Source organism: Dipteris shenzhenensis, chromosome 9, assembly GCF_047967505.1.
Source record: "Dipteris shenzhenensis isolate YYH24624 ecotype China chromosome 9, Dip_SZ_1.0, whole genome shotgun sequence".
NCBI classification, from domain to species: domain Eukaryota; kingdom Viridiplantae; phylum Streptophyta; class Polypodiopsida; order Gleicheniales; family Dipteridaceae; genus Dipteris; species Dipteris shenzhenensis.
Genome location: NC_141604.1, coordinates 23,974,697 through 24,046,785, shown reverse-complemented (window position 1 = coordinate 24,046,785; position 72,089 = coordinate 23,974,697). Strand labels below are relative to the sequence as shown.

Sequence of the window (72,089 nt, the reverse complement as noted above, 5' to 3'; positions counted from 1 at the left end):
TCCATCCGAGGTATCACACTCCATAAGGTCTTCTAGTACGGAGCCTACCAAGAAGGAGAACAATGAACCTAAGGGTTTGGATATGAGTGATTTGGCCTCCAACCTACTGAATCAGCTGGGTCAACAGTGGAAGTTAGCAAGAACCTCCAAGGAAACACCGAGTAACCCCCACTTATTTCCCAAGAGGGACAATGTTTGGTGAGGGGTATGCAATTGCAGTCACCCCTCCAATGAGTGCCCCCACCTCAGGGCAAGGCAAGCCCTCTACTGTGCACACTGCTATAGATGGGGAAACCATGCCACCTCCCAATACCAATTTTCGAAGGTCCTTACCCAACAGATCTATCAAACGAGACCCCATTAGCCCTCACGGCCCCACCCAGTTGACGAATGCACAAGGTGCCCCTCTAGCCAATCCAGGGCAATATAGGACACAATAGGCTCCCTTACCGCCACCTATGCTAGGCCCGTAACTGCCCCTACCTCATATAACTCCAATCAACCAAGTATATGACCTAATGATTAAGAGGAGATGGAACATGATCATGAACACCTGACTTATAGTATGCAGTATCCCAGCTCAGCAGGTTCATGCACATGCCTAGTTCACAGCATTGGCAGGAAGTGAAGAGAGTCTTCAAATATCTCAGAGGCACTCAGGATTTAGCCCTCTTCTATGGTGATCAGGGTTCACTTACCATGCATGCTTACATGAATAGTGATTGGGCAGGTTGTTCCAACACCAAAGTGTCACATACCATTACCCTTATGAGGAGGGAAGTGGCATCATAAGTCACTACCTCTTACATGAGGATCAACATGTCCCAGTGTTCCAAGCAGCGCCCGTGGCTGCGAGGGCAAGAGACATGAACTCTGCAGTGTGAAGGCCCTTGATCCAATGCTATACTTGCCTTCCCTATCCTATGAATCCCAAATATGCATGAGGGAGGAGATCCAAAAACTCATAGATGCGGTATTCATCTATGAGATAGAGCACACAGACTAGGTGTCACCCATTGTGATAGTCCTAAAGAAGAATGGAAAGATTTGAGTTTGTATAGCCTTGAAAAAGGTAAATGCCGCTATAAGGAGTGACCATTATCCTTTACCTTTCATAGAACATCTTCTAGGAAGAGTAGCCAGTTAGGAAGCTTATAGCCGCCTAGATGGATTCTCAGGATACAATCAAGTATCCATCACCTCGGAGGATCAACATAAAAGTGCCTTTGCAACCAAGTGGGGTGTGTATGCAGCCAAAGTAATGATATTTAGACTTACCAATGCGCCCACCACATTTCAATGGTTGATGATCACCGTCTTCAAGGAGTACATAAGGGACTTCATAGAAGTCTTCTTGGATGACATGTGCATGAAATCAACATGGGATTATCACCTGAGATACTTGAAACTAGTCCTTGAGAGGTGCAAGTTGTACCAAATATTCCTGAATCCTCTCAAGTGTCAATTCTGGGTCAAACATGGCATGATTCTTGGTCACATAGTGTCCAAGAATGGCATCTCCATGGATTACAACAAGATCAAGCTCATTCTAGAGTTACCTCTCCCCACAAATGCCAAGGGAGTGCAGTGGTTTATGGGCCATATGGACTACTATCGAAGATTCATCCTGTTTTACACAGACATAGCTCGGCCATTGTACAAGATGTTAGTAGTCTTTGAGTGTGGACCAAGGAATGTCAGAAATCCTTTAAAACCCTCAAGCTAGCTCTGGCCACAGCACCGATATTGCGGGCCCTATATTGGAATCTAATATTCCACATCCGCTTCGATGCCTCAACTTTGCCATCAAATGCATGTTAGCCCAAGCAAGGGAGTACAACTTGGACTACTCGGTGTACTTTTCTAGTAAAAAATTAAACGATGCCGAGGTTAATTACACAACAACAGAGAGGGAAGGCTAGGCCATTGTCTACACAGTTAAGAAGTTCATGCATTACTTGTTAGCCAACAAGTTCTTCTTTTTTGTTGATCATCAAGCATTGCTGTATTTAGTTAACAAGCCCTACATGATAGGATGCATCACAAGGTGGATGCTAATCCTTTTGGAGTTCCACTTCACACTCACAGTGCGCAAAGGAAAGACTCACATCCTAGCCTACCACCTCTCAAGTATTTCCAATGGGGAAGCTCCAACAGGAGCCGAGGATGACCTCCCAAATGCTCACCTATTTCGCATTGACATAATTCCTGAATGGGCAGCTGAAATAGGCAGCTACCTAGCAAACATGTTGCCTCTGGACAAAGCTCTCAAGAGGGAAAAAGTCTGCAAACTCATTAAGGATGCAGCACCATATCAGCTAATTGCAGGCCAACTATACCGCATGGGCAAGGATGGCATCATGTGCAAGTGCATGTACGAACACTGATATATCGATGTGCTCGAAGAAGCCCATTCTCGGATAGCAGGAGATCATGTCGCAACATTACCGCATGTAAAGTGTTGCAGGAAGGCCTCTAGTCACCAACTCTCTTTGGAGATGCAGCCGAGTTTATCAGGTGATGCGATCCCTACCAAAGAGTGTAAATCCCACATAAAGCAAACATGATGCCCATAACGGGAATATTAACCGATCAGCCCTTGAGAAATGGGGCATAGATTTTATCGGCCCGATAAGCCCAGCAGCTAAAGGAACAAGGGCTAGATACGTTATCCTGGCCACATATTATTTCACCAAATGGGTGGAGGGGCGAGCTACAAGGAAAGTCGATGCACATTCCATAGCTAAGTCTTTGTATGAATAGGTCATTACATGGTTCGGGTGTCCCTTGGAATTAGTCAGCGGATCAAAGAACTCATTTCCTCAACGAAACCATAGCGCTCTTGACTAGCAAATTCATGATCATACATAGGAAATTGCAGGGAAAATGGCTTGGCTGAGAGCTCGAATAAAACATGCTGCAAGATTATAACTTGCACAATTGAAACCAGCCATACTGCTTGGGAGCATAAGCTCATCGCAGCATTATGGGCCTCCTGAACATCTTACAAAGTGGCAATGAATTGCACCCCCTTCAGCTTAGCCTTTGGAGTGGAGGCATTTATGCCAATGGCATATGTAGTATCCAGCCTTCACATCATGGTCAAGGAAAGGCTTGCTAAAAATGCCTTGGAAGAGCAGTTAATGACCTTGAATGATTAGATGTTGAGAAAACACATTGCATGTGATCCTTTAGATTTCTCCCTCAGTTTGACACCCTCGAGGTTCCTATTGCCTTCGAGTGGAGAAAGCAAGGCAAAAAAAAATGGTTTGACCGTGATGTTAAGAAGAAAGACTTGAGGAGGGAGACCTAGCACTCCTCTATAGCATCCGTAACACCAAGCGCAAATTGAAATATAGGGGCATGGTACCCTATCACGCAGTGGAGATTACTCTGCAAGTTGAATAGCTACTTTAGATGGAGTGGAGATGGATAGCTACCTAATGGAAGAAAATTGAAAAGATACTATGGCCCCCTCATTCTACAAACCCTCCAAGCCATACATAGGGAAAAGGAGCTAAGGTCGAGGTAGCCCGGATGAAACTCCAGGCCATCAAAGAAGCCAAGGCACATAATTCCAAAATCAAACAATGTAAGAAAAAGGCCTTGTTCAAGGCAATAGTAGAACATCTAGGACCCACCATGGAACTAACAGTAGATCTGGCTAGGTTGAGTGTCCAATTGCAGGGTCCAAGTACATGCATTGAGGCACTCGTGAATCTTGGAGCGAGTCATAATTTCATCTCTAGCAAATTATGGGAAGCGCTATAGGTACCCCTTACCCTTACTGTTGCTTCAGTTTGGGCAATCAACAATCAACTCTATGTAGACTTGAAACTAATTGTTGTCTGCCAAGATGTAGAGATTCATTTTTATGTTCTCCCCACAGAGGTACTCGATGAATAGATGATATTGGGAAGGACCTAGTGCTATGTCGTGAATTGCCGAATCGACTGGAGAGCTAGAACCGCAACTCTCACGAACGAGGGGAGAACTGCAATAATTTCGCTATGTAAATTTCATTCCACTTCTCCCATAGTACAACCGCCCACAAGAGACAAGGACATTGTAAATGAAGGCAGGCCCAAAGCTCCAAAAGCCTCCAATGCCCCCTAGTCCGATCCTCAGAAGGAAGTCCATATGAATGCAGCTAAAATTCCTACTCTCGATAACGGCAAACACTTCCTCTCCCACCCCTACTTTCCACACCCAAGACTAGGCCCCCGGCCTAGAAATCCCATGAACAACAAGTGCATGAAGCCATCCTTTGTGCACAATGCCACTACAAAAGGGAACAACAACCCTGGAAGGCCGAAGCCGTGGAAGGGTTTCCGACCCCTTCATGTCATGCACCAACACGGGCAATTCCATCAAGGTGCAAAGGTTGACATCGTCGATCACCTCGCCTAGCAAGGTCGAATTTCAACACCCCTTGAATAGAAGTTTCACAAGCGTTGGATTGTGACAAAGCTCTTAGAAGCCCAAGGCTACTATCAGGGCAAGTGATACGTTTGGGTCCCAAAGCTTCCAATGACATCGGATACACAACCTCAACTCACTGGGAGTCATAAGGAAGTAACACAAGAACATGTGTCAACTCCCAATGCAAACCCATAAGAACCTACCCTTGAGCCCAGCACGATGAATAATTCTGCGAGCCCAAGAAGTGTCATGATTCCACGTATAGTACAACTTAAGGAGAAGGCCGCCAAGGTCCCCGAGGAAGCAACACTAGAATCGACCCCTAAAAGTGGGGTAGTTACACAAGCACCTTCCTCCAGGCCTGTGCACATGCCATCAAAGGACACTTTATCCAATGGAGCACCCACGGTGTTACTCAAGCATAACCCATCTACCACATCAAGGATCACGGTACCACAAGAACCTATTTCTGCTCTGGTTACAGTTCCACAAGAACCCACGTGCCTTACTCCAAGAGAGTTCCATCAGAGTGTGATGCCGTAGTGCCGATACACACCAGACAACTAGGATGATGCACAAATTCAACATGTGCTCTACTTGGCTGATGATGTGGTATGTTGCTGTTCAGCATTCATCTCCATCGCATTCCACATAATCATCAAGTCCAGGTCTAGGTGAGTATTTACGGTAGGCATATTACCCACATGCATCACCAGCAACTCACACGTCCTTGGTATTCCAATGCACCCACTCACATTCATGGTCAGCATTAGGTGAATATGGCAATATATTTTTCATGTGCATTTCCTTCACGATTTGCATCCTAGCATGCTAACAGCATGAGTCTATGCATCACCTAGTCCGCCATCCACCTCGTTTTCCCTCTGCACAACATTCTCAACGTCAATAGCCCCCATTCCTTTCTTTTTTCCCCTTCCGTCTCTTAGTAATTCTGACATTTATCAACCCGATGACCCGTCGCCTTATAGTTATCCCACGAATCATCGCCTTATAGTTATCCCCATGGATCATCGCCTTACAGCTATCCCATAACCTGCTAACCCATCGCCATCCTCCCATCCCATCGACCCTTCGCCTTCCTCCCATCCTATTGACTCGTCGCCTTCCCTCCATCTTGCCGACCCATTGCCTTATGCTAACCCCTTGGCCATTGGGATACCGAAAACTACCCTATCCCCCCGAATCATCGCCTTAGCAAAAACAACAAAACTCTACCAAAATTCTGCCAGATTTTCCATAGCCCCTGCCTCTTTCATACTACCTTCCAGCCACCCTTTGGATGTCCTCAATCTCATCAACGACTTGTTTATCACCCACCTGCCTAATTTCTTCCCCATGGATCCCAACAACGAGTTCTTCAAATTTGAACAGGACCTCGGGCTCGCCCCCCCAAATCCACTTACCATTGGCCCTTCTGAATCCCAAAGCACACCGTCCAGGACTATTAGGATGCCATGAGACATCCCCGCAAAGGAGCTCCAAACCAAAGAGGAGACCTTGACCCAATGGGCCTCCCAAGTACAGCTAGCCCCACAGCTGCAACCACCCCCTCGAAATCATCCAAGAAATGCATGCCAGCTCCAACACAGGGGGAGTATAGGGTCATGAGGTCCATGACACACTCAGCACTAAGAGAAACATGGCTCCAACAACTCAACGGCTATGCCCCCCACTCAAAGTATATGTATGAGGGCATGATTACACCCTCTACTACCACAACATGGCCGCGTACCAATCTCTCAAGAGCCAGAGGTACAAGCCTCCCTAGCTGTAGACCTCAAACCATCTGCAATGTCATCTTGACATGAAGCTGCTCGGGGAATTCATCAAAGCCTACAACTCAAACTCCAACTTTGGCATTCCTCGTGATGCAATAGGCACCTCCCACTTCTACCACCTCAATGTGGATGTGGTGCGCTTTGCCTTCGAACTCCCCATCATTGCAAATAAGTACTCCCACAAGAAATCCTTGCACGAGGCCCTCGACAAGATCTGTAATTATGATAGGAAGAAGGTAAGGGCTGCATAATAACAAAGCCCAAGATGGAAAAATCGGCACTAGTGCTCCAGTGTTGAACCAAGTCAAACACATGGACCACCATCAATCGGTCGTGCCAAACATCCTTGCAAGGTTGGCAATTCCACACATCACCAACTGGGCTGATTACTTTTGCACACAAATGAGGGGAGACCTCAAGATGCATACTGAGGTCTTGGGCAATTCAATGCTATATATGCCCATGCTTTGCCACATATTGGGGCAACAGCCACCTATTGGATATGGGCTCACCAACAAAGTAGCCACAAGACCCATTCTAGAAAAAGAAAAGAAGACGGTGGTTGACCCCAAACGACTAAGAATATATCCAAGCCCCACCCCCTTCAGCCGTACCGCTCAGCAACCACTTGACAACCAACTACGAAGACTATCAAGTTCAAGAATTCTTGAGGAGACAATGGTTCCTTGAGGTGTTCGCCCAACACCCTAAAGGCAAGGCCACTATTCCGGAACCCATTGATGTGGAGGAGTTTTACGGAGATGATAGTGTAAATATTGGTCTCCACCCCACGGCAACAAGCATTCCTCCCACCCCTCTACACCTAGACGACAACCCCTACCCCCATACAACCCCAAGAGCCCACTTCATTCATCACAATCTCTTCCTCTTCTCCTTGACTTGGGCTCACAGAAGCCCTACATTTTGCAGCACACCACAGTACCAAACCCTTGGAGGTTATAGTACCATGTCGGTCCAACAGCTCTCACAAGTGGACCACATGGAGCTCCAGCTCTGCTGTGCTGCTACTGGATACAATGTCCCAATGTCCCAACTACCGCTGGTGGATACAATGTCCCAACTCCCTTAGGTTACGCAGATAATTTTGCAGTGGAGGAAAGAGCAAGCTTTCCAACTTTCCTCCTCCCTCCTCCAAGAACAACTCAGTGTGCACGACAGCCACACCCGCATGGTCACCACACAAGCTACCGAGCAAATAGCCCTCAATAGAGCAAAGGAGTATTGAGCAAGGGTCAAAGAGTTGGAAGTTACAATCACAAAGCAGGCTCCATTGGCATTCCTTAGGGCTCCAAAGGTTAGCAATGCGGTGCACAATCTCCACTCACCTTATGCTCACCTCAATTCAAAGGGAACATTATGGAACTCAAAAGCCTTTTAGAGGCTTTGTAGATGCTTCCAGACATAAAAGCATGGTGACAATCTAGAAACCTCATGTGTCTCGACGGTGACTCACGTGTCATGGGGATAACCTTCATGAGTATTTTTTTTAATCATGCAAGGGTAGATTAGTGGATTTGGTTTGAAAAGGCTATTCCTACTCCTTATATCAAAGCACCCAACCACCCCCCCACTTAGACATAGAACAACCGATGTACTACCAAACAAACAAGCGACCACATGGCAACCCCCGCAAAAGGGGAGGGACTCGTCCAAAAGGTCTCTTGTAAAAGAGGTCCCATCACGGAGGTACCTACGGATTGTGTAGAGACCAACATGTATAAATATCTCTCAATGGAATGAATCTCCCACTCTTTGGGGCTCAGTGTTCAAGCTCACTATTGTGTTCATGCAATTGATCTCCATTGCGTCCATGCTCTCTTACACTATCGTGTTCTAGCATGCCCTTACCCTTGCATTTAGCAACACTCCTATTTGCTCTAGGCATAGTACCTCTCATCCACACTCTTAAGAGGAAAGCAACATTAAAGGTGTCTCCCTTCCCTCGAGTAATCAAGTGCATTGATCTAGTGGCCTTCTCTAATGAAGACCAATCGAGATTAGAACACCTCCTTGAAGTGCTAGAAACCTTTTGAAGAGATTTTGGGTCATTTTGCAGCTAGAACAAGACCTTCATCCTTAGAACAAATCATTCACCTCCACTATTTGCTAGGTAGGGGTGGGTTGAGGGGGGTTGAGCGGGGATGCAACCCTTGTAGAGAGCATTTGGTGGTCCATAGCATTAAGAAGAAACTAGGTGAACCCTTCGTATTCCATGTGTTGGCTCTATGCCAACATGGACTTAGATGGAATAGAATGTGTGTGTAGAGTAGCGGCAAAGCTCCGCTTGTACTTGCATAAGGCTAGAAACAATCCCTCTTAGAAATCCAACTTGCATGTTCTACATGCAAGTTCTACATACAATTCCTACATGCGAGTTCTACATTCAACTCCTACATGTGAGTTCTACATGCAAGTTCTACATACGATTCCTACATGCGGGTTCTACATGCAACTCCTACATGCGAGTTCTACATGCAACTCCCACATGCGAGTTCTACTTACAACTTCTACTTGCAACTCCTACATGCAAGTTCTATATGCAAGTCCTACATGCAACTCCTACATGCAACTCCTACATGCAATTCCTACATGCATGTTCTACATGCGAGTTCTACATGCAACTTGCAACTCCTACATGCAACTTCTATATGCAAGTTCTACATGTAGAGAGAGAATGTCTTACAATTCCAACATGTAGAGAGAGAAGCTCTCCAACTTGTATAAATACCCCATAATGGAATGAAGCCCACACTCTGTGGGGCATTGTGTTGAGTTCTACTTTGGTATTCCAAGCAATTGTCTCAAGTGTCCATGCTTCCTTGCACTCCACATCCAAAAGCATGTCCTAACCTTGGAACTCCTCCTCCCCTCTCCTCCAACCTTGCAACCCATCCTCTCCCTCTCCTCCTCCTCCCTCCTCCTCCCTTCTCCTCCTCTATCCTTCTCCTCCTCCCTCTTCCTCCTCCTCCCTTCTCCTCCTCCCTCCTTCTCCTCCTCCCTGTTCCTCCTCCTCCTCCTCCTCCTCCTCTCTTCTCCTCCTCCTACCTCCTCCTCCCTCCTTCTCCTCCTCCTTCTCCTCCTCCTCCTCCTCCCTCCTCTCTCTTCTTTCCCCCATGCTCTTACACCTTCTTCCTCTCCCACTCCTATGCTCCCCCTAAACCCTTAGTTCCTCAACCCTTAACCTCCATGATCTACAAGGGAGACAAGTTCCCACCATGTACTCTACCCTCAACCTTGGAACCTTTTCTAAACTCTGGAACCTCCTTCCAAACTCTGCAACCTCTCTCTAAACCCTAGAACCTCTTCTAAACTCTAGAACCTCTCTCTAAACTCTGGAACCTCTCTCTAAACCTTGGAACCTCCTTCTAAACTCTGGAACCTCGTTTTAACCCTTAAACTCCTCCTAAACCCCTCAACCCCCAATGAAGGCAAAAGCCTTCATTACCTCAACCATGATGATACACATTTCTTTTACACATGCATGCACTATGTTTGCTTACCACACTTAAGCCTATGTCTCTCATCGGAATATTTTATGCCGTGGAACTACATAGAACTTGGGATGGGTTCTGAGACATGGAGGTGCCCATAGGTACTCCTTCAAGAAGATTACATCAAAGAGCTTGGGGCGGCACCAATCAGGTTGTGGATCCAACTTGCTAATCCAACCTTCACTAATTTGATGCTGACGAAGGTTGGACAAAAAGTTGTCCAGGGTCCATCCACCTCGCGTTTTCATATCAGAATATTTGCTCCAAAATTCCTTGATGGGGTTACTAGGAAGTGGTATCTCATCAAAATCATACCCATCATTGGAACTTGGCATGGGCATACAAATTGGATTATTCGAATCCTGATATTCAAAATCAAATACTGTGTCATTTTCTACTGATGGAAGCACAAGTAGAGTCGGAGGTGATGACGGGGCAAGGAGAGAATCTAGGACATGGGGGAGAAATATGGCAGAATGTTAGTTGCAAAAGGGGGAGTAGAGGGGAGGGGGGGAAGAACTGGGCAAATGGTTTGAGCAGCTTGGTAATCCTCAAGGGTAGGACTAGCAAGGGAGGGGAAGAAGCTAGGTGTGAGGGCTCATAAGTTTGTGACTATTGGGTTAGTTGAAAATGGTGAGAGGCATGAGCAAAGGGACGATGGAGGGAATAGATCTTAGGATGGAACTCGGGGAAGGTTAAGAGGGTGGTAGAAGCAAGGGTAAGTGAGGTTATGATGTTGGCAAAAAGAGTGGCTAGATATGGGAAGTTGGATGTGAGATAGGCCCTGTCATCTCCCGACACTTCTTTTTGCTGGTGCAATGGGATGATCAGCTGCATGGGTGGGATGTCGGTTATGTCATGCCTTGCAAATAATAGGGATGGCCTTTGTAGCAATGGCAGCAAACCTGCAATAACCCTGAGGGGAGGACTACCCATGAGGCAGACATATGCAATGAAAGCATCTGTCTTGAGTGTTATAAACCTGGCATGTGTAGACAGGTAGAAGATATTTTCTCCAAGTCTTGGCAAATTATGCGCAGGGTTTTGGTCCCAATGGAACGTTCCCATTTGATTGTTGGATGAGCAGATATGATCCTGATTTGGAGTTGCTTCCATTGGATAAGTACGCATGCGTTGAGGTGATCTTCCACTTGTAGAGCAGCCACAAGCTCTTGGTACACCACCGTTATGCATTGAAGTGGGGCTTCATTGGTGTTGTCTTCCAATGCCTCATTATTGTGCACTAGCAATTGGAGTTCGAGCTTGGAGATGATTATCTTTTGGGAGTGCATCTCATTCATTTTTTCTTTGTATTGATGGTAGATGGTTGTATAGGTCTCTTTAAGTTTTCTCATTTGCAAGGTGAGCTTTGCCTATTGAGGAATGTCTTCAGTGGTATTGGACCATTGGTCCAAGACTTGTGCTTGTGAAGTGTTGGCCTCTTTAGTGGTAGCAAGTTGGTCCTTTAAGATTCTGCATTCCCATGTAAGCTCGTCAATGTTGAAGGCACGCCCTGCGAAAGATTGTTTCATTTCTTCAAGATTGTCTTTGCAATCCTGGAGGTCTTCTTCTTTGTGAATTAGAGTGAGTCGAGCTTGTGCCACTACCTCCATCTGTTGAGCATGTGCGGATGTCAAGGAGTTATAGTAGGTCTGTAGGATTGCCATTGCTTGTACTGCTTTTGTCAGCTGTGTTTGACTTTGGTGGAGGTTGGAGGTCACATCCCTCACTGCCTTTTCTTGAGCTTAAAGAGCTTGGTTCATGCACACTTCTTCTACCTCCTTCTCATCTATCTGTGCCCAAAGTGCCTTGACCTCTATGGCGATTGCCTGGAATTGATCTTCAATTTCTATGGCAGTCCGTCTTTCCAATTCCCTTGCATATTCTTCCTTGGCCAAGCTAGTGAATAGTTCTGACATTTGGATCATTTGGCTAGCTTAATGTTGGAGAATGACAGACGGTAATGAGGTCTAGCGATACTGCTGATAGAAGTGGTGCCCATGCAGCCAGCCCGATGATTTTGTAGTACTTGGGGGAGGTTGTTCCAATGGTATTTTAGTCCCTTGTGTACAATAGTCATACTATTGAGCTGGCACTAGCTCCCCTGGTGGCTCATCGACTGGCATGGCATCGATGGGCGGTTCTAGTACTGATGTAGCCTCAGGCTCTGGTGCCAATCTTTCCTCAGGCTCTGGTTGCTGCTATTGTTGGAGATATATTGGTTGTAGTTGTGCACCGAGCTGTAGCATCTCTCGGGGCAATTTCGCAATCCCGACCTCCAGAATAGGTATTTCTTCTAAGGCAGCTGCACCTATCAATGTGATAGTAGGAGAAGTTGGTGATGGCTCCCATACTGGTGAGAAGGGTATGTCCAGCTCCTCAATTGGTTTTGGTGACTGGCGCAGAGTCATTTCTCTTTCTTGTAGTTCTTTTTTGATGATTATAGCCAATAAGTGTGGAATTTTACATTTTTGGCCTAAAGAGCCCTCCAACTTCTTTGTAAAGAAGATGACTAAGTGATGGACCCAGTCTTGTTTTAGCTTTCTACTCAGCAAAACAAATGTGTGGAGTGGAAGGCATCGATTCTTACTGCACTTAACCCCTAGGATTGTGGATAGGAATTGTGTTGCTTCCTTGAGACGATGGTCAAGGATTGTGCGAAGCAATATGCCATCTCTATGGATCAGTGTGCCCTTGGTGAGGAGAGACTGTACTTCGATAAACTTTGCATCAGCAGGCCATTTAGGGTATTTGGCACCTTGTGTTGGTAGTGAGAAAGCCCTTTGAATGACTATACTGTCAAGGATAATGTTTAGTTTGCTCTGATGTACAGTGATTGTACCATACTTGCCAACCTTTGCATTGCTGGAGTGGTAAGAATGGAGAAAATCCTTGATGTATGTGGTCATTGTAGGACTATCCTCCAAGGATTTTAGGCTCTCATGCAAACTGCCTAGACCCCTTTGCTCTAAGTAAGATGTTGCTTCCTGGGAAAGAGCATAAGTCGATGTGGGTGGCCAAACAAGTTCCAGTGACTGTGCCCCTTCAATGGCTATGTAGGTCGTTGGTGACTGTGGTGGCATTTGTTCTTCTTGGTCATGCACTGAATCCTCTTCGAAGCTATCGCTCTGGACCACGAATGGCTATGGTCGCCATGGTTGAGAGGATGTAGATGGCTGCGAAGTCTGGAGGGAGTCTCGTGGTTGAGGCAGTGGGCTATTTCTGTGCATCCTCTTTAGTGGCGGCATCTTTCTGAACCTGCATCCATGTGCATGTGGTGTACCATTGATCATTAGATTGGTTGGCATGCCGGTATGACCTTTCTGTGTGTATGTGAGAGATCTTATTTTTTTTACATGCTTTGAGAGTGTGGAATGAAAGTGTGTGGTACATTATTCATGCAATCATCTATGTGTCTAAGCGAAAGCGTGTGAGTGCACATGACCTAGTAGCTAGGTATGGACTAAGTATATGCTTTTTTTATTGATGGGATTTTCATAGGGCAGCTAGAACTCAGGCATCACTTTTGAGCCCTAGGTTAAAATCGATTGATGCTACCTATATGTGCGAAGACATACATATGCAAGTGAGTGCTCGTGATACAATCTAATCCTAACTAAGAAAGACTTGGTTTCCCAAATCTTCATTTTTGTCAGGGATGGCTTGCGTGTTGATGTAGTAGCGCTTCAATCGGTTCTCGTTTATTGTCATGTTGAATTGGACTCCATCCAATGTTTCTAGCAGCACAGCACTGATGAGATTCATCTTTTGTACGCGGTAGGGTCCTTGACCTAGATACTTCAGTTTCCCCTTGTGTACTTTGGCATTGTATAATAGGACTAAGTCGCCTTCCTTGATGTCTTTAGCTTTCATATTTCTGTCAACCATGCCTTTCTTCTGCGTTTTTCTGTTGTCATGGCATGGTAGGTGACTAGTCTTGTCTCTGTATGCGTCTCCAACTGATAGAGTCTTTCTTTCAAGGATTCATGGTCGCCCATGCGTTCTTGTACTACTATGCATAGACTTGGTATTACAAACTCAAGTGGGACCACAGCTTCAAGGCCGTACACCAATTGAAAAGGTGTGTTGCCTGTACTGACCTTGAATGTGGTTCTGTATGCCCATAAGGCTGCATTCAGTTTCTTTGCCCAATCAGAACACTGTGGTTCTACTACCTTGATGAGGATAATGCATATTATTTTGTTGGTGGATTTGGTCTATCCATTCCCTTGGGGGTATTAGGGTCCAACCGTAAGATAAATATTTCTTTCCAGCCATTGTTGCACCCCTGTACTCAGCCTTTGTGCTCAACAAGGCAACTGTAGGCTATTTCTTGCTGCTCCAAGTGACTGCAGCACTCCCAAAAGAGAACACATATCCACTGGTAGATCGTCTATCAGAAATACTACAAGCCCAATCAGCATCAGTGTATCCATGCAACTGTATCTGAACCCCAGTCTCATAAAATAGTCCATACTGCAATGTGGACTTCACATACCTCAGTATGCATCTGGCCACATCCAAATGCGGTTTCCTTGGAGCTTGCATAAACTGACTTACCAACCCAATAGCATAGCTCAAATCTGGCCTGGTAATAGTCATATAAATCAAACTTCATACTATGCGTCTGTACATAGTAGGGTCTTCCAGAAGCTCACCTACATCTACGCTCAACTTCACATTCTGATCCAAAGGAACTGAAATAGGCTTACAGCCTGTCATCCCATATTTGGACAGCATGTCCAATCCTTTCTACCTCTGCAAGAGCCATATCCCACTTGTGGATCTAATCACCTCAATGCCCAAGAAGTAACACAGCTCTCCCAAATCCTTCATCTCAAACTTCTGCTTCAATAGCATTTTCACATGAAGGATATCTTCATCACTATCACCTGTGATGATCAAATCATCACCATAAATGACAAGCAGCATAATGTCTTTCTCTGTTTTTCTCACATAAAATGAGAAATCTGCCTTGGAAATCTGAAAGCCAATAGTGACAAGATACTATCCTACCTTGTCACACCATGCTCTGGGTGCTTGCTTCAAGCCATACAAGGCTTTCTTCAACCTGCAAACAAACTCAGGATGAACAACATGCACATAACCTGGTGGCTGCTCCATATAGACCTCTTCTTGCAAATCACCATGCAAGAAGGCATTCTTTACATCCATATGATGTAAAGACCATCCCTTTGATGCAGCCACAGCAATGACTGCTCTTATGGTTGCCATCCTTGCAACCGAACTGAATGTTTCTTCATAATCAATGCCATATGTCTGTGCATACCCCTTGACAACTAATCTTGCCTTGTATCTATTCACAGAACCATCTGCATTGTGCTTTACCTTATAAACCCACTTGTAGCCAATTGCATTCTTGTCTTTAGGCGAAGGCACCAATTCCCATGTAGGATTTGCTTCCAAGGCATCCATTTCTTCATCCATGGCTTTCTCCCATTTTTATTTTCCCATGGCTTGCTCAAAAGAAGTGGGTTCTGGTTCATGTATCACTTTGACCATATAGGCATAGTGAATGGCTGTAAATCCATCATATTGCAACCTATCCACAGGATACCTAGCTGTAGTAGACCTGCGCAAAATAGGCTCACTAGTAGGTGCTCTCAAAACATCCCTTGTCTTCCTTACTCCAGGTGTAACAATAGAAGGAATACCCAACTCATCATCAAGGCTCTGTTCTGAGCCACTGGATTCACCGTCCACATAAGAGTGACCTGCATTCACATCAAACATGGGCTGATCTACTTTCTCTTTTTCTTTTTGTGATACTTGCATACCACTATCTGCATTGCTTTAAAGAGATCCTCCTGATCTCAATCTGCCTGTCCATGGCAAAGTATGTGAACCAATGCTAGAGGACACTACAGGTCCACTAATATTTTGTGATTGCTGCTATGAATTCTGTGCAGTGTTATCATCAAAAACAACATCTCTGCTTACTGTAAACTTACGAGTAGAAGGGTTATAGCATCTATACCCTTTCTGCTGAGAGAATAACCAATAAAGATGCACTTCTCAGCTTTTGGATCCTAACTTGGATCTCAACTCATGTGGCACATGAACATAGGCAATACAACCAAAAACTTTCAAATGAGAAATATCTGGTTTCCTACCAGTATACCTCTCCTCTGGCGTCATGCCATGTATTGCTGCAGTGGGAGTCCTGTTCATTATGTAGACTACTGTAGGAACTTCTTCAACCCAATAATAATCTGGCAGGTCTTTTTCGTTGAGCATGGCACGAGATACCTCTCCAATATGCCTGTTTTTCCTTTCTGCAAGTCCATTTTGCTATGGGGTATGACTGCATGAATATTACTGCTTTATGCCATGCTCCTGTAGGAACCTTGCAAACTCATTTGAGAGGTACTCTCCCCCTCCATCTGACCTTAGGCATTTTATTTGCAAGCCTGTTTCTTTCTCAACCATAGCTTTAAAAGCTTCGAAATGCCCAAACACTTCACTTTTCTTTTTCATAAAATACACCCAAACTTTTCTGATGTAGTCAGCAATAAAAGTGACAAAATAACGACAGCCTCCAATAGATGCAACTTTAGTAGTCCACACATCAAAGTGGATTAATTCCAATGGTCTCTTACTCTCTTGAACATGTCTAGGAAATGGTTTCCTTGCCTGTTTTCCAAATTGATAGGCTTCATATACCTTATGCATTTTTGCAACCTTGAACTTAGGCAATCCTACAATAATATTTTGGGCCTGCATTAATTTAAGTCGCTATACATTAACATGACCAATGCATTTATGCCAGATATCAATATCTACAACTACACCGGTTCCATGTGCAAACATTGCTGCACTCAATTTAGGCATGTCCGCATCCAACGTAAACATCCTGCCCTTCTTCTTCCCTTTTGCTATTAAGCGACCTTTATTTTTCATATACTCAACAAAGCATCCATGAGGATTAAATCTAACTTGCAAGCCCTGCTCAACCATTTGACCAGTAGAAACCAGGTTCTTGGTGATATTCGGGGTTTCAGGAATTGCTTTGTATGCAAAGGTTTACCTGGTGCAGATCCATAAAAGAATCAGCTAAATTTGAACAAACCCATCAAACAGGTATTTCTTTTTCCCATCCTGCATAGACAAAGGAATTTTACCAATCTGCACAATAGGATGTACAGTATCATCACCAATCTCCACAAATCCTGATCTTTTCATTTTCCTTGCATCCTGCATCCATTCTGCATGACCTGTCATGTGGTTTGACGCACCTGAGTCAACATACCACACATCATTGCTTTCTTCTACACTTGTCATAGAATTGGTCATGTGCTGCACCATAAACAAATTCTCATTTTTGTCATCACCCTGTCTACTAGAGGATGCATAATTGCCTTGCTATAATTTTCTAGTCATGATGTCATTCTGCTTTTTATAGCAGTCTTTAGCCATATGACCCATTTTACCACAGTAGTAGCATTCAACATTGCTGTTTGCATTTTGGCCTCTCTACCATCCACCACGACCTTTGGCTCCCCCTGCCTCTAAGGTTACCACGTCCCCCTCCATAGGAGTGGTTTTCTTGAATTTATTACATATTTTGATTTCTACCACGGTCGGCCTGCTCTACCTCTGCCTCTACCTCTTCTAGCATTTGAGTAGAAGATAGTTTCTTTTGAAGTTCCTCCTGAAGAAGATGCACCACCATTTCTCTGCTCTTCAAAAATTAGAAGAGCAATCAACTCCTCAAAATCAGGAAATTTTTCACGGACAACAATGGATGTCCGAAATTGTGCATAATCCTTTCCTAGACCATTCAAGGTCACAGAAACTAAATCATCATCTTCCACTAGCGACCCAATGGAAGCAAGTGCATGTGCAATCTTCTTCACCTTCATATGGTAGTCATTGATGCTCATATTTTCTCTCTTCACATTATGCAACTCCTGCTTGAGCTGCATTTTCCTGGCTTGCGTATTTGTGCTATACATTTTTGTCAAAGTATCCCACGCATCCTTCGGCATGCTTGAACCTCCTTCTAAACTCTGGAACCTCTCTCTAAACCCTAGAACCTCTCTCTAAACCTTGGAACCTCCTTCTAAACTCTGGAGCCTCCTTCTAACCCTTAAACTCCTCCTAAACCCCTCAACCCCCAATGAAGGCGAAAGCCTTCATTACCTCAACCATGATGATACACGTTCCTTTTACACATGCATGCACTATGTTTACTTACCACACTTAAGCCTATGTCTCTCATCAGAATACGACTCGAGGTCCTAAGCTACACGTATACTACAAACGACAACCCCGATATATCTATAGGTGACAAAAAGCCTCAAAACCCTGCATAGTGAGATTACCCAACTCTTCCTACGGAAGCCATGGGAAAGAGCCAACACCATGACATAGTGTGTGCGAGGAGCCTCTCCAGCAAGGGTTTAAGAAGGTGGTGAGTAGCATCGTTCAGTTTCAAGCAATTGTCGAGAAGCAAATCAAACGAGATACATGAACCTATCCTCCCCTTGCTGGAGAAGAATACCCACCAGAGTGTGCTCACCAAACCCAGGATTGATATAGAAAGTCTTTAACCAAACAAGATTGCATTAAATGGGTTCTGAAGCCAGAGCACTCTTGATTTGTACAAACCCATGATCACAATCCTCATCCCAAGAGAAATCAACCCCATCTTTAATAGTGTAGTCATGGGTTGCATCAAAGCAGCATATTAATCAATGAAGCAACGATAGTATCCTGCTAGATTGACAAATGAATGTACCTGATGTTTGGTTGTTGGCGGGGAGAGCTTGAGGATAGCTTCTACCTTCTTGGGGTCAGTCTTGACGCCCTCAGATGAGACAATATGTCCTAGTAACCTCCCTTGAGTGGCTCCAATGCTACATTTATCAGGGTTGAGACTGCCATTCGCATCATTGAACCTTTGTAAGGCCAACCTAACCTTCATGATGTGCTCCTTACCTGCCAAGAATATAAATAAATCATCTAAAAACACCTCCAAGAAAACCCCCAAATAAGGAGCAAACACCATCTGCATAAATCTTTGAAAGGTAGCACGAGCATTGGTGAGGCCAAATGGCATCACTTTGAATGCAAACATCCCCTAGGGTGTGGAAAATGTGGTTTTAAGCACATCCTCCTCGGCAATTCTGATTTGATAAAACCCAGAGTAACCATCGCAGAAAGTATACATCTCATGACCACTTACCTTCTCAAGAATGAGGTCTTGAAAGGGCAGAGGATGATGGTCCCTCTTGGTGGCCACATTGAGTTTCTTATAATCAATGCAGACCCGCCACTTGTTGTTTTTCTTTGAGGTGACTACCACTGGTGAAACCCTTTCAGTATTGTGAACTGGAACAATAAACTCAACTTCTACAACTATGAGCACAAAGCGTCGGTCTGTAGGGGCCCTAATCTCCGATACTTTTGAGCCACTAGCTTAGCATCAAGCTTCAGCTCTATCTTGTGTTCTATGGCAGTCACATGGCAAAGGTGGTGGTAGGTAGTTGCAAAGAGGTCAGGGAAACCTTTGAACATTTCTAGGAACTCATCTTTCTCACTCGGAGTGAGGTCTAGAGAAAGCATAGATTCAAGCTATTGAGGACTAGCTATTACCTTTTCCACGGGTGGCGGGGTCAGAGACACCCCCATCATGTAAACTTCTTCCTTTGAGAACTCCTCCCCCCTGTTTGAATCTTCCATTGACTCAAGCACCGAGGATGAGAGAGTATCACTGTCTTGCTCCTCTTCTTCTTCTAGTTCATTGGCACTTGGTTGCACCAGGACCTTCTCCTTTGAAGCACCAAAAGACATGTGTCCTGTCTTCCAATAACTGATTGCATCACTCTTTCTCAACCACGGTCTCTCGCGTATGGCTGGGTAACTCCTGCCTGTATCTTCAATGTCCACTACATAGAAATTGACGGTGGTGGTCAACCCATTAACAGTGATGGGCAAATCCTCAATGACTCCCAGGGTGGTGAGTCGTCAACCATCTGCTACTTTTTGAGTGGAGGAATGCCTTGTGCATTTCAAATTCAACTTCTTTATGATACAAGGTACCATGATATTACATGCGGCTCCCCCATCAACACACACACTTTTGATACGACAATTATCTATGATGACATCTACTCTATGCGGTTGCTGATCAACATCTTTAGAGATAGAAGAAATCTCTCGTACCTTTCCCTTTTTCTTGCTCGTCCTTGTTGAGAGCCCTTGCTGTAGCTCACGTCTCACCTTAGGGCTTAATGCCATTAGTTGAGGAAGCATGATGCTCCCGATGAGCAAGGTCCTGAACGACCGAATAGTCCTCTTGCTATAGGGAAATCTGAGGGCGACCACTTACTCCTATGAGATCTTTTAGGCTTCTCTGTTGGTGGGTTTGTCATCTCAGCATTTGGGGGCTCTGAGAAGGATACCTTCTTCCTGGGGCGGCCCGGTCCATGGTTTGGAGAGGAGTCCAAGGTGGTACGACTTCTCTTCTCAAGGTTAAGGACCTCTACATTAGAATCCTCAGTGCCTGATTCACCTAGAAGATTCACCCTTGGAATATTAGGACATTCGGTGTGATAATGACCCTTCTGGTGGCACTCCTAGCACACAACGTTGGCACGTTCTCTTGGAGGGCGATTGGCTTGATTTCTAATGCCCACCATCTCAAGCCGATGATCATTCAGGGCCTTGGCAAGGTCATTGACTCTAGGTTCTTTAACAGGAGGGGCCGAGAGAGTAGGAAGGAGGGGGCTCGTGGGCGAGGCTAGGGAAATCTTTCAGGCGGAGGATGAGGATATACATCTTGTTGAATGTAAGCATCTAAGGGAGGACCATACATTTCAGGTGGAGGCGGTGGATACATCCCTAACGGGGGGTGGAGGTATGCCCTGGAGTTGGACCCCCCAAGTTGTTGCAAGAATTGAGGGTGTTGCGAAGGGACAACCATCTTCTTTGAAGCAGGGCCAGACTGAACTTTGTCAAACTTTTGAGCAATCTCTTGTGCTCGCACCATGGTCTCTGGATTCTCCCACTTAAGCTTGAGGTAGAATTCATCACTTGCTCCTGCTACAAGGTAGCCCAACACATGCTAAGTCATTCCATCTTGAAATCCGGTGTTGTCTCCCTGCGTGGAAATTAAATGGTCTAGGAGCATGGCCTGTCGATCCACATATCGATGCGCCATCTCACCTTCTGACTGCTTTAGGTTTGCCACCTGCAGGTCCACATTCTCTGGCTCCTTTTCTTTGCCAAAATACTCGATCATAGCTGCTATCAACCTCGGCCAACTTTGGTGAACATCCTCGGCCTACTTCTCATACCACACTTGAGCCAAACCCTCTAGAAATGTGGGAAGAACCAACAACCATCTATCTTCAGTAAGAAAGTTGAGAGAAACACAACGGCGCTTGAAGGCCACAAGATACTCATTTGAATTTTCTTCAACCCGACCATAGAACACAGGAATGTCAGCCATGCTTGGAAAAGAGGAGGGGATCGAAGAATACAGTGGAGGAGGTAAGAAAATACAAGATTATATATTGACAGTGGAGAGTGGAATTTTAACATGGAAGTGCAGGGATGAGACTTCTAGAAAGCAAATGTAAGCTGGAAATGGAGTATTGGGAGTGGTGTGATATTCCGTACGGGAAGAGTCAATGGCGAAGAAGAGTTCGTAAACAACTTTTATAGCTGACATCATTGCAGAAGATTGGGGTATGGCATCGCATCAAGTTGTTCATCAAAGCAAAGAGAAAATCCATTACCATGGTAAGAAGATGCAGGGCTTGCACATCACCTTCCGAATCCTTAAGCTCTTGTAGTCTCCATGAGATTTCTTCTAGCGGGGTGAGGTTCGCCATTTCCATTCCTTTGAAGAGGTATCTCCTTTTGATTCACAGGATGCTCGTGCTAGTGAGTCGGCAATGCTATTCTGAGTTCTTGGAATATGATTCACTTGAATCTCTTCAAAGTTTTGACAAAGCTGAGTAGCCTGTTGATGGTGGCCTATCAAGGCTTCACTTCTCACTTTCCACTCACCATCGCTCACTTGTCGGCATACCAGTTGTGAGTCGCCTCATACCTCTAGCTAAGTGATTTGATGTTCTTTGTCTTTTTGCAAGCCAAAAATGAGTGCGGAGTATTTAGCTTGATTGCAAGTGTCTGTTGCCATAGGGCTGCCATACAAAAACTTTTCTCCGTCAAGTGAAGTCAAGGTCACTCCTACCCCTGTCGCTTTTGTCGAAGGTCTATAAGCACCATCAAAGTATAAGACCCAAGCCGACGTCATGTGAGCACCAAGACACGTACATCCCAAGTCTCCCAATAATCTAGGATTGGGAGGATGAGTGGATGAGGGGATGCCAAAACCTTAGCAAGGCGTTTTCCCCCAAACAAGCTCACAATTTTTTGTTGAAAATTCACTTTTTGTCAAAACAAAATTACCACATGAAGTTCATGATGCAGAACAAAAGGTTAATTAGGAACAAACGGGGTCCGAGGATGGAACATCTTAACCATATAAATGCATGTTATTACATAAGAATTCGGAGAACCCTAGCTCCTTGGTGTAATCATAGTAATAGCTCCTTGGCTTTTCCTAGACTTGACCTTTTTCTTGAACACTCTTTTCTTCTTGACCTTTAAAGGGACACAGTTAGATGAACAACTAGATTCTGGCATTTTGTCAGCCGCTTGAGAGAATTCTCTAGAAGAGACTCACTTTTCATGCGTCTTCTTCGCCTAGGAATACCTTCTGATTTTGACTAGCCAGTCATGAAGAGCTCGGAGAATTGAACACTTCTCCTTTTTGCGCCACCGAGAAATTCCACCCCATCAAAAAGATATGGCCCCTGGAAGCTTTGTTGCCATAAAGGATGTAGGATGCAAACCAGGGAGGAGGAGGCAGTGAGGTGGCGACAGGCGCGAAGCGTGAGGGAGGAGTGGATAGTGAGGTGGGCAAACACAGTGCATGGAGCACGGAGGTGGCAGCACGGGTGGAGGTAGCAGTGGGATCGACGGTGGCAGCGTCGGCACTGGCGTCGGCACTGGCGCTGGCGACAAGTGCAGGTGGCGGTGACAGCAGGGTCAAAGATAGCACACAGGTGGTGGCAAGCGTAGGTGGCAATGGCACAGCGACACAAGCAGTAGTGGTAGTAGGATCGGTGGCGGCACACATAATAGCATCGATAGCAGCGATGCACGACACAAATGGCGAGGTGCAGGACACGACGCTCGATGGTGGTGCATGGCAGTGTGGCAATGCGGTGCGGATGGCGAGGCATAGATGGAGAGAATGCGGGTGAGAGAGAGAGGAGAGGGCAGAGGAGAGAGAGAGAGAGAGAGAGAGAGAGAGAGAGAGTCAAAAAATAGAGAGATGAGAGAGGAATAGGGGAAGAAAAAAGGTGGGGGAAAAGAGGGACTAGAGGGAGGAATAGAGAGAGAAGAGAGGGAGAGGGGGTGAGATGAGAAGAGAGGGGGAGGGAAGAGAGAATTTGCACAAGAGAACTATCAAGTTATTGAAGGTGGCATGATCCTCATACGTGGAGATTCGTATCCCAGAAGCCACACCATTTCTATTAACTAGAAAAGAAATCAAGGCATGAGGCTAGATGCTAGGCATGGCGACGCTCGAGGACCATGGGGGAAAGGAAACGTGAGGGGAGAAGCGTTAACATGGGTGGGAAAAAGGGATTAAGAGGGGTGGGAATGAAGAGGGAGATTATGGCACAAGGGGGAAGGGAGAGGGGGAAGAGGAGCATGTACATGATGGGAGGTGGAATGTAGAGATCGAGACATCAAGGGAAGACAGTCATGCTTTATTTGAAAGGAAGGATGGGGGAAATCAAAGTACTAGCATGGTGGCTTTACAAGAATGAGTGTGTCACATCGAGGAATAGCCCCCTCCTTTTATAGCCAAGAGAGGGGGTCTCTCCCAATAAATGCATCCTCCCACATGCATGGTGTGTGTGGAGGAATCTCCCATGTGGGCTAGGTGGGTACGCACTCTCAATTGTGTGCGACAACCCTTTGCCTCATTTTTCCACATAAATCAAACCCCCTATCCCAAGTCTAAGATACTCCCTTGGTCTCTTCTCAATTTTATAATACATTCAAACATCTAGGAGGACAAGTGGAAGGTTGGCACAAGGAATCTTGCCACCTCATCCTACTTTCCCCATTATTTTTCTTGCATTCTTGGACTGTCTACACCCCCCCACATGGGCCTATCCTACATGGAGGGAATAATCCAATATAATATTCATCTCCACCTATTTTATATTACTTCTCCCATGGTCCTTGGGCCATGTCTCACTAAATGCAAGCATGGGACCGCCTAGGTGGAGGGGTGTGTTGGAGTTGCAAAAAGGATTCAGCAAGTGAGGCAAAAGAGAGAGAGTTTATTCATCAAGAGAGACAGGCCCAATATATAGGCTCTAGTTACATCCAGTAGTGACATCACATGTGAGCTCAGTAGAGCATCTAGATCCACAAATCTCTCAATTAGTTCCATGATTCTCTCAATCACACACCACACACCTAGATTCACTCAATCACACCTACTGACACCTATCCAAGCACACCATGTGTTCACACACTCACAACTTTAGACCTTAGGACTCTAGATCCCATTACATCAATTTGTCCTTCATTCCCCCCCACAAATTGATGACCTTAACCCTAGTAGTAGTCCATGGGAAACTTCATGGCTTGCCCACCTCTAGCGGCAATACACATAATCCACAACCTGGTACTCACTCTAGTTGCATCAGCAGTAGACTCATTTGGGCATCCTCATCCCAACATGATCTCACTTTGACTTTGGTTTGTTGGTTTACATAACTAGGAACACAGTAAAGATATCCAAATTGCCTATCATTTAATGTTTTGGGCAATTGTTACGGCATGTTTCAACAGCTCAACTTGCCAAATTTAGTATTCCACTGAACACATCTATTAAATTATCATTGAACCCACAATCTCCATTTGCTCACTTTGCTATGTGCAAGATAGCTACAACAAACAAAATTTTCAAATCACTTGCCCCTCCCCTCCCCCCCTATTTCTACACCCATGCACAAGCTATAAAATGTGTAACAAATACATGGAAAACAATAACCAATAACTAAGGATATGCAATCCACTTAGAATAAATAAAATATCTATCTAGTCTTCATGTAGATCAAAACAAAATATTTTTGTTGCAAGTCTTGTTGCAAAAAGACACAAAGGGATCCTGGCCAAAAAAAAGCCCTTACAATTGCGGCAAGCATGGCACATCATTGATGGAATCCTAGTACTAGGACATATCTCTACCTGTAAAGAAACCTAAGTTTTTCATTGGCCACATATGGTACAAGTTCATTTTGAGCCCTCACAAAATTGGGTGCTCCCGATCCACATTAGTCATTGCTAACATCTATTGTTCTAACAACCCCAAGGAGACACATAGTAGCCATTACATTCAAATGATGCTTGCCTTCATTGGTATCCCATTCAAATGCATTGCGCTCAAACTTGTACAAAATTTATTTGATTCAATCATATGTTAGGTGATAAAAGCCTTCAACTAACTTCTCTGCGATACTATGTGTCAAGCCAAGAAAACGCCCACCGCTGAGGCCTTCACAAATCCGTTCAGCCCAAGGCAAGAGCTCAAACAAGTCATAGATGCCACCCTTCGAATCATCCCAAGTCAACAGCTTCCTAACTGTAGCAGAATTTACTTCATCTTCCTTGCCTACCACAACATTTGAGCTTCCCGACAGATCCCCATGCCCATTCATCTATTTGTTCTTGCAACAACATTATGAATGTAAGATAAAATGCTAATTGAATAGATCATCCCTCACTACTAGTAATGCAAACATTACAACTTACAGTAACAAAGTATAATTTACAACATGAGTGTTTATTTGCATCTAGAAGGCATTCTATAATAGTGTATTTTATGCTTTTGAAAAGAACACAACAAAAAGAGATTCCTCCTAATCTAAACAGAATAGCAAAAAAGAGGTTTCTTTCTATTACAAAGAAGCTTCATCAAAGTCAAACTCTTTTAACAACAAGTAGCAATCTGAATTTTGGAATCTCAGAATTGGCGCGCACTTTACACCATCAAAAGACCTAAGCTTCTCTTTGGGCACATCGCCCACAAACAAAATTTGGCAATGAACCAAGAAAGGCACATGCCAGCCCATGTACGGATAATGTACATCGACCCAATTCACGATACCCATAGAGCAAATAACGGCCATAGCATTTAGGTATGGTGGTGTTGCTTCACCCCAAGCAACCTCATCACACGTGAAAATACAATATTTCATGGCTGGTCAGGTATCAAAGATTGGGCAAATCCTTGATTAGGTAGAGTGCTAAAATAACTATAGTGCTCCAACGTGGCCTACTGAATGGATTTGGAGCTTCCATTCGAACTATGTCTACTTGCTGGTAGAATAAACAAGAAGTCAATACAAGGTACCAATTGGACACGTGCTCCAATTCTTGCAACACTGAAGTGGAGTTTCCCAAAAACAACTCAAAGGATGTCTATGTACTTGAAGAAACAGTCCTTATATAAATTCTATGCGTTGCTTGCAATTCAATCACATAAACTTTAACCCACACCAAATTGCTATTTCCACTTATGCAGTCCACAAGTAAATCTATATGGCTCTATGGACCATTTCAATACCCAAAAGCATAAGAAAAGTACAAGGTGGCCACAATGCTTCACATTGTAGATGCAAATCCATGACCACTAAAATATATTTTCTTCCCTCGTCCCCCCCATCCTTTTCTCTCTCAAAAGCACATGAAATGCATGCATAAAAAATCTTGGAATTTCAATTGTGCACATGCAAATTTAAATTTAAAGTACTCCAAGCACCACTCGAGCAAGTACTTGTAAGAATACCCTGAAGCACACAGAAAATACAACCCACATATCTCCCCCCAGATATCACATATGCAAATTGCATGTCTAAGTAAAGCTACAATGATCCTTACCGACATGCCAACCAAAATATAGCATACAAAACACATTCCCCCCAATTTACTTAACCAAATAGACTAACAAAAAAACATAAAATCATTTTGCAAGTTGCAACTCCATAAAAATAGCAAGCACAAAGCATTACCATGCAATTTCCACACGCCATTTGTGTAAACAAGGATTTACTTAGAAAGTAGAAATAGACACACACACACACCTTGCAAATCTCATGTACCATTTGAGAAAACCTTTAAAAGAATACTCCAAGGCACAAGAAGAGTACATGGTGGTAAACGGCAAACAAAAGTGCGTAGGAGCACCATGCCAATTCCATGTGCCGTTTAAGCCACTTTTCAAGGAATACTCCAATTAATATGCAAATGTAAAAACACTATGCAAGTTGCAACTCCACCAAAACAAGAAGCATCACATGCCATAAAAAAATCAAGAAACTTTTTTTAACACATATTAATCGATATGGAAATGTAGAAAAGATTAAAATTAGGCATAATACGTGTGCACCATGCAAATCCCATGTGCCATTGAGCAAACCTTTACGAATACTCCAAGGCACAGGAAGAGTACATAGTAGGGGGCAACAAATAAAAGTGTGCACAAGCACCATGCCAACTCCATGTGCCATTTGAGCAAAACTTTCAAAGAATACTCCAAAGTACAGGAAAAGTACACGATGTCACATGACAAACAAACTTGTGCTAGAGTAAACTAGACAAGTAAAGTGCTATATTAATTAATATGCAAATGTAAAAACACTATGCAAAATAGGAAGCATCCCATGCCATTAAAAACCCAAAAAACTTTTTTTTAACCACATAGCCTCTTATTTTTAAACCCTTGGATGCCAAATTTCAAGGATTTGTCAAAAATCTAAGAACAAACACACGTGCACCATACAAATCCCATATGCCATTTGAGCAAACCGTTCGATGAATGCTCCACTGTATATGAAGAGACATGATGGCAAATGACAAACGGAACTATGCAAGAGCACTGTGCAAATTCCATGCGCCATTTCAGCAAACCCTTGAATGAGTATCCCAAGGCACAAGAAGAATACATGATGGCGATGATGTCAACCAAGAAAAGCACACACGCTTAGCCCAATTAAATAGATGCAGAACCAAATGTCCTTTCTTCTTTCTCATCTCACCCCTCTCTCTCTCCAAAGCATAAGAAACATGTAGGCATGCCCAAAAATTTGTCTGAATAAGAAGACAAAGCATCATATTAATTAGCATGGAAATATAAAAGCATTCCACAAATTGCTACTCCACCAAAATAAGAAGCACCCCACGCCATAAAAGACCCAAGGAAGCACAATAGGGAACAACATGTTTGGCTAATAGAATCTAAGTATGGGAGGGGGGGGAGAGAGAGAGAGAGAGAGAGAGAGAGAGAGAGTTTTTTACTTCGTAGGAACAATCCCATACAGATATTTCCTCTTTCTTTCTTGTAATAAATAGTTAGCCTATAAATTTTAATGCTATGTGCATATAAATGGACCTACATGGTTCATATGGATCTATATGGTCTTATAAATGCTTATATAGCCTATGAACTACCTAGAGTTACATGGTTCTTATAAAAAAATACAAAACCTATTATAGCCAATGCCATGTTGCTCAAGTAAGCAAATATAATGAAACTAATTCCTTCCTACCGGCATGCCAACCAAAATTTAGCATACAAAACACATGCCCCCCAATTTACTAAATGAGACAAACTAACACACCAACATAAAATCATGAATGGACACCTGTGCACCATGCGAATTCCATGTGCCATTTGAGCAAACCATTAAAGAAATACCCCAAAGCACAGGAAGAGCATATGATGGCACACAACAAACAAATTTGCACACCACTAAACAAGATCGCCCAAGAAACAAGTACACATACAACATGCACATTCCATGTGCAATTTGAACAAACCCATGGAGGAATACTCTAAAGCACAAGAAGAATACATGATGGTTATGATATCAATATCTAATTGGAGTTTCAGATAACCCCCACCAACACGCTGCACAAAATCTCCTTTCTCCTTTCTCTTGCTAGCTCTCTCCCCCTCCGAGGCATATGGAAGCATTACATTAATTAACACACAAACATAACATCATTCTGCAAATTACAACTCCATCAAAGTAAGAAGCACAAAGTATTATGTTAATTAGTATGAAGATCATCTTTTCTTCCCTCCCCCCCTGTGAAGAATAAACCAAATGTCAAGATTTTAATAGGAACATGCAGACGAGCACACATGCACCCTGCAAGTTCCATGTGCCGTTTGAGCAAACCTTTCAAGGAATACTCCAAAGCAGAGAAAAATAACATGATAGCACATGACAAACAAGCTTGTACTTGAGTGAATTGGGGGGGGAAAGTACTACACTAATTAAAACGCAAATGTAAAATCACTTCACAAGTTGCAACTTCACCAAAACAGAAAGCATCTCATGCCATAAAAGACTAAAGAAACTTTTTTAAACACACATAACCTCTTATTTTTAAACTCTTAGATGCCAAGCTCTAAGGATTTATTAAAAAAGTAGAAATAGACACACGCATACCTTGCTAATCCCATGTGCCATTTGAGCAAACTTTTCAAAGAATACTCCAAAGCACAGAAAGAGTAAACAATGGCACACGACAAATTAACTTTTGCTAGAGTGAACTAGACAAGTAAAGGGCCATACTAATAAATATACTAATGTGAAAACTCTATGCAAGTTGCAACTCTACCAAAATAGGAAGCATCCCATGCCATAAAAGACTCAAGAACCTTTTTTTTTACACATATTAATTAATACAAAAATGTTAAAATGTAATGGGGGGGAGAGAGAGAGAGAGAGAGAGAGAGAGAGAGAGAGAGAGAGTAAATCAATTAATTAACTAGCCAACTAATCTATTTAATAAGATCAATTAATTATATTTACCCAAACTAGAACAATTAACGAGTCTCGGTGGCTTGAACCTTAGCAGTACATGTACTTAGTGAATGAATGGGCCTAGGTGCTTAGTTTTAGTCTTACATTTGTTGGCCATAACTTTGGAACAATATATAAGCCTTCACAGGACAATGTGGACCTTGTAATTCCTTACAATGATAGTCAATTCAATGTCACAGTGGTCATTATAAGGACTTGTAGCTTTTAAAAAAGAACCATATAGTTCCATGTCAAAGTAGGATAGTTTGCCATGTAGGTGTATGCACAGTTTATCTTGAGTCATCCAATGGATTACACTAGCATCCATCCTAGTAGTGGAATTCATAGTTAAAAGAGGCAAAAGCCCAAGACAGATATGGCCTCTTTCTTTCTTGTGATAAATAGTTAGCTTAAAAATTGTGATGCTACATGCATATAAATGGACCTACATGGTCAATATAAGGAAGTAGATGGCCCTTGTAAGGATCCATATGAATCTATATGGTCTTAAAAAGGCTTATGCAGCCTAGCCAACTCAATGTAGTCATGAACCTTGTAGCTTTTTAAAAGAACCATATAGTTCCATGTCAAAGTAGAATAGTTTGCCATGTAGGTGTATGCGAAGTTTATCTCAAGGCAAACATTTTATCCCAATAGTGGAGTTTGTAGTTGGAGGCAAAAGCCCTAGAGAGATACGTAGAATTCAAATTTTAATGCTATGTGCATATAAATGGGCCTACATGTTCATATGAATCTATATGGTCTTATAAGGCTTATGTAGCCCACGAACTCTTGGAGTTACATGGTTCTTATAAAGAACTACAAAACTTCCTAAGCCAATGCCATGTTGCTCAAGTAAGCAAATTTAATTCAAGTAACTACCTTCTAATTAGCTAAATTAATTTAATGAAGTAAAGCAACGAAATTATCCAATCAATCCAATTAAACTAATAAACCAACCTAATCAAAAGATGTATTAATCCAATCAATCTAACTAAACTATTAATTATATTTTCTCAAGCTAAATTAATTAATCTAATTAATCACTTCATTAATTAATCCAAATAAGTTCGAGCTTCTTATTTGTATTTCTTGTCTATGGCGCTACATAGAATCTCGAGAACACTCTCACATTTTGACTACCTAGTCAAATGGCTAGGCTCGAAGCATGGGATCCCGTTGGACCTATTTGCCTATGACATTGGACAATGGTGAAACGTTCTATGCTATCAGAACTTTAGCGCAGCATGATTGAATTTTCTCTAGCGTAATTGAAACCAACTCCTGTAGATTCTCTCTCTCTCACTTCCTCTCGGTTGGACTCCGCCCAGGGCTTTCCACACTGCCAGAATGCTTTTGCTAGGCTTTGTTAGACCTCATTTTGTTAAAGGTTGACACCACCACCTATGGCTTGCATCACATGAAGCTCCTAGACATGCAAAATGTGTCGCAATTCCTACATAGAAAGAAGCCGCCCCATGAGCGATGGCGAAAAATTGAGGGTTCATCTTTTTATTTGTAGCGTGACAATAAAGTGAGATGCAACACATGGTTAGGGGGAGTCCAGCCCAACATGTTGTCCTAGGCCCTAACGTGTGCAGAGTGAGATGAGAGATTGAGAGAGAGAACTAGAGAGCGTGAGAGGGGCCCTAACATGTGTATAGTGAGATGAGAGAGAGAACTAGAGAGCGTGAGAGAGACACACTCGAAACGTTTGCTAAAGAAAGTGTTTTTCCTCAAAATAGTTCTTCGTGTGGTTTCAATTGGCACTAAGCATCTTTCTCTATCTGCTAGAGCTTTTGTAGAGGTTGAATACATCGAATCATTCTTGGTGCGAATTAAGACGAGACTTTGAACACACGAGCTTCTTGGTTAGAGTTCTTTGTCCAATACATTTTCTAAGCCCATGCAAGGCATGGGTTTCTTAGCTAGTGACTTTGGTGAAGGTCATGGAGTTGCGCCTTGTGCTCTCGCCTATGTCCCCCACATAGAGTTAAGTAAAGGAGGCTTATCAAGCACACGACCTTGCAACGACCTTGTAGAACTTGCTATCGTCCAATCGGAGCTAGTAGGGACCCAATGGCTAGCCAATGTCGGGAGCACACAGTAGTAGTTGAAAGCCCGATTAAGCTCTTTGTGTCCAAAAGCACCAAAAATGTCAAAGATAGCTAGCTGCCCATGCAACCCACCATGCAACCAATCACAAGCCAGTTAAGGCAAACTCAACCAAAACCCCACACAACTACACTAAAGCCCCAAAGAACTCCACTTGAACTCCAGTTGCCAATTTTTGAAAAATCAAACAAATAATAAAGATGTGGTCTTAGGGCTGCCTAAAACCGTTAAGGGCTTAGGGCCTGATTGAAACCACCCTATTTATAGTCATGGAAATTAGTTTTTTGGCTAGCCCAAAGGAGGGGCCCAAGAAGCAATCGGGCTTGCAACTTTAGGGTGCATGCACACATGTGGCCCCAAAAAACCGCCTGATGTCTGGGTTTTTGTGCCTACTTGGTTGCCCTTCATGGTGAAGAGGCCCAGAGAGTTCGCTTGTCTCATTGATAAGAGCCTCTTCACGCGAGGGGAGGGGCAGGGGGTTGGTTTGAAAACCAAGAGGACGCTAGATTTCAAATTGGGTTCACGCGTCTGGGGAAAACCTGGTTGCGTGTCAGGTAGAGGGTGGTGAGGAGACAAGCTGCTCCAGCGGGGCGGGAACAACAAAAACCACCCCTCCCGTGGGAACAAGGTCTAAGAAAGTTATGGATTTTCGATGAGTGTAGCAGGGTTTAAGGGAGCAGCTACCTGGGAGCTAGGGTTTAAGGAGGCTTGCTCTGTATTTGTGTGTTGAGCTCCACAGCATTTCAAACATGGCGAGCATTTCAGCTTTGGATATGCCGGATGTTCCCAAGGGCCAGCTCCCCCCTCACCTCCAGCTCCAGCGTTCTCGCGTTGTCTGCAATCCCGATGCCCCTTCTTATGTGCGTCTTTCGTTGATCGCCTTGCTCTGTAACAAGTTCCATCCCGCAACTTTCTCACGCAACTTTCTTGCAGGAGTGCAGACAGAATCAATACAGTACTCCGGGGCTTATGCGCTATCTGGGCTGGATAACAGCCTCCGATTGAGCGAATTTTGTCAGAATTTCCGTGTGGAAGTAGTCTCGCTGAACGATGATGACATGGAATTTGATATGATCGGCATCGACGCTGCTATAGCCAATGCTTTCAGGCGGATTTTGATCGCTGAGGTTTGGCAAAGTCGTCGCTTTTCGGGGTCCAAATGCAACGTTGAGTTGAGTCCTGTTGGTTTACAGTCTTTTGAATTTTCTGGTTGTCAAGGTTCCGACCATCGCGATCGAGAAAGTTTACATGGCAAACAATACCTCCGTCATTCAAGATGAGGTTTTAGCTCATCGCTTAGGGTTGGTCCCTATTAAAGTCGATCCACGCTTATTTGAATATAAGTCAGGTATCTGCACAGCTGTCATCACAAGTATTATAGCCCGGCATGCTGTAGTATCGCAGTATAGAAATGGAGCAAATTGCGTGGGCTAATATAGTGTTTCTGGCAGAAAATGACGTAGCTAATGAAAAGAACACGATCGTATTCAAGTTGAATGTGGTCTGCACAAGGCAAGACGGACGTGTAAAAAATTCCACAGGTAAGCTCTCTGTGTCTTACCTGCTAAGTATTGTGGATTTTGTAATCTTCAAGGCCACTAGGGAATTAAACATTGGCCGTTCCTTTTGAGGACTTATGAGGTGGATTTTGTTTCTAAATTCACCTAGTCTTTTGTTTTTTTTCTATATTTTTAGTGATTTGTTATTTGCCATCTTTTCCAAGCTTTTTTTGGCTTAAGACTAAAATCATTTACTCTATCTTCACAGGAGTTGTCGCTTGAATGAAGAGAATGCGAAAATTTTCACCTCATTTTTTTAGTGCTAGCCTTCGTTGTGTCAGAGTTAGCCCTTCACCTTCTGAGTGCTGACAGAATTTCGGTAGGAAGACCTTTGTATGAATGGATGCTCAAGTTTGTGTGAGTGTGTGATATGTATGTGTGAATCCTTGGAGTTGACGATGTAGCTATGTGCGATGGAGTTTATCTGCCTTATGACAGCTCTAATCGTGATCATATTTTTTCAAGTTTTACGTGGAACTTTGTGAGTGACTGGCATGAGCTTGAACTGCACTATTTCTTATATTTCTTGGTATGGCATTCATCTATATATACTTTGCAGATAAGACGGGTGCAGGGTAGCAGAAGGGACGTGTGAAAAAAGAGGAAGGGAGAGGGAGATGGAAAATAGCTATGGGGGGAGGGGAGGCAGGGAGAGAGAAAGAGAGAGAGAGAGAGAGAGAGAGAGAGAGGGGGGGGGGGGGGGGGGAGGAGGAGGGACTACAAAAGCGGTGGGTTGGACTTATATAGTCCCCTCTGCTCAAGAGCTGGACAAAACTGCTCAACAACCTCAGGACTGAGATGACAAAACACCGAGGAGGGGGGCCTATATATAGCCCCATTCCCTCCCTGGTTGGTCAGCAAGATGGGGAGCCGACCAAACCTGCAAGTGGGCTGACCCACCAGGCCACCTGGCTGACCCCCCTCCAGCACCTAAGGGAGTAACTAGCTGGATAGTATTACCACTGCTACGACGTATACTCCAGCCTTCTAGTAGCACGAGGCAGGATTTGCTGCCAACAGGCTTTCCGGATCCAGATGGAGGATTGCTTGCCTGTTTGTGGCAGTGGTACCTGACAGTCAGGTGCTGTAGGAATAGAGTCTTTCACCGAGGCAGGTTTTGGCGGCTGCCACATGGCAGGTCGGTGCAACTAGTAGGTTGGCTTGCAGTCTGCCAGGTCAGTGGGTAGCAGGAAGATGGTCGGTGCATTTCCAGGCCCAAGGGGGGAGGAGGGGCCTATAAAAGACAGCCCCCTTGGCCTTCATTCTCCATCCCATAATTGGGCATCACAGCCTCAGTTTAGTAACGGTTAGGCCTCCCTGCAGTAGACCAGCAGTCTAGTTAGCTTAGTCTTTTCCAGTTTTGCAGTGGAGGTGGGCGGTAGCTCCAATCGATCCACTACTTCCCCAACCGTGCCATAATACTGATGAACAAATCGTGTTGGTATTACCCTTGGAGACGTACGTGCTCAAATTCCTGTTCCTTGAAAACCAAGTACCTCTAGCTCATCCGCATACGTCTTTTGCTTTGACTGAGCATCTTGCATATTCTTTTTGAACAATTGTAGAAGAGCCTCCATCCTCTTCAAGTCGTCTTCTGCTTGCTGGTTTTTCACAGCCATGTCTGCAACTTAGGAAGGCATTCCCTTTTTGTACCCGTACATTGCCTCAGACAAGCTCATTCCAATAGAGAGATGCTTGGTGCTGTTGTGGCGAAATTGAGCAAGGGCAAGGCACTTATCCCATGACCTCTAGAGGTTATGGCAAAAAGGTTTGGGGTATTCTTCTACCCATTTTTTAGCCTTTCAGACTGACCATCAGTCTCAAGATGGTGTGCTGTACTAGAGGCAAGTAAAGTACCCACAGCATAGGGGTGTGAAGCACCCACTGCTGTATATAATTCCTGCCCGAAATGACGCATTAATTTTACATCTCTGTTATGGACAATCTCCTGAGGTATCCATGATGTGTAATCTAGGACAGACGCCAGCATCAATTTCCTGCGCTCACTCTGCTCTCTCAAACTCTCTCTCATTCCCTCATTTTGCAAACAGCTGGGGCCCAGGACAACATGTCAGGCTGGACCCCCCCCGAGGTACTTTATTACTGGAGATAAAACTGAGTACAAGAGTTCAGGGTGAAGCTGCTCATACAAAATCCGAAACGTGAATGAAATTACATGAGCTCTTAGGCTCTCTTTCTTGGCAACAATCTGCATTACTTTCCTAATTACATGCCACTAATGGAGTCTTCGAAGCACTTGGTCACGCAAACAGCCTCCTAGATGCTTGTTAGGCTCCGTAGCGCTTAGGAAAATAACCCTTCCTAGTAATTGCAACAATTAATTAAAGCGCACCACCATGGCACCCATTAATTGTTAGTGCTTTGCATGCAAATAACACACTGTGGGCTAATTCTAGTCACGGTGGGCGTCCCCACTGAACACATGTGCACACATAACAAATAAAAAAAAACATATTTATTCTTTGGTTGACCGAAGTCAACGCTCTTTATCATAATTAAGAGGCTTTGACCAAGGGTCGAGGCGCCTTAATTATAGTCAAGTCTCTTCGACTGAAGTTGGCACAACTCTCCAACCGATGTTGGCACATCTTGGTTAACCGCAGTTAACCCTCTTGGCGCATGCCAAGTCTTGTTGACCGAAGTCAACACCCTCTGACCGTAGTCAGCTCTGTAGTTCTCTGGTTAACCGCAGTTAACCCTCTTGGTAATAAACCAAGTCTCCCCGATTGAAGTCAGGTTTACTTGACCAGAGTCAAGTATCTTTGACCGTAGTCAATTCTTTGACCATTAAAAGAACTCTTTGACCATAATTAACACATATGAAAACTCTTTAATTATGATTAGATAAATGGTCAACTGTACTTTGACTTAGGATATTTACATTGTGGTGACATCCCCTCGGCTTCTATTCAGTTGACCTCGACTGAAAAGCTTCCTTGTAAACATCGAAAAGCTGTGGATGATCGGACAACATGTCTTCATTCATCCACTTGGCATCCAATGCCGTATAATTCTTGAATTTTACAAGATACCTGTAAAACTCCTTGCTTTGAGGGCCTTTGCGTACAGTATGGTACACAATCTGCTCTGGTTGAAGGACCTCCTCCAGCTCATCCACTTCTGGTGGATCCTCTGATACTGGCTCTATAGGCTCTGGCCCCTGGAATTTTTTTAGAAGACTCACATGGAATGCATTGTGAATCCTCCAATGCTCTGGCAATGCCAACCTGTATGCAACTTCATTTATTCTTTCTGTAACTCCGAAAGGGCCATAGTACCTGGAAGATAACTTTGCATACACTTTCTGTTTGCCTTTAAACTTGCGGAGCCTGGCTTTCTTGAACTTCAAAAGTACCCAATCCCCTTCCTTGAGATTTAACTGTCTCCTATGCTTATGTGTAGCTCTCTTATGCTTCTCTTAAGACCTTTCAATTGTTGTCCGGACTTGGCTGTAAGCTGTCTGGAGGTCTCTCACAAACTGATCAGCAGCAAATATTTCATCCTTGGTCCTCAGGATAGGTGGCAGAATCACCTTCCCATAAATGACCTCAAAGGGGGCTTTCCCTGTAGAGCTGTGTATTGTATTATTGTAAGGAAACTCTACCAATGGTAGGTACTTTTCCCAGTCTGAACCTTTTCACCCACATAGCATTTCAGCATATCCAATGCTGTAGAATTTGCTACTTCACTTTGTTTGGGGATGGAAAGAAGAAGAAAAATTTAGATTTGTCCCCATATTATCAAATAAAGCTCTCGAGAATAGACTGGTCATTCTGGGATCTCGATCACTGACAATGGACTTAGGCATACCATGGTACTTAAAGATCTGTGCCATGAAAAGCTTAGCCATATGATCTGCCTTTATGGTTTTACGAACTGGAATGAAATGAGCTTGCTTGCTGAATCTATCAATGATAGTCCAAATCCCATCATTCCCTGACTTTGATCTCGGCAAATAAAAAATGAAGTCCATTGTAATACTTTCCCATGGTGCCTAAGGCACGGGAAGAGGCATAAGTAGGCCAGGTGCCTTTCGTCTATCATACTTAACTTTCTGACACGTAAGGCATTCAGTAACAAACTGATGTCGCATCCCTGGCCAAAAGAAATACCTCTCTAGTGCTTGAGTTGTTGCTGTAATTCCTCTATGTCCAGCATAGGGAGGTGCATGGCATTCCTTCAAAATCTTTTTCCTCATCTCTTGGGTGATGCATAGGCAGTCATCTTTCATCAAATACCCATCTTTCAGGGAATAGTGACTGGTGGATTGCCCCTCTTGCATTTGCTGTAAAATCTCACCAAAATCTGCATCAGTAGCATATTGCTCCCTCATAACTTCCAAGTCCTGATGATAAGCAATAGTTACATTGTTGACCTGAGGTCTTTGGGACAAGGCTTCTGCCACTTTGTTTTGAACTCCTGGAGTATGGACAATCTGTAAATGGTACATTGACAGCATGTTTGCTGTAAAATCTCACCAAAATCTGCATCAGTAGCATATTGCTCCCTCATAACTTCGAAGTCCTGATGGTAAGCAATAGTTACATTGTTGACCTGGGGTCTTTGGGACAAGGCATCTGCCACCAATGGCATGCTTGCCGGGAGGGAGATCTACTTTGTTTTGAACTCCTGTAGTATGGACAATCTGTAAATGGTACATTGACAGCATGTTTGCCCATTTCATATGCTTCTCGGAAAGCTTTGTTTGAGTCAAAAAGTATCTTAGACTTTGGTGATCTATTTTAATTGTAAAATCTGCACCCAAAAGATAATGCTTCCATGTATGGATGGCATGAATTACAGCCAATAACTCTTTCTCATAGATTCCCAGATATCTCTCTGCATCCTGGAGTCTCCTGCTCTCATAGGCCACTACATGACCATTCTGATGCAATGCAGCCCCAACACATTCCCCACAAGCATCATAATCCACATCAAATGGTTGATACAAATCTGGAATTATTAAGATTGGCTCTGTGGTCAGTATCTCTTTGAGTGTGATGAATGCTGTCTTTTGAGGAATTCCCCATCTGAAAGCTCCATTTTTCTTAGTAAGATCGTGGAGTGGAGCGGCTATATCCGCAAAATGCCTGATAAATCTTATGTAGTAAGAACACAGGCCTAGGAAACTTCGAACTTCATCTGGCCATTCGTGAATGGCACGGATCTTTGCCGGATCCATCCGTATCCCATCTTTGGATATTATATGCCCCAAGTAATTGATTTCTTCCAGGAAGAATTCACTTTTCTTGCTGTTTGCATAGAGTTGATGATTTCTTAGCTCTTGAAACACTATAGCAAAACGTTCCTTGTGCTCTTCTTCGGACTTAGAAAAGACAATTATGTCATCGAAGAAGGTACCAGTGAACTGTCTGTAGGGTCGGAAGATACGATCCATCATCCTATTGAAAGTAGTTGGGGCATTTGTCAATCCAAAAGGCATCACCAGATATTCATACAACCCAAAAGTAGTGCAGAACGCTGTCTTGTGCACATCCTAAGGCTGTACCTCACTTGGTGATAGCCACTCTTTAAGTCTATTTTGCTGAAAACTGAAGCTCCATTTAATCGATCCAGCACATCATCAATGCGCGGAATAGGGAATCTATTCTTGATGGTCATTTTGTCTAGTGTGCGGTAATTGACGCACATACGAAATGAGCCATCTTTCTTCTGTACTAGCAGTACAGAGAACAAAACGAAGAAGAACCCCTTGGACAACAAGTCTTGCACCTGAGTCATAATCTCCTCGCTGAGTTGCACTAACTCTGTATGGGGGCCTATTGGGTGGCTCGCTGCCAGGAATGAGTTCTATGCCATGATCCTCAGGTCTCTCAGGGGGTAACTCCCCTAGCAAAGCATCAAAAAAGCAATCTTTAAAATTACCAGGGAACTGAAATTTATTCTGATCTGCCTCACTTATTTCAGCATGCATTTCCACATCTCTCTCTTTTACAAAAATCATGTAAGTTGAAACTGTAGACTTTATTTCTTTTCCAATAGAACTATTTGATACAATGGGAATAGTTTCCCCTCTATTCCTAGCAACCACACGATATACTTTGCCCCTATGTACAAACTCCAACACTCTTTCAGGAAGAGTCAACTTCACTGCCTTGTGATGAAACCAAGGCATACCGAAGACTACATCATGATGTTTCAGTGGAGAAATGAAGAAGTTTTCCTGATCCACAACTCTGTACATGAAGACAGAGCTTCCCTATCAAGGGAGTGACTGGCACAGGGTTCCCATAGAACATCTGATCGGCATCCAAAGCCCTGCCCAATTCCTCCGTCTTTATTCCCAGTCTCAGGGCTAGGTCCTCTGATATGAAATTATAAGTAGCCCCTGGATCAAATAAAATCAGCGCTTGCTAGTCTCTGACTTTGCCCCATGATAGCAGCAATTCTCGTTCTTCTGGGTTTGAAACATGACCCAGTATGTCATGAATTCCTCCTGCCATTGGCTTTTGCGCTCCCCGTGGCTTCTTAGCCTCTTTTCCCTTCGAAATTGAAGGCTTTTCTGGGCACTGGGCAGCCACGTGCCCCTCTTTGCCGCACTTGAAGCATTTACCCTCTTTCTTGAAAGTTTCAATTTGTTCAGGGGTAAACTGTGCTCTTCCCTTATAGGGCTTTTGCACCTCGTTTCCCCTCGGCTTCTGAGGCTGAAATCCTCTCTTCTGAGCCTTGGGAAACTCTCTTGTTTCAAAGTTGGGGGTTGCTGGCTTTTTATCCCTCGGTAACCCTGCCTGTAGTGAAGGCACACCAGTAGGATCCTGCATGTACATGAGACTAGCCACATTGGCAGATATTTCTTTAATATCTTTGGTGTTCACTTGGGGCTGTATATTTGGAGTGAGTCTTGCCCTGTACTTCTTGAGTTGAGTCTCGTCAGAAATATTCTTGAAAGGCGAAACCTGCAAGTATGCGTCCCAAAATTTCTGGTTGTAAGACTCAACTGTATCTTGTGCTTCCATATGAATGCTCTCCCAACCCAGAAGGACATGATCCCGGAACTGTTTGGGAATAAACTGTTTATAGAAAGCTTTCTTGAAGTCCTTCCATTTCCTGGGGGCTACATAGTTGGCTGTTTAGCTATCCACCATGCACTGGCTGTACCAGTCAAGTGTAAACCAACCATACGAAGCTTTGAGGGCTCACTGAACTTTTCCAGGCTAAAGGCAGCATCAAACTGCCTTATGAACTGCATAGCCTTTTCAGCTTGGCCATATTGGCCATTGTAAGTGGCAAATCTTACTGACTTTCCACCGTCCTTGAATTCTTTAGTCTCTACCTTCCTACTGGCCTTCTTCTTCTTCTTCTTTTTCTTCTTTGACTCTGAAGATCCCGAAGAAGGAGGTGATGTCGAGGATGAAGAGGTAGAGCTAGAAGATGAAGACGAACTAGATGAACTGTGATGATGCTTCGCCTTCTTCTTGGGAAGAGGAGTTACACTTTTCCTCTTTTTACTCACCACCACTTCTTCCTAATCTGCTCCAAAGGGAGGCTTCTCTGGCTTTCCCTCAAAAAGAGGTTGTACCATCCTGTGAAACAAGGGATCGCTTGTTGCCTCTCCCAAGTGAGTAATCAACTCTCTGTAGGCATTCTCTTTATCTGTAAAGCTTCAGTCTGCTGTACCTGGTTAGACTTTTCCATTCCCTCATGGGATGATTGGGCATGCTGCTGTGAAGCCATGTTTGCAACTTGTCTAAGATCTGCAACTCTCTCACACACACTGTGTAAGCAACTGATGCACTCACTTTACACCATGTAAGCAACTGATGCACTCAGCTTTTTCTTTTCAGAAAGAAAGTACCTCAACAAGAGGTGTCTTGCATTCACAACTTGTGCCAGTAATGGGCTATCAACTCAAAGCATAAACCCACAAAGTTGCTAAAGCATCAACAACTGTATTGCCCCTTTTTAGGCTGCCGTAAAAAGCTCTCAGAATGCATCTGATTCATCTTTCCAGTGCACAAAGGCATGCATTTTCTCTTTTCTGCAAATCTCTGATTTCTCTGCACTTCTGCTGCTTTTCTGACAGTAAAGGTCTGAGAGATAGGTGAAAATTGATGGCCAAAACTGTCTCTGCAACTGTCCCTTTTTTTTTTTTGGGTGAGACAGTAACTGGATGGGTAACCAGCTGGTTATACTAACCAGATCAATCCTGTTCTGGTCTGGTTACATTGACAGACTAGTTAGTCTGTAACTTGGCCACTAACTTAACCAAACTGGCTAATTGAGCCAGTCAGACAGTCTGGTTGGGCCAACTAACTGGACCCCTGACCGGATTAACTAACCAGAGTTAACTTAACCACGGGCCTGCCACGTGTCTTGCCACGTCATCTGCTGAGCTGTCTGCCAGCATGGACTGCCATGTCATCCACACGTGTGTGCCACGTGTCACACAAGCATGCACATCTGCCAAGACTACCTCTACCATGTGTGCGCCACGTCATCTGAGATGATGTCAGCGCTCCACATCAGCATCAATGCAGCACCCTTGCAAGCACCATGATGCCGTGCGTGAAGAACAGGAGTCGCTATGACACTCGTCTACGAATCCCGTCGGGAAGTGTTCCGTCAACGTGCACTTGTGTGGAGGTAATTACCGTTTGTAAAGGCGTTGCTCAGCGTGGTGATTTCACCTTTGTAAGCGTACGGGATTTCGTCGTCAATGCATCACGTCAGCGTTGCCAATCCAAGTCTTTGTGTAGCACTTTCGTTTGACGACCTCGCACCCTAGTGATTCAAGCCTCGATTCTTCTGCAGCCACGCGACTTGGGAAAAAGGACCTTATCAATTTGGCGACTAACTCCTTTGCTCGGGTACACTAGCGCTTGCACGTCACGCTCACCTCGACGCTTTATGATGTCACGGTGGGTCTCTACTTTCTTTCCCTCCCTAGCTCTTGGATCGTCATAGCCTAGGAAGGCTATGAGCCTTGGCTCTGATACCAATGTAATCTAGGATAGACGCCATCATCAATTTCTTGCACTCACTCTGCTCTCTCAAACTCTCTCTCATTCCCTCACTTTGCAAACAGCTAGGGCCCAAGACAACATGTTGGGCTGGACCCCCCCAAGGTACTTTATTATTGGAGATAAAATTGAGTACAAGAGTTCAACGTGAAGTTGCTCATACGAAATCCTCAGCGTGAAGCTGCTCATACAAAATCCAAAACGTGAATGAAATTACATGAGCTCTTAGGCTCTCTTTCTTGGCAACAAGCCACTTGTCAAATTCTACATTACTTTCCTAATTACATGCCACTAAGGGCAACTGTGGAGTCTTCTAAGCACTTGGTCACGTGAACAGCCTCTTAGATGCTTGTTAGGCTCTGTAGTGCTTAGGAAAATAACCCTTCCTAGTACTTGCAACAATTAATTAAAGCGCACCACCATGGCACCCATTAATTGTTAGTGCTTTGCATGCAAATAACACACTGTCAAATTCTACATTACTTTCCTAATTACATGCCACTAAGGGCAACTCTGGAGTCTTCTAAGCACTTGGTCATGCGAACAGCCTCCTAGATGCTTGTTAGGCTCTGTAGTGCTTAGGAAAATAACCCTTCATAGTACTTGCAACAATTAATTAAAGCGCACCACCATGGCACCCATTAATTGTTAGTGCTTTGCATGCAAATAACACACTGTGGGCTAATTCTAGTCACGGTGGGCATCCCCAGTGAACACATGTGCACACATAACAAATATAAAAAAATATATTTATTCTCTGGTTGACCGAAGTCAACGCTCTTGATTATAATTAAGAGGCTTTGACTAAGGGTCGAGGTGAATTAATTATAGTCAAGTCTCTCCAGCCGATGTTGGCACAACTCTCCAACCGAAGTTGGCACATCTTGGTTAACCGTAGTTAACCCTCTTGGCGCATGCCAAGTCTCGTTGACCGAAGTCAACACTCTCTGATCGTAGTTAGCTTTGTAGTTCTTTGGTTAACCACAGTTAACCCTCTTGGTAATAAACCAAGTCTCCTTGACCGAAGTCAGGTTTACTTGACCAGAGTCAAGTATCTTTGACCGTAGTCAATTCTTTGACCATCAAAAGAACTCTTTGACCATAATTAACACATATGAAAACTCTTTAATTATGATCAGATAAATGGTCAACTGTACTTTGACTTAGGATATTTACATTGTGGTGACATGATGCTTAAACTCTTTATCTTGCAACTTGTCATACTGTATATTGGGTTTTGGTAGGGTATGAAATGGGCTTGTTTTGCCAGATTGTCGACCTGTCATTTTGCCATCCGGAATGGGTAATGACTGCAACAAAACTGCTGGTAGTTTACTGTCCATTTTTATTTTGCTGGCCAATATTCAGCAACATATTTCCTGACATCTCTCCGTAAACTTTCCCAGAAGAAACTCTGCCTTATCCTCTCATATGTCTGTGACACCTGTATGACCTGCTATTGGAGAAGAAAAGAATTCCCTCAACCAACCAGCTGCCTACACTGTGATTCTAGAATCAAATAAATTTTATCCTCAGGATGATCCTCACATGAGTTCTCCGTCAAAACAAGGTGTGGAAGCTGAAGGCTGGAAAGCATCTTACATGCCTTCAAAAAATCGCATCACAACTTGTATAAGAGCAAAATCAAAGTTACAGGTGATCATACGACACCCAGCTTTTTCCTTACGCAACCCAACCTGTTGACCAAGAAAAATAGATGGTTGGCTTCAGTGCAGTTGGGGTGCAGTCCTATGAGTTTGACATCGAGTTCAGAAAGGGAAAAAGAAAATGTGGTTTGTGTAGGATGTCCGCTCGCAGACTGTCTGCAGTCTCTACACTTTACCAGGATTGGATACATGGCATTCAAGAGGAGTGCATGCAAGAAGAAAAGAAAGGTGCGCTGCGCGCACAACAGAAACACGTCATTGTTGCTTCTACGAAAGATTGTATATTTGTATACTTGGATGTAACATTTTCTTGTATAAAAACAAACATTATAGTGTGTCTCTTTTAAAGATTCTTTAGATGCTATTATCTAAGCATTGATAATGGTTTGTTTCAAGGGTATGTAGCAACCATGGCATATGTTTTGTAACTTTCTGGACCATACCTGCAATTCATTTTGTCATGGAATTCAATTCAGCTTGATTGTAGGGGTTTTGGAGGCATGACAAATGGACCAACTTGTAACCTAATCAATAATGAATGTGGCAGTAAAAGCTGATCAACTGAAATGGTTGCCAAATGGAAGTGAGTACCAGGTGCCATCTTTAGACAAGAGCACAAAGTCGCACACCTACACATCGTTCTCATGTAGTCAAGATACTTTTCCTGCTTTTAAGAAGGATCCCATTGCTCCACGCTATTCGGACATCACTCTTGCAAAGCTCAGGCCTGGGCAGGTCATGCACATTCCTTACTACTATTGTTGACTTTGTTAGGTTAATAAATGAGATTTGTGAAAGCTCTACCATTGGTCCTATGCGCAAAATTTGAGAATGATCCTACCCAAGGGATTGTGTATCCGTTATCATGGGAAATTATATTGTTTGCTTTTTGTTTGTATTTCACTCTGACATAATTTTAACTCAAAAATTGTCAAGAGAGATAATGGTAAGAATATAAATGTAGTTTCACTGGGATGCTTGCATCATCATGTTTTCTTTCAATCGAATAAGCTCTACTTCTAACTGTAAAATAGAAGGATTTTGCCAAATTCTGAGGGGATCGTGCAGGTTTGGGCATCGACATCCAGGATGCTAGCAATTATGCTAAAGACTGGATCACAGTTGTCGGAGTCGTGTTTATAGCAGCAGGACTATGTCCAGTGATTAGCATAACAAACTTAGAAATCAATATTCTCAAACCCAACCGAGATAAAGCCTTAGAACTAACTTAGAATAAGCCTTAGAACTAACTTAGAATTACCTTCAGTCTTTTTAACCGTACAGACTGGGCTGACCTATCTGTGCATACTTTCATGCAGTGGCCAACTCTGCTACATGGAAGTCTGCTACTGGCCCAACTCAACTGCACGGATGCTGACTTGATGCACTGTATGGCTGACCAGTAGCTTCCCGAAACATCTTGTACTTGCTGTTGTACTGCGGACTAGTATATGCTGTACTGCCAACCAGTGCAGGCTATAAATGGACCCTCTCAAGGTGCCTCTTCCTGTCCTGTCCAGGCCTCTAGGACAACCAATTCGGGTGAGTTTTGTGGCCCATGTGGCTGCCCTAACACTAAATCAAGAAGGATGTATGATTGCTGCTCACGTGGAGCTGACGTGTGTCCATGTGGCACAACCTTGGAGTCTTCTTCGGAGAAGTGCCGAGGAGATGGTGACCTGACCTCGGCTTTCGTTAGGTGCTTTTGGGAGTGCATTCATACTCCCCTGTGGATGACCTTCTGGGAGATTTTCGAATCTGATATGCCCCCCAGTCTATTAGTCGAGTCTAGGTTAGCCTGATCCCAAAGGGGGGAGACTGTTCTAATATCTGTAGTGGTGCTCAATCATCCTTTTAGATGCCACTTACATGATCTTGGCCAAGGTCTTGAGCTTGCAATTGCGTCCCCATCTTGCCGACCTCATACATGACCCTCAGACATGTTTTTTTCGAAGAAGCACATCTTAGAAAACATCTTCACTTTTGGGGGACAATGGATTGGGTACGGGAGGAGTCTCATCGTATCGCAGTCCTTCTCTTGGGTACAAGAGGAGTCTCATCCTATCGTAGTCCTTCTCTTGGATTTCGAGAGGGCTTATGATAGGTTGGTGTGGCTTTTTCTGGAGGGCATCATGAGGAGGATGGGCTTCTCGGGGGGCTGGATTTGGGGTTTGCGGCCTTGTATATGGGGAGTGCGAGCTAGATGCTTATTGGGGGGGCTGTATCCCTCTCCTGTGTAGTGAGGCAGGACTGCCCTCTAGATCCCATTTTTCCCTTTTGTGGGAGAGGCTCTGGTCTACGTTATGTGCTCCTAGATGGTTGGCCTCAGTGGGTGTGCTTATGGCTTGTTAGGAGGACGCTTCTAGACTTGGAGCTTGTAGACAACACGGCTGTTTTTTGTGGAGAACATGACAGAGAGCCGTGAGGGAGTCTGGGGTAGCCTTGAGGTGTACTGCTAGGCATTTGGGGCCAAGATTAACTGGATCAAATTGGTTGGCTTCCTTATGGCAACTGAGGAGGTTTAAGAGATCATGGAATGGGGAGCCGCTCTTGACTTTCGTTTTATCTCGCGAGGTCAGACAATGAGGCACGTGGGATGCCAAGTGGTCATTGACATTTTAGTGGAGCAGCAGATTGCCACCGTGCTAGTGTGTGCGGCGCAAGCTTTGTATCAGAGCTCGACCAAACTCTCCCTAACAAGGTGGGTTCTTGGCCAATCAGGTCCTTTTGACCACAGCGTGGTACATACCCTCGTGCCAGCATTTTAACAGAAGATGCATGGGACAGGTCAACATTTGGTGCATAACTTGTGGGCTTGTTTGGATGGCACAAGAGCCAAGATTGCCTCATGCCTCTAGTAGGGGGAGGACTTGGCATTATTGACCTGGAGATGCAAAGAGCTCTCTTTTGGGCAAGCTAGTAGTGTGTGGGCTCATTCATCGAACACCCCCCGAATAGGTGGTCAATGGCAACAATCTCATCAGTGGATCTTCTTAGAGGCCTCCCTCGCTTGAAGGTTCACCCTTGATGAGGAGTGTACATAAGGCGTGGCAGCGGTTTTGTGGAGGGTGTGAACACATGTGAGATGTTGTTGGAGTTCGGATAGTACATCGACTCCACGATCTCGCCAATGATGAGCTCGCGGACAGAATGGTAATGGACCTCTATATGCTGCATTCGTGCATGAGACATGGGGTTCTTGGCAATAGATATGCAACTTCTGCTGTCACACAAAATCATTGTTTCACCCTCCCAAAGAACATCCATATCCTCCAAAATCCACGTGAGTCATGATGTCTCACAAGTTGCAATACAAGCAGCCTTGTACTCTGTGTATTAGCAGCATGTGTTGAAGAAAGGACAACCATTGGTTGTCTCTTGCTAAGCCATGAAATGGCACCTGATGCCAGCATGAAATAGTAGCTTGATGTCGAGCGTCTTGTCTCTCAATCACTTGCCCAATCTGAGGCAGAGTCCTCCCCGTGCCACACCTGTGCTGTAAGTGATCTTGCATGTGCTAGTACCCCTCAGATACCTTAGCACATGTAGTCCTTAGAGTGATTCTGGCAGACTACTCCAATGGCAAAAGAAATGTCCGGTTGAGTATTGGTCAGATAAATAAAACTTTCCACTAAGTGTCGATACCTATTGGCATGCATTATATTCAATACTGTAGCTTGAGGTTGACCTCCATCGATGTTACTGCCTCCTTACAGCCCTACATCTGGAACTGCTTCAGAATCTCATAGCAATTTTTCTCTTGAAAAATAAAGATTCTGTGCTTTCTTTGTTTGACTTCTATTCCAAGGAAGTAGTGGGAAAGTCCACGATCAATCATCTTGAACTCCTTCATCAAGCTTGTGGACTAGCAAGATCTTCCCCTTGTGTTCAACCTGTACGAAGCAGATCATCAACAAACAAGATCACAATCATTCTTTTGGCCCCTTGTGAAAAGAGATATTGGTTTGGATCCGATGGACTCCAAGACAATCCTTTTTTATTGAAGAAGTTATCATGCATTGGTAACAACCCTCGTACAGAGCTCTCTTTAGTCGTCACACTTGTGTACATGTACCCGTCCTGGAACATGAATGATGAAACCCATCTGACAGGTCCACGTGAACTTTGTCCTCCAATCATCATTTAGAAAAGTAGACTTGGGGATGTGCGGGCTGTCTCGTGATTCCATTCTTCTTACAGAAAACATCGAAAACTTCCGAAGTAAACTCTCTACTCTGTCTGTGCGGAATGCCTTTACATCTTTCGCCGACTCTTTTCTCTGCCTTGGCTCTTCATTCTTTGAACTTGTCAAAAGCTTGTGACTTTTCAGCCGAGCAAAAAAATCAAATCATGTGGCTATAATCATGTCGGAAAATAATGTGATCCTTTGAATGATTGAGTAAAGATTGGTGAGCAGATGTCGGAATTAACTAATTCTTAGCGGAGCATTGTCCTAGATGTGACCTCCTTCAGATATGGTTCACGCCCTCCAAGCAAGCCTTGCCGTCCTCTTCCGTGCTTGCTATGGGTGGAAGTCCATCCACCGTGCCTCCCTTTTGCATCTCTGACAAGGTACCATAGTTGACATGACCAAACCTCTCATGCCACAGTTTGGAGTTGTCTATGTTGCCATGAACTATCTTCTTCAGCTTCTCCAGCCAAGATTTCTCTGGTCTCTTTTGATCTGACTAAGGACCTCATGGTCAGAACCCCTCCTTCATCCTGTATCTGCCTTACAAAAAATAAATTTTTTGCGAAGTTCACGAATGTAGAGTATATTGAGCCTGTGATGAAGTCACCGTTGAGTCCAGATGTGGCAATTCCATTGCTGTGAACCAACTTTTTCTGTTTGTCATGTTGTGAATGCCCCACTGTCAGCAAACCAGCCTTTTTTGGTTTCTGTCACCATATGTACAAAGCAATGCTCAATATGAAGAAAACTCTCCTGTTGTTACATTGGCTGTTTCGAACCTTGGTCTCTTCCTTGCGCTTGGCCTCCTCCTTCCTTTCCTGATTTGCTTTCTTTTACTTGCAATCTTGCAGAAAAACAGAGTATACTTTACTGTAGTGACCAAACAATCACATGCACCTTTCTTGAACAGGGGTCACCTTTAAGCTTGGAGATAATTCTTCCCTAAGAGCAAATACAAGAGTCTCGCTGGTGGCTCTGATACCATGTCAGAAATAGAGGCCTAATTGCTTGAATCTTTAACACAGGGGATAGATCTAGGAAACACTTTCCAAACACTGCCCTTGCAAGCTGAAACCTCACTTAGGAAATACACAGCATGGGAAAAACTGCTCACATGAGAACTGAACAGTTCCAGCGAAGGTGCTGGGTAAAAACAGCAATGAAACAAGTGCAATGCTGAGATCTCAGAGAGAGCAAAATGCTCAACACACTCCTCAGTCCAAGCTGCCTGTAGGAGGGCTTCAGGAGTGTGCCAAGACCCTCCTTTTATATAGGGAAGAAGGGGCTAGAGTCCCTTCCAAAGTAGCCCACCCAGTAGGCAAATAGACCACTGGGCATTTGCAGACACCGACTATACAGGCATTTGCAGACCCCAATCTGTTGCACTTGGCATCCGGGACCTTATAAAGTGGTCCTGGCAGTGCTGTACTTTGCTGCCTGCAATCCATACTACCATGCATACCTGCTGTCACACAGCCTTGCTGCTCCAATACTGATGCAGATACTCCTCCAGACAGGTCCAAAATATTCCACACCAGCCTGGTCGAAGTGCCCTGGTCTACTGATCCCTTGTCCTCATATGGGGCTCGCAGGTGGATCAGTAACTTTTCTAACAGTATTCCCTTAAGAGGCTTCCTATAGGTCAGATCCTGGGCTGAACTAAGAATGACCAATCAGTTGACTGCTCTGGTGGGAGCACCGAGCCTAACAGATCATACATTTTTTTGCATCACCCCTTCAATGGGGCTTGAGGGCATTGACCTTCAATGCAGAATAGTTGTGATTTTCATTGTGTGGGGCTAGTAATAGATTAGTGCTTGCAAAAAATGATTAAAGAAGTGATGTGCAAATAAGGGGACCATGGCATTTTGTAGAAGAGATGGTGATTGTCTTGGTTTGACTTCTTTGTTGGGATTATAAAGCAAGGAAAACGATCTGAGGAAGAACATGAATTGAAAAAAATTCTGTCAAAAATAATTTTTTATTTTTTGGGATAACAAGTGAGGACAAATGTTTTTGTTTTAAGGTCCGTCTTACCTTCATATTTCTTGGGAAACATTGATGGGGAGTTTGCATGGTAATGTGGCAGTGTATTGAGCTAGAAGCCCATGCAGTGAAAGGGATGGGTAAAACCCATGCAAAATGGTCACCTGTGGCAACTGCTACATATAGGATGCTTCCAGAGGTAACATAGCAATCCTAAAAAAGGTTTGTAAATCAGTGCATGCTGGCAACACACACTCAGTTTGTATATTGGATCAGGTAGTTCTCTTGGAGGACGTGCGGGATGAGCTTGCAGAGGAGCTTGTAGGGAAATGCCCTGTAAATGTTTTTGATATGGAGGATTTGTCTAAAGGTTGGTTGTCTTTAGGCATAGTATCAGAGAATCATTTGGTTAGTGTATAAAAGGAAAATTAACCTTGAAGGTATTAAATGTGATACGTTGATACTGGCTTTTCATGAAATATCACCTTTGTTCATGCTGATAGGGTGTGGTATGCTTGGCAGGGAGGAAAAGGGCAACGGTAGCCCGTCCACGTGATTGCACTCTTTGTAGGGAATGCGTGCTTGGAGAGGGTTGGGATAAGCGGGTTCAGTTGTGCCGTGTCAAAGATCACTTTATTTGTAAGTCATAAATATGAAGCTTTCAATTTATTTCTTAGTATTGAATTGCTTTAGACCTAATAAATGAAATTACATTTTATGACAGTCTCGATCGAGTCCACAGGGGCATTTCCTCCTGAGGTGTTATTCATTGAAGCAGTCAAGATTTTGGAGGATAAGTGCCAGAGGATATTGGCAGAACTTTCTTGAAGACTTGGAACTGCCTCTCTCTATCTGGCAAATGTCCTGAAGGCAGGCTTGGAATTTCCAGCTGTGAGCTGCCTTTTTTGTATATGCAAGAGCTGTGAAGGCAGACTGAAGTGGTTTGGAGCTGTCTCGAATATGTAACAGTTTCTTGCAGGTGACATGCTAGGGTCGCTGGACAAATGACAGTTTGATACCCTTTTAAAAGGATACACAAAAGTAGATGAGCAGGACGTACAGCTCTACAGTCTTGGATGGTGCAATTTTTTCCTTGTGTTTCACTTATACAGGATGAGATTTATTGTCTAGAAGGGCATATGCATCTTTTATGTTTAAGGATCATGCAACCTTTACTAGCAAAGGAATAGACAAGTAGGTTTAACATTGTGGAGAGAATTTTGTTGTGGTATAAGACTCCCTCGTATACTCTTATAAAATTGCTGCACATGTTCAATTGCGTATCTCACTCAATACCTTAGCTGAGAAGGTCTCTACCTGTGGACACTAACCTTGAGCTAGAATCTAGTTGACTTGGTAGAACGAACCAACAACAGTCGTTAGGTAATGGGACCTGCAAGTGTTGAGCTAGTGTGCTCACCTCCCAGCTGTTGGCTCAGTACCTTGAACCACCCCAAAGCCTGAGGTCTAGGCCGACATGAGCTAGCCTTTTTGACAAGCTGCATACCAAACCACAGGCCCTCACCCCAAACGATGACCTCATCACTCTAAAGCCTGTAAGTCCTTCAACGGGAATTCCCAAGATACCCATGAATTGAGCCCTTGGCTAATTTTTAGTAGCCCGGCTCCGATATCCTCAGAATCCGACTCCTATATTGGGAGTTATGCCAGCCAACTCCGCACTGTTGCCAATCACCACCCTGTTGTGCTCAGCTTTTTGATCCCCTTGTCATGGCTTACTCAGTCTGATTGCAATCAGCCCTAAATCCTTTGATAACTGTCCACTTAGCTTGTTTCACTTTGGCAAGGTCTTCTAAGAGGATAGACGTCTAGCTAATAGGCTCCCCTAGTTGCATTTGTGTCACCTTCCGAACCCTTCTAGCACTAGGGCATGCTAAAAAGAGATGAAAAATAATGTCTCTACGACTAGGGCATCTTTTACATTGACCACCCCCCGTACCAATTCTATGTCCTCTTTCATTAGAACATACTGCTTTCAGCCTTCGTGACTATCCCCCAAACTCAAGCTACCATATAGCACAGCATAAATCTTCAATGTCCTCATTAGGATGGGTTATAGGTGACATATGTGTCCTCTTTCATTATTCTATACTACTTTGTGTAAAATACACGACATGGGAGAGGACATTTCTCCAGGAATTTCTTTAGACCTAATCCTAATAAATCTGGCTTGCTAATCTTTGTGACTGTCCCCCCAAATTCAAGCTGCCATTTAACACTCTGCATACATCTTCGATGTCCTCATTAGGAGTGGGTATAGGTAGCAAGTGATGAGAAATCACCCACCTGAACTCTTTAGAGTAATTTAGCTAATAGGCTCCCCTAGTTACATTTTTGTCACCTTCCAAACCCTTCTAGCACTTGGCCATGCTTTAAAAAACATGAAAAATAACGTCTCTATGACTAGGGCATATTTTACATTGACCATCCCCCTTACCAATTCTATGTCCTCTTTCATTAGTCCATACTACTTTGTGTAAAATTAACCACATGGGATTGGACATTTCTCCAGGAATTTCTTACCTTCAAAATTGATGCCCTCAATGAGATATAGCATTTCCACCATGTATAATAGGCCTTTGAAGGGCCTCACATCATTGTACAAGGTCCCCCAAGCTTCAACATTAGAAAAAAACGGAGCTCATTTTGGGGCCTTTTAGGTTAGACAAAAAATAAAGATCTTCAAATGAGAGAGAGGCCAACGTTACATTGGAAATGCTTTTCTTCTTTCAAAAAAATAGACTTTATCTCTCTAGAGAAGCTCTACACACTGGCATTTTGAAGTTCTCGCTCTTGTTTTCTAGTGTGTCATAAATGCTATACCAAATCCCGAAAGAGATGAACTGACATTTTGAAGCTCTTGCTCGAGCATTTTTTAGTGTCATAAATGTCTCTCCAGAGAGGTCAAAATGACCAAAATAGGCGCTTAACAGAAATGTGCTTAAGAAAGCTATTTGGGCACTTAGCCCTAGGCCAAGTGCCCAAATCACTTTCTTAAGCACACTCCTGTCATGCGTCTATTCTGGTCATTCTAACCCCTTTGGGAGGCAGAATTTAGTGATTCAAAAGTTGTTTTGGGGGTTTACGCCTGCTCGGGACACAATGGTGATGTCAAAACCACCAAATTACACACCAAAATAGTAAAATCATGAATTTCTTACAAGGCCCTAAAATGAGCTCCGCTTTTCGTAATGGCTCCTTGGCGAAGAGTTATAAAGCCTTGAACATTCCTAGCTAGCTACGAGTGGTGCATTGTGAAAAGTATACCAACACCGAATGAAGTTCAGGTCATTACTACAATGTATGCAATTCTTTGGGCAATATGATTAAAGAGTCTTGGTTCAACAAAAGCAAAAGGGTTACATAATTCAAAAGATTAGTAGACCCTACCAAGGAAATAAAGAGGGAGGGCAAAAGAACCTATTAACTAACTAGGACAAAGAAGTTCAATATTTCATGTTTCTTCCATGGAAAAGAAGTTCCCCAAAAGGAGAACTATAGATTGTGCAAAAAACTACTAGACATGTTGTAAAGGGCATGATGAACATGCCTGGTGTTCGTGGGCATTAAAATAAATGTGATTACAAAGTCATAGTGTAGCTAAAAGGACCCAACGAATCCAGAGAAGCCAAAAAAGATAAGGATTTATTACAAAAAAAGTTATTACCAAAAAAGAACTTGGTAAGTGAAGTAACCAAGGCAAAAAGCCAGGAGCACTTGGTAGAACTAAGAGAAGAGTTAAAGTGCAGTTAGTTAATGAATCAAAGTAGAGGAGCAGAATGCAATCTAGAAAAAGAGTGAAGTATAGATAAGCCTTAAGGAATCAAAGGTACCCATTGGAGCAAAACAAAATCAATGTAGCATGGGATAATTTAGCAATTTCAATAGGATAATGGTAAAAATTTCCCCTCAGTGCACCAAGTTCTTCCAAAATCAACTAGTGAGCAAGCAATAGGGGCAAAAATATTAACCATTGGAGTGGAAGTGGTTGATATAGATTTAGGATGAAGAAGTATCAACGATTGATGTCAAAGGTCATTGAGTACCACACTACCAAGATAGTCCTCATTAATGGAGGATTTAAAGTCAAAATAATCTTAGAAGAAGTCAAAAAATGGCTCAAGTTTTAGAACTTAAAATCATAACCTTTCAAGATTTGTAGGGCAGATTAGAGGTTGGTGATGTGAAAAGGTATGTTGAAAGAAGTGTGCATCAAGGTAAATGGAGCTTTCTTCATGGTGACATTTATTTGATCAAAATAGAGAGTGAGCACGGGTAACCATGTTGTTGGGTATGCCATGATTGTATGATTGGAAAAATGATATATTCACAATGGAGAATGAAGGCAAGGAGGTGCACATAGCTATGGCGAAGAGTAGAGTCACGACTCACTAGTGCGCAAGACAAAATGCTTAGAGGTCGAGGACGCATATGCAATGGATATGGAATACCAGTTACCATGAATATTGTACCGATATCTACAATTGATGCGAGGATGGCAACACAATCGCTACAATATTCATGGTAACTGGTATTCCATATCCATCGCCGCCACCGTTGGTGGATGAAGAGGAGTCAAATAATGGGATTTCCAAGGCATTGGTTGAAGATGAACCATGTGTCAAGGCTAGAGGGAAATTCAAGATGAGCATGCTCATCACATCAAGAGAGTCTATACAATGGATGAATCATCAAGGGTCAAACCATCAAAATACTCAAGGATGAATCATCGAGGTTCAAACCATTAAGACTCAATCTAAATTTGGAAGGATAGCCAACGTTGATATACATCAATGAGGAACGGCATGAAGGGTTCATATTTATGAACTCTCCTCACAATATAAAGATGTTTTCACATGGGAATACACAGACCTAAAGGGAGTACAAGCACTTTGATTAAAAAATGAGTCCCTATGTGAAGCTAATCAGACGATAAAGTATCAAATGAACCCCAAATAGGAAAATTTGGTTAAGCTTGAAATTGAAAGCTAAGAGTTTATGTGGATTATAGAAAGATAAATGAACAAACTATGAAACCCTTTTCTAATACCCTTCATTTACTGCATTATAGATAAAGTGGTGAGCCACAAGATGTATTCTTTCATGTGGACATACATAATATAGTTGCACATTACAAATCACATGGGGTAGCCAATATTCTTGTCAAAATTACCATGAGATACTCTCAATCGATGGGGGTGCTTACACTCACTACTCCGTCCATTTCCAAGATGACCTGTGCGACTACAAATTTCTAGTTAGCCCATATTCTTCACATGATACTCAATACCATGTTATTTGAAGAATTTATGGTATATCATGCTAGCCAAAGAAGATAGAGAAAAGACAACTTTCATCATCAAATGAGGGCCATAATCAAGCAGAATGGTGACATTTGGGTTGAAAATGTGCGAGCAACTTTTCAAAGGTTGATGGTAGAGACATTCAAAGAGTATATTAATGAATTCCTAGCGATCTTTTTGAATAAATTTTCGGTGTACGATTCGCATGGAGTGTGTGGTGAAAGTTTACATACTAGTGCACCATGGGCACGGATCATGCATGTAAAGGCAAGATTGCTAAGTATGGTGCACGGATCATGCATGTAAAGGCAAGATTGCTAAGTCCAATGCAAGGACCAGATGCATTCATGGGCGGGCATGGGCAACTCTAGTATGTAAACAGCTTTAGCCACATCATCCCAAGAAGACGTAACAGGTTTCTGAACACTTCAAAAGGTGGTATATCGCTACTCAATGGTCACGATAGCTGCCGAGTCATAAAGATACTCTATTGCTCAAACTTGTGACTCAGAAAGGCGCGTGATCCCTGCTTTGTTTGCTTGTAGAACCAACAAAAGCCAACTCTCGGACTCAGAAATCGCTCAACTCTATTCGCATTTCCTGTGGTCATTCGTGCTCAGTTTTCCTACACCCCACAGCCCATTTTTCCGGTCAAAAGGAGTGATCGTATCACCTGGGCGGTTTCTTTTTCCTTACGTCGGAGTCACGCACCTCCCGTACCCTTCCAGATAAAGGTCCCGGACTCCAGCCTCCCAGTTCCTGTTTCTCAGGATCGCCGTGCACCTCCGCGTCATCTGAACGCGAGGTGTACACCACAAGATCGTTGTCCGGGTCAATGGTCTTGTTCGTGACGGTTTCGACTTACAAAATGAACGTATAACCACTGTCGGCAAATGCGGTTTCTCCTGAAACATGGATGTGCGAGTGACTTTATCTTCCGATTGCACGTTTGTATTGACCAGTTCGTAAGAGTACTCGTGGATTCTACAAAACCCCTTTATCATCTACGGCATTCCTAAACTTAGTGCCATTGCACACGGGGTTTTGTGGCATGGATTCTGAGACGAGTTTGAAGCGCCATTGGTGCTGAGATTTGCACCTCAAATGTGCCAATTTGAGCACCAGTGCGCCATTCCTCCTACAACGAATCGTAATCTAGCATCTAGCGCCGCATTGGGTTACAGCTCCTTTAATGCTGAGGTTTGGTAAAGATGCAGATGTGCAAGCCAATCAAGAATGCTCCATTTCAACCAAGTCAGACCTGGATTAAATGCCTGAATCTTGTTGGCTAAGTAAGCGTATGAACAAAATCGTCTTATGGCAACGATTGCGCATTTTCGTCTCGTGTACCTAGCTTTTAGAAACAATTCTGCTCATGCGAATTAAAATGTGATGTAATTGCTCTACTCAACTTTAGTACTACTCTAACGAGTAACCTTACCCGTCTAGGATGGATAGCGACCCGCTCCGTCGGGTCTCAAGGTTGGGATCCTAGGCTCTCTTTCATTTCAAGGAATACAATTTAAGATATTATTTATAAATCTCAATATCTAAATGTTTCTAACGAATTTTAAAGTTAGATCTATGTTAAGCCTTGTCATTGCTTTTAGTTGGGAAAGAAGTTTTAGAAGGGATAAAGACTTGCAAGGGACTTCTACCACTTTCTAAAAGCGTACCATAACCTAACTCTAGCAATTTTTGAATATAGTAGTTTGAAGTCTTTAGGGAAGGCCCATCATCTTCAATACACATCCCCTTGGAAGCCTTTTGTGATATCAAACATGACATGATCAAGGCTCATACTCACATGATGAAGAAGTTGTCCTTGTTGAGGTCATTTGCTCTCTAGCTCATATCCCTTCACCTCCTCTCTCCTCATTGATGTTGCCTTAGTCTCTCACCTCCCCTCTCGTCATCGCTACTCCCTCTCCCCATCGTTGCTCCCTCAATAAATCACTTTCCGTCTTCTCTCCTTGTGAGCCAACATCCCTCATACCACTTAAAGAGGAGGGAGACCGTTTTATAAGGCAAGAAAGGTTTTTGACATTTCCATTAAGCCATTTCTTGAGCCAAAATCAAATCCCATGGTATGTTGGATGCGATGCTCCCATGGGATCTAAAACATGTGTGTTAAGCTAGGATCATTTTGTTGCGAAGAAACCATAAATGATTCAAGATCCACCACCAAATTTCTTCCTAGATGCAACATGCTTCCTTGACACACCAACCTCTTGTCCACACCTATCCCATCACTTGAACCATCTGTAAGAAAACAATACAACGTCTGTGCTCAACAGATAATAAGATCTCGTATGCAAGAGAGAAAAGTAGATAGTATGGAGAATCAAAAATTTGATTACTATAAAACTGATATAATAGATGGCGCTGCCTCCCAGCCGTGCGCTCCTGTGTGAGAAGCTTCGATGGCATGCTAGAAACAGTAGAGGATGGAGGCTGGATGCTAAGGAATCAGGGTTGCTGTAGCCAGTGATGATTATGGGCTTCACGGGCTTGCTCTTATATAGCCACCAGTCATAGTCAGTGAGACCCAATTGGGAGACCGACCCAGTCGACCCAAAATAGCCGATTGGAGGTTGGTCTCGAAATAGGCCATCAACCACACGTTAGAGCTGTGGAGCAGAATAGAGCAACTAACCTATGGATTTTGTTCGGCCCAGAGCCATCCGAGATCATCTGGGGCTCCAAATGGGCCCCGCAACCTGAGAGTGGATTGCCCCGAGAAACGCTTCGTTTACCCTCAGTGCGGTTAGTCATGGGATGCCTTCCCGCACTTGCATGTAGCCTAGTTGGCAGTGTGCCAACTCTATCTGAAGCCGTCCAGCCATCAGGCCACACATGGGCCCCATCTGGTGTCCAAACTAGGACCTACCGGACAACCGAGCTACTCAAATGCCTTCTCCTCATATGGGGGGCTTATAAGTAGAGTTAGCTGGTTCCCGCGTTAGTTACACGAGAGTGGAGCATTGATATCTAACACCCCCCCTTAATGTCCACCCGCAAGTGAACTTACTTTTTCGGCCCAATGCCAAGTCGATGAAGATGCCTCTCCAGCAAGTCTCTTCCAAGAGCCTTCGTGAAGATGTCCGCATCATTCTCTGTAGTCAGACAATACACACTCTTCCTTAATTCTATAATGTTCTCTTTCCATCCTTTACCCTGACTCTTTTGTCTTTTCACTATGCAAAAGGAGTGGTTATCTTGTCTTCCACACAGACACACACACACACACACACACACATTATTTCTATAGCTTTCACTTTGAACTCCCTTTATTTTCTCTCTCTTTCTCCATCACCATCATTTTTTGGCCCCCTCTGACATAGCTCATCAGCGAGCTATGTTGTAGTCAGTTAAATTTTTTAATGTACTTCTTTTCTCTCTCTCACTCTCTCTCTTTTACTCATGTTCTTTCCCTAGATTTCACTTTGAACTCCCTCTCTTTGCTCTTTCTTTCTCCATCACCATCATTTTTTGCCCCCCTTTGATGTAACTCGTTGGTGAGCTATGCCAAAGGTAGCTAAAATTTGTATGTATTTATTTTCTCTCTCACGCTCTCTCTCTTTTGCTCATGTTCTTTCCCTAACTCACTTTAAACTCCCTCTCTTTGCTCTCTCTTTCTCCATCACCATCAGTTTTCGGCCCCCTCTGACATAGCTTGTCGGTGGTGAGCTATGGCAAAGGTGGTTTAAAAAATATGCTCTCTTTCTATTTCTTTCTCTTCTTATCCCCTCAGTATCTCTTTGTTTTTTGTTTTTTGGCTAGTTCCACCAATCTTTGGGTAACAGTAAAGATCATAATGAGAATGCAAGGGTAAGGGTGGTAGGAGGCCAGGCATAGAGGGAGAGAGGTAGTAAGTGAGGGCCCGCATAGAGAGAGGGAGGCTGGGCATAGAGGGGCACGCACACACACACACACACACACACACACACAGATGGAGTTAGGGTTTTTTCTTTTACTTTTCTTCCACTTATAGTTAGGATTTTTTTGTTTTCTCCAATTTTTGAAATGTATTCATGCCCCCTATTCCTAGCTCCTAAATTTTATTCTTCCTTTGTCCTCTCTTCTCACATCCATAGACTTATTGCTGTGAATTAGTTCTCTCACCCACATCACTTGTACATCCTTATGGAGCATATATGATTTTTGTATGGCAACAAGGGCATGCTTATTGATGTTGGAGAAGAGAAGCATACTAAAGTTCTTGATAATGTGATATGTTTACAAATTTTTGTTGAAAATTAGGAGTGCAGAGGTAGCTCGCAGTGTCACTCAGCAAAGCTGTAGCTCTTCTATAATGATACCGTATGAGGAGGTAGTATTTTGAGATTCAAAGTGCCTCATTGTTGAGCATTCTTAGTCTTTGCAATGGGAGAGAAGGAGCATGCACAAAGGCCTATTGTCAACATGTCTAAATCCAGACATGGAACTTGGTTGGCTATTGCATCGAACCATGCACATATAAGACTACACAAAGCTTGTGTTGGTGATATGGCTAGTTTAATTGTGCGAAGTGTGCATTATGCATCTTACATAAAGGACAGGAAAATTGTGAAGGGACCTAGCTTGTAGAAACATGTAAAGTGGGTGTTATCTAAAATACCTAACACAATTTGAGAACAAGGGTTTGTAAATATTATTCATGATGTTGTTCAACAAAGGATTGGATGATGAGATCACTCTTGAGACAAAAAAGACCATTGAAAGAGGCTTAGGGCTTCTCCAAATGTGTCACACAGACCTGACATTGAGTATGTAAAAAGTGGAAAGAACAACAGAATTGAACATCGGCATCTTAGAAGATATTCATTACCAAAAAATCATGTCCAATTGGTGCAATTTGTGGTGGAAAAGTAGTTTTACAAAACCTTCTATGCAATTAGGTGCATTCCTAATGGGAGTAAAGTCTTATGCATGGGTACAAGTGTGGCAAGAAAAACTGGGAAGGCAATCACTATGGGTAGGGAAATGGAGAACATTGTGGCCCCGCGGTTCTTTGGGAAGCGGGCTCATAGTGGGGGTGAGATGATGGAATTTATGTGTTCTATCTTGGTGATGTAACTCATACGTGGCATCTAAACATGGGCATTGTAAATCCACCCAAAGTGCCACTAAAACATGAACATTGTGAATCTGCCCGCAAACTAACATAAGCTAGGAGGAAGTGTATGCATTGAACAAAGGAGGTTACATGTTGAAGGTCCATGATGTACGTAGCAGAGGTTGCAACAAGTGAATAAAAAGACAAAGAAGAACAAAGGAAGCAGAAGTATTGAATAAAGGCGGTTACATGTTGGAGGTCCACAATGTACATAGCAGAGGTTGCAACAAGCGAATAAGAAGACAAAGAAGAGCAATTTCCAATGCAACAAATGATAGGAATAAGAAGACAAATGATTTGAAAGCAATGGTTGTGTGGGAGCAAGTTGATAACTAGGATAGGAAGGAATCCTTCTAGAAATACAATGTGACTATAGGTAATACTTCACAATGGACACATGAGGACTTTGTTCGAAGGTCTTACAAAGGGAAGTTCTCGCCTTGGAAGCATATGTGCTTTGTACAAAGTGGTCTTAGGTCTCGACACAAACCATAACATGTGTATCCCTTAGCCAAAGTCGCAATTGCCTCCCCTCTTGGCTTGATGTGCCTAGAACTCAGTCAATTTTCCAATCCTTGCCTAAATGGCCCACTACTTGAATCCTTTGCTAGCCAAGAAAATATAAGGCTCGATCGATCCTGAGGTCTCCATGTCTCTGGATGAATAAGGCCTCCATTCCTAGTTTGTATTGTTACGAATGGTGGGATAAATGCAAAAAAACTAGATCTTGAGGGGCACGCTAGTCCTAGAGGATTGTCTGTCCTAGTGTGTGGGGGATAAGGTTGAGTGCAAACCCTCCCACAATAACACTAGGATAGTTGCTTCAATCTCCACAATCCTTATGATAGAACCCTTAGGTGCAATAGGTCTTGTGCATGAGTCTTTGTCTCTACAAGAAGGTAGCTCCAAGCCCCAAAGGAATTGGTTCATTCACTATCCCACTGTGCCCACCCAATTTGAGTATGTTGTCCTAGCATAATCCCCATCTAATCTTGAATGGCAATGTCTGAAATGATATTTTGTCTCTTGAATTCCTCCCAACCTTGGAAATGGCCCAAATGAGACCTCTAGCCAAGTGTTGCCTTACACTTTGAAGGCTCTATATGAGAGGATCTCTAAAATAATCCATCAATGAGACTACTACCATTGGCCTCCCGTGCAAGGAGTGTTCCTTAACCCACACTAAAGCAGGGCCTTCCAAGACTCTGAGCTTTGAGTGAGTCCATAGGATCATTGTCTACCTAGTGACTATGTGTTCCACATGCCATCTAATCCGTCCCACAAGGAGTAGCACACAAATCATCTAACCTCTCCAATGAATCCTTTTTTAAAACTCCAGCATGCAAAATGTACCAAGACATAGCCATAGAGGTACTTGATTTGACCTAGGGCCCTACTTGGAACATAAAGTTTGGTCAAGCTCCACTACAAAAGCTTGCACTACAAAATCTCTAGAGATGTCACCAAACGATCTCTAGCATGAGGGCAATCTGATGCTCTATTAATATGTGAATGCAATTTGACAACCTAGGTAGCATGGCATCTGTCCTGTGTTAATTGCTAGTTCATATGTGATACTTATTGACAAAAGACATAAGAAATTATACATCTAATATTAGAAGCATGCAAAAATTGAAGTATTAAACATACAGACCTCCAAGTTGAGCGTACATGGATGTACATGCAATAGTGTCTGGCACATGCTTGGGTGTTGTGTTGGCAACCTTTTGTTGCTGCTCGAATTGCAAGTGTTGATGCTCCACACGTCGAGCCTCCTCTTGCATCAATGGACTTGCCTTCTCTTTTGGAGCCTTCCTCCTCCCTGTGTGGAGGAGGAGTATCCTCTCCTTGTGACATTCTCAAAGGAAAGTTGTAAGTACAGTTTCGATAGTGAAGTACAGGTGAATGCTCGGTGTGCAACAATATGCAAAGTATGCATGCATCAAATTCAACATTTGTGAGGCGTTGATGTGTGAGGTAGGACACAAGATGCAAATTTCACATGCAATATGCTCGATGAAAGATGAAGATGTTATATATCCCATGTAAGATGGAAATTGTTACATATGCTATGCAAAATAAGTTATAACAAAATTACTTTAATTTAACAAAATGTTAATGTTGCAATCTTGGATAAATACTTTCAAATATTGCAATCTTTCCATAATATAAATGGCCATACATCCATAACATAAATGGCATCTTTTCAAATTATAAATGCTTTCAAGCTCAATAATTTTGGTTTTGAACAAGAATTTTATTACAATAAGTTTGACTGACACATGGTGTCCCAAAAATATTACAACGCAAAAAATGAGATGCAAGCATTCATCGCCCGTGGCCTAGCATTCCGAGTCTCGCTTCATTCTGTTCCAATTTGCATATAAAAATATTTACCCCCATCCAACATGGCTTGTCGGTGAGCAATGATGCTGAAGGGGGGTCCCTCTTTTTTGTTTTGGGGACCTAACGGATCATACAAGCCGAGTGTGTTGTGTCTTCTATTGCTTGTAGGGTTTTATACCAAAGGATCAAGGTGGAGAGTCCTTGTCCAGTTTTTTTCATTGGGAGTTACATTGCTACAACAACTGCTACACTTGTTGATTAAGTCTTTCAATCTGGACCAATATATTGGTGATGCAACATAGGGGTGAGTGGCTTTGTGAGATGATTACTAGAATGGTTTGTTCATTAAGTCTTTTAATTTGAACTAGTAAAGCATGCATGAGTTTCAAAGGGATCTCATAGACATGGAGGACATGGAGATCATGGAGAGACTTCTTCATCCACACCTCATATGGGTCCTGAGTTTGGAGACCCCCTTGAGGACATTGACTTCTGGTAAGACATAGTGGTTTTCTTGTTTGGGATTATTGTTTCAACTAGTAAAAGCATAGCTACTACAAAATGATAGTTACAATAATGGTTTGTTTAATCATGTAGAAAAGATGGCTAGGCACATGGGGGCTAATAGTGGGTAGTATGTACATAAGGAAAAATCCAAGAAGACAAAGAATCGAAGCATTTACATGGATGACATTGTTAGGGAAGGGTAGCCTACTGGTGATTGAATGACATAATAGGATGTGGTTTTCATGCATTCTATGTCTTTATTGTAGAATAACTTATTTTTGAATGAACATATATGATTTGCATGGCCTCTCTATACATAGGCTTTGGTTTTTTATGTAGCATGAACTTCAGGTAATTGTATGGTCCTATATTTTGGGATATATTGTAATGCCATAGTTTACTTCATGAAGTGAGACATGCCTTTCTTGATGAGACACTTTCTCTCATTAGCTGGTCATTTGAAATTGATTATCTTTCATTTTATGTCTTTCAAATTTGAAACTTTTTTCTCATAGTTGTTCATTCATTGCATGCGTGCATGCGCTCGCGCACACACACATGCATGCATGCATGCATGGATACATACATATATACATATGTACATGCATGCATGCATGCATGTATGTATTTATGTACGTATGTATACATGCATGTACGCACTTACGTGTGTGTGTGTGTGTGTGTGTCTCGAGGGGGTCACTCTTCTTATGTAACCCTATCACATGAGTTCAACAGAAGGATTTTTTTAATTTCTAAAATTTACAGACTTACATGTGGGATTATTTTAAATGATTTAAGAAAAAAATTACAGATTCGTATAGAAAAAGGGTACATTTTATTAATGAAAAATTTGCGAATAAGGGATTTTACAAATAAGCCTTGAACGCACGTGATATAGAGAGTTTATACATAGTGACCCCCTCGAGGTGTGTGTGTGTGTGTGTGTGCGTGTGTAATGTAGGCTCTATTAGGTCATACTCTTTCGTAGGAAGTACTAGGAAACTTGTTTTTGCACTTAATCATTGAAAGTAAAAGAAAAGGTTTGATTGAAAATCCTAGTTGATTCCAGCATTGGCTAAAGGAAAGTGAAAAGAGAGAGAAAGGGAAGCTACTAATTTCTTAAAAATAGAACATGCCTGATTACAAGGGTGACAATGGCAACTGTGTGTCAGAATTGTCTTTTGTGATTGAGCTTACATTTCATGGCAGTTTAGCTATTCCCCTTTAAATTTCTACAAAATAAACTTGGTTATGTCTGGCATGATTTATAAGATAGAGAGCTTCAAAAAGCTACATTTTTTTATTTTGTCAAAGTTTTTGTATCATTGGGCTTTCAAATTAGTTTATCCTTGACCACCTATCATGTATATGCCAAGTCACATGTAGAAACAAATGTTTTTATTACACTCCATTCTTTTCTGAAGGGCTTCAAGGGTTTTGACCAAATTCTAGAGTCTAAATGTATATTCAAACAAAACATGCTTGATATTTATAAGGAAACTAAACCATATGACAAAATATGAAGAGGGGAGAGGAGAAGAGTGGAGATGTTTATTACACTCCATTCTTTTCTGAAGGGCTTCAAGGGTTTTGACCAAATTCTAGAGTCTAAATGTATATTCAAACAAAACATGCTTGATATTTATAAGGAAACTAGAAACCATATGACAAAATATGAAGAGGGGAGAGGAGAAGAGTGGAGATGAGGAGAGAGGGTACAGCTAGAGAGCACACCACAAATGACTAACTGTACACTAGATTTAGTTGAAAAAGTAGAATATATACAAACCCATTTAGGGTTAGGGTTAGGGCATCTAACCCTTTCCTTTATAGCACTCTATTGGGTTAGTGCTATGCACATATGATCACATGATGTTGAGCATGATCTCTCAACACCTTCCCTCAAGATTAACATCATGAAGTAGGCCTTCTCTCAAGATGATGATTCTGGGGAATCGAACAAGGAGGAATTTGATACGTTGGTTGAAGGTGTCGATTGGCTCGCTGTTGTAGAGCTTTGGCACTTTGGATAGCTGGGGCATTGTTTGAGGATTTGGAGGCATGAAAGAGCTCATAGGAGCTCTGTTGTAGATGGTAGACAACTGTTTCAGAAGGTGGTTGTAGCCATTGAAGGCATTGAAGGCTTCGTTGATATCGAGCTATGGCAGAAGGTCATTGTTGTGACAAAGGCTTTGAAGCATTGGGTGCTACAGAGAGGCTGACGAGCGCACTGAAGGTTAGAACTAGGAGCCCATGAGCTTTGGTTACAGATGGAGCTTGTGGAACGGCTATCGGCTAGCCTACTGACGCAAATAGAGTTGTGGTGTTGAGACGGCTAAGGAGCTTGGCTTTTGGTGATGCAAGTGCTGCTATAGATTGTTGTTGCTTGTGGATGTTGAAGGAGGTAGTCAGAGCATTGGCTAAGGTATTGTGTTGAGAATAGGCATCGTTTGGAGTGAATGAAGAGCCCTATGCTGCCCCGGGCTCTTCACTGGGGAGCCATGGATGCACCTGATGCCTTTATTGGAGTTGCTAAAGGCTCATAGCAATCGTGGAGCCGGAGTTCTATAGCCAGTTTGTAGTAGTAGCATGCAGCCTTGCCTTGGAGTTTCTTTTGCAAAGAGTTACTCGGGAATATTGTTGCTTGATTTGTAGAAGAAGCAACTGCCTTTGCTATTGTCGTGAGCTCGTTTGAAAGGTAGAAAGCCACTATGCAGGAAGAGGAAAGTTGTCGGTTGTTGAAGAAGCTTGAAGTTGTCAAAGAAGCCCTTGAAGGTGGGGTGGCCTTAGCTCTTGAAGATCCTTGCTGAGGATCTTTGAAGATAGTATCTCTCAGATACTAAGATGAAGTGTCTCTCAAACTAAATAGATTTTAGTCTCTTTCTTTCAATGAATACACAAGCAATTTCTCTCACTCACGAGGAAACTCTCAAGAAAGATGAATGTAAATCCTCACAAAGAACTTAAGCAATGAACAAAAATATGGACAGAAACTTTCTCTCAAAGGATGGATGAAGATCTCTCACTGGAAATGGACTCTCATGAGAACACTCAAGAGAACTCACAATCACTCAATCTCTCACACTCTCTCATGCTCTCAGATCGCAATGCCTCAGCGGAAGGCAAGGGAGCTCTGATACCATGACAAAATATGAAGAGGGAGAGGAGAAGAGTGTATTTAGTGTGACTCAATACAAGCTCATGAATTATGACGTGTAAAAATGGCATTACTGCTATTCAAAAGGAGGGATTTTTAAATTCAACTTTAGGGAAAATTTAATGAGATAACAATAACAAGGTGGATTTTACATTTAACCTTAGAAGAAAATCCATTAGCTCCTAAGTAAATAAATGTGGTTTATTGGTAGAAAATTTTAGTTGAGGGGATTCTTAAATACCCCTTGAATGCAGGTGATAGATAGATTTTCTTGGTAGTGCACACCTTGAGTCATTTTCACGAGGTATAGAGTTCTTGATTTTGGTGATAAATGCATTTTTTTAAAATGGTACTATATGCCAAGAGTAAAAACATTTTAGTTTCATTTTATTTTGTTTCTATTGTGAGAATTTACATAAGGCTCTTGTGCCATACGTATGGGTCAATTATAGTTACAAGAAAGAAGTTGCTAAGCACTTGCCACTTGAATGGTTTAAATGCATGTTTTAATTTTTGATGGTTTTTTATAGTAGAAAGAATAGTGATTCAAGAGTGATTCTATGTAATGTTGGTCAATCTTGAAGTTGGATGCATGAGAGAGATGAAAGTTGCATTACACATGTAGCCAAAGTTTTCAACCAAATGAAGTAAGATGTAGAGAACATGGACGATTTTTTCATATATTATTTTTTAAGAAGAGAAAATTTTATATTGGTGTTAAAAGTTTCAACACCCAATAAAATTAAAGTTTGGAATATTTGCTAGGATTTGAAACTTACGCTAAAAATTGTTAAAATTTTGCCAAGATTTACATCTTTTCTTTTAAAATTGAAAGAAAATTTTAAAGTCGGCATACATTATTTCTTCAATATTAAGAAGTTGAAAAATGAGCTTGGTAACATTTCTATACCTTCTATAGAAACAACCATGGGTACTAGCAACATGCTATAGTAGAGCATTGATATTCCTTATATACTTATCTGAAAGGATAGTAAGTGCTTTTAGATTTCAATTGTATACAATTTATTTTGTTTTTGGATTTTGGTGACTATTTTTACTAACGGTTGTATGTTCAAAGGCTTGTTAGAGGACGAGGCTTTATTCTCTCCTAGGTGTTGAATTACCCCTACAACTAGATTGTTATTGTTTCTTGTTTTAATAGAGCTACAATGTTAATATTATAGGACATATGGGATGAGGTGGATGGAACATAAAATCATGAGATTAGAGCTTTGAATGAGAAAAAAAATAGTTGTGGTGATAACAAGTTATAACTCATATCATTAGGATACATATTAAGCCCTTGTCCTATTGAAGGCAAACTCCTATTGGGAACTAGGGGTTACCTCATTACTTGTGAGCCCCAACATGAGGAGGACATGGGGAGGATGACCAATAACATGGTAAGGGATTAGAGAGGGGCCATGTAGGTAAAAGATGAGCATGCCATTGGAGTTAAAATAAGAGAGATAAGAGGTGAGAAGTGTTCGTTTCCATGTGGGCAACAAGGAAGGCATGGGCTTGAAGGGGTATCCAGAGATGCTTCTATACATCAACTATTTGTTGTAGAATATGTACCACTAAGGGTTTCCATGTGAATACTAGTTACTACTTTTGGGCAATGTATAAGCCTAAACATGGTGGCTTGGTTGTTCTACCAAAGGTTGGAAACTGTTTGATTGGAAGCCCCCAAGGAGGCTTTTCTAGGGTTTATTTTGTACTTCATGTGTAGTTCTTGAGACTTGTGTGTGCTTATTTATCTACATGGGTGCACATGTTTTCAGGAGATGTGATTAGTGGAAACATTCTAGTGCAGGGTTTGTCTATAGTAAGCATTCCCTATAATTTTAACACAATGATGATGGACAACATGAGGAAGACTTTTCATGATAGCTCAAGCATGACTATGGTGATGTAGATGATAAGTTTGAAGCTCGAAGACAATGCAAGGACTTTGGACTAGTGCGAATGTGTTCACGGCAAGTCTTTCATAGTTGGAAAGCAACAAAGGATTTATCGTGTATAAATTTTGGTACCAACTTGATCCTACATCCCATATGAATAGTTGAAATTTTCTTTATAAAGAGAGGTGTGCATTAAAAAACTAACACAACAAGACAAAGCATCCACAGATGTGCACACAGACGCGTTTACTGAACTAAAAAAAAACTTACGGGCACGTCTATTTGCACATCTATTTGCACATCTAGAGACCCACGTCTAATAGTGTGTCTATATAGCAAATAGACGTGCGTATAGACGCGCATATAGACGTGTAAATAGATGCTTTGCTAAAAAATTTAAAAAATAGATAGACGCATTTATAAACGGTCTTATAGACGCTTTTATAGATGCACAAATAGATGCTACCCGAACAGACAAACGTATATATAGACGCGTTTATAGATGCATTGATAGACGCGCTACATAATATTTTTTAAATTTACAGAATGCTGTGTATGTTGTGTATCCTATGTAGTTACAGGAATCCCATTTCCACATTGTGTAATTCAATTCTTATAGCCAACCGCATTTTAATTAGCACTCTTGCAAGCACGTCTATAGCCGACAATTACAATTCCAAATAAAACATTACAACTCCAAAACGTTTAGTTCACAAGGCATTAATTGATAGAACGTTGCACAAGAAAATTGAAAGCTCAAAAAGTGATTGTATGTACATATAGCACGAAGCCTCCACGAAGCCAAGCACGTGATGTGGCTTCAAGTACAAAAAATAAGAGGAGTGTATATACAAGAGGCACGAAGCCAAGCCAGTGGCTTTAAGTACAAAAAAGAGTAGCTAGCACTACTTCTACGACTAATCTAAGTTCTCCACGTCCTCGCTCCCTTCCACGCTCCCTTCTGCGCTCCCTTCTCTGCCTCCTTCCTCGTCTTCTTCCTCGTCTTCTTGTGCAGGGGCCTATAAACAAGGGACAACATATATCAATGTATGAAAAATCAAATCTTTGCTTATAATATTGACATTATTTAATTACTTTCAAATACCTCGGGGGACGCTCCAGTAGCCCGAATATACTGCTTCTCAGTAATCAACCCGTCATGATAGAAATGCTTCCATGTATCTCCTCTGCGATGGTGGCGGTGGTAGGCTGTCTCGACAGGAGTAGGGTATCTGCCCACGGTATCAAGCTACAAGACGACACAATTTGCGGAGGGGTTAGTACAAAGAAACAACCTCCTAATAAACTACATAAGCAATATAATTTGAGATCGATACTTACAAATTGGGCCTCCCATGATTCAACACCCCTTGTTCCAAAATGCACGCTTCCATATTGCTCCATCTGGATCCTTCGTGCCTCCATGTGCTGCAAACTGAAGTCCTCCCTCGCTGACTTCATTGCTTTCTTCCACTCATGCTTGTGAGCGATGTGGGATGGGCCCCTAGGTGGTTGACCTCCCTCGAGCCTGGCAAGCTCCGCTAGTGCCTGCCTCTTAAGCGAAGATCTTTTATCGCCAAGTATCGTAACAATCTTTGACTTGGCCCATTTATCTGTGAACTAATGATTGGGGGGGTTAGGATACCTAGAGCGAACAGCAGCGAGGGTCTCATCAGCCAACCTCTTTGGCTAGTCTTTGTAGTGGATAAAGCAATCTCTGTAATTGTTAGCAATTACAGAGTGCATGAAGGCCATGATGTCCTTCCCCCGTGCATCCATCAAGATGCCTCCTGTCTGAGTGATGTCATAGAAGATCATACCATCACCTGGAGGCACGTCTAAATCATCTGAATCATCATCGTCCCCCCCACCACCCCTCCCAAAGCACTGTGCCATGCATCCCCCATCGCTCTCCCTGCTACTATGCCTACTACCGTGTCGTGTCGAGCTAGTACGCTGGCAACTCGTAGCTAGAGACTGCACGGGACTACGTGGACCACTCGTAGCTGGAGAACCAAGTCTCGACTACACAGGAGTACACCGATGGCTCTGCAAGACAGAAGGACCTCTTGACGGCATGGGGGAAGGGGCATAAGATGGCATGGGGAAAGGGGCATAAGATGGCATGGGGGAAGCGCCTCGATTGTGTAGCCGACTAGGCTGTGGTGACTCCGCTGGGGTAATCTCAGCTGGTGTGGGATTGGGGTGGTTTGGAGTTTGTAGTGCTAACTCCTGGGAGGTGTTTAGAGTGCCTGTCATGTAGCCGTATAACTCCGCAGGACTGGGAGGGTGTCCTAAAAGGTTATATAACTCCCTAAAAATAGATTCCCAGAGATCAGGTGAGCTTGAAGAGCTTCCTGGCCACATGATGAACTGGAAAAAAGAAAAAAAGAAGATTACTGATGAGCTGAGAAGAGAAAAAGAAGAGAAAAAGAGAGAGAAAAGGGAAGGGAAGAGAAGAGAAGGGAAGGGAAGGGAAGAGAAGAGAAGGGAAGGGAAGGGAAGCGTCTAAAACTGTCAGAGCGCATCTATAGATGCATCTGAGAAGTGCATCTATTTTTGCGTATAGCAGCGCGTCTATAGACGCGGCTATCTGTGTCTGCAAACAGGCTAGATGCGTTGATAGACACACCTGTAGATGCGGTTTTAGACGCGCTCTGAGACGCATCTATAGATGCGCTCCGACAGACGGACTATTCTAAAAAGTGAAAAAGGACATGTGCCCGACACAAAAGCGTAACACTAATACCAAAATCAACCGATTCTTGGATACGACAAAGGACAAATCCAAAGAGATCAACTTCCAAAGAAGATCAACCATAAAGAGACCTACCTTGGATAGAGATATGGAAGCTTCTTGTCCTTCTTCAAAGTTGCTTCTCTTCCTTGTTCACCCTCTTCTCCTGTAAGCATGGAAGTAAGTGTGGGTGCCTTCCTCTTAAGTGTAAGCGTGAAAGTAAGTGTGGGTGCCTTCCTTTTAAGTGTCGGACCGTGGATCTGTTAATAACAAAGCAAGCAAGCCGCATGAAGCTTATGTGAAGAAAAGCAAAGCAAGCGCACTAAAAGTAGATTTGAAAACCGCGTCTATAGTCACGTCTAAAACCACATCTATAAGCACGTGTAATTCTGCATCTAAATACACAAAGCAAATGCGATTTTAGACGCGCCTATAGACGCACACCATAGAACAGATAGATGTGGTTTTAGACACGACTTTAGATGTGCCACAAAGTTTTAAAATTAAATATTTGAAGAAAAGCAAATATTTTTGGGTTTGTTGTTTGTAGGATGTTTTCATCTTCAAGAAGTAGCTCTAGTGAGGATGAATCCCTCTGTATCCACCATCGCGAAATGTGGTTGGAGCAAAAAATAAAATGTATGTGTGATCGATGTCAAGGAAACATGTATCATGAATGCACTCGGATTACACTGAATCACATCTCAAAGTATGGAGAATGGGATGCGACTCTAAACATGGTAAGTGTTAAAGAGTTAAGGTTGATTGAGATACTATGTGTGTTCATATGTTTGAGTTATG

General features: G+C 43.0%; 1 protein-coding gene across 1 annotated transcript; it reads left to right on the top strand.

Annotated features, from left to right (window-relative positions):
* The first annotated feature begins 32,413 nt into the window (after positions 1–32,413).
* LOC147898398 (uncharacterized) lies at positions 32,414–51,473 on the top strand. Its single transcript, XM_087378924.1, has 9 exons — positions 32,414–32,648; positions 32,730–32,915; positions 33,007–33,136; positions 33,240–33,329; positions 44,564–44,751; positions 50,298–50,393; positions 50,471–50,564; positions 50,717–50,833; positions 50,919–51,473. The coding sequence occupies exons 1-9, from the start codon at positions 32,538–32,540 to the stop codon at positions 51,020–51,022; spliced, it is 1,116 nt and encodes a 371-aa protein (XP_087235050.1). The 5' UTR covers positions 32,414–32,537; the 3' UTR covers positions 51,023–51,473.
* Positions 51,474–72,089: the final 20,616 nt, after the last annotated feature.

Coding starts and splice junctions, on each gene's coding strand:
- LOC147898398 (XM_087378924.1), top strand. CDS start 32,538: ATGGCGAGCATTTCAGCTTTGGATATGCCGGATGTTCCCAAGGGCCAG. Junction 32,649..32,729: donor ATCCCGATGCCCCTTCTTAT/GTGCGTCTTTCG, acceptor GCAGGAGTGCAG/ACAGAATCAATACAGTACTC. Junction 44,752..50,297: donor CAAAGCTCAGGCCTGGGCAG/GTCATGCACATT, acceptor GTAATGTGGCAG/TGTATTGAGCTAGAAGCCCA.